Consider the following 70,424-nt stretch of genomic DNA (forward strand, 5'->3'; position numbering starts at 1 on the left):
GAGCTGTCCGAAGGTAAGCGCCTGTTCCCGGCCTCTTTCGGCACAAGCCCCCGCTCCGGAGCGCACCACGGCCGGCCGGAGGCTCTCTGCCGGCGAAAAAGCCGCTCCTCCGGCAAGGAAGCCTCAGCCGCTTCTCCTGCACACGGAGAGCGTGCTAGCTGCTGAAACGTGAAGAAAGAAGCTGCAGAACACTGGCACTGAGCGTGCAGCTTTCCAGCGGAGAGAAAAAGCTACTTGAACACTCTGCAAGCCTTTCAACTCCCAAAAGCATGCACATGGAAGAAGCTGCTGCAAAAGCGATGCTGTGCTCGCTGCTGCTCCTCCTGAAGCTCTGGCTGCTAAATCTGAGGCTTTCCTTCCAATTTCAAGCTGCAAAGCACTTGCTGAATTGCAGGGAAAGTCCGGGAGGCATTTGCTGTGCTGGCACACTTTCTCCTTCCTAGACAGAGTGGAAAAGCTTTTCCCTGCCGTCTAGGCGACAAGAGACGCATTAGACGGGCATCCGGAGCTGTCCGAAGGTAAGCGCCTGTTCCCGGCCTCTTTCGGCACAAGCCCCCGCTCCGGAGCGCACCGCGGCCGGCAGGATGCTCTCTGCCAGCGAAGGTGCCGCTTCTCCGGCAAGGAAGCCTCAGCCGCTTCTCCTGCACACGGAGAGCGTGCTAGCTGCTGAAACGTGAAGAAAGAAGCTGCAGAACACTGGCACTGAGCGTGCAGCTTTCCAGCGGAGAGAAAAAGCTACTTGAACACTCTGCAAGCCTTTCCACTCCCAAAAACATGCACATGGAAGGAGCTGCTGCAAAAGCGATGCTGTGCTCGCTGCTGCTCCTCCTGAAGCTCTGGCTGCTAAATCTGAGGCTTTCCTTCCAATTTCAAGCTGCAAAGCACTTGCTGAATTGCAGGGAAAGTCCGGGAGGCATTTGCTGTGCTGGCACACTTTCTCCTTCCTAGACAGAGTGGAAAAGCTTTTCCCTGCCGTGTAGGCAACAAGAGACGTATTAGACGGGCATCCGGAGCTGTCCGAAGGTAAGCGCCTGTTCCCGGCCTCTTTCGGCACAAGCCCCCGCTCCGGAGCGCACCACGGCCGGCCGGAGGCTCTCTGCCGGCGAAGGTGCCGCTTCTCCGGCAAGGAAGCCTCAGCCGCTTCTCCTGCACACGGAGAGCGTGCTAGCTGCTGAAACGTGAAGAAAGAAGCTGCAGAACACTGGCACTGAGCGTGCAGCTTTCCAGCGGAGAGAAAAAGCTACTTGAACACTCTGCAAGCCTTTCCACTCCCAAAAACATGCACATGGAAGGAGCTGCTGCAAAAGCGATGCTGTGCTCGCTGCTGCTCCTCCTGAAGCTCTGGCTGCTAAATCTGAGGCTTTCCTTCCAATTTCAAGCTGCAAAGCACTTGCTGAATTGCAGGGAAAGTCCGGGAGGCATTTGCTGTGCTGGCACACTTTCTCCTTCCTAGACAGAGTGGAAAAGCTTTTCCCTGCCGTCTAGGCGACAAGAGACGCATTAGACGGGCATCCGGAGCTGTCCGAAGGTAAGCGCCTGTTCCCGGCCTCTTTCGGCACAAGCCCCCGCTCCGGAGCGCACCGCGGCCGGCAGGATGCTCTCTGCCGGCGAAGGTGCCGCTTCTCCGGCAAGGAAGCCTCAGCCGCTTCTCCTGCACACGGAGAGCGTGCTAGCTGCTGAAACGTGAAGAAAGAAGCTGCAGAACACTGGCACTGAGCGTGCAGCTTTCCAGCGGAGAGAAAAAGCTACTTGAACACTCTGCAAGCCTTTCCACTCCCAAAAACATGCACATGGAAGGAGCTGCTGCAAAAGCGATGCTGTGCTCGCTGCTGCTCCTCCTGAAGCTCTGGCTGCTAAATCTGAGGCTTTCCTTCCAATTTCAAGCTGCAAAGCACTTGCTGAATTGCAGGGAAAGTCCGGGAGGCATTTGCTGTGCTGGCACACTTTCTCCTTCCTAGACAGAGTGGAAAAGCTTTTCCCTGCCGTCTAGGCGACAAGAGACGCATTAGACGGGCATCCGGAGCTGTCCGAAGGTAAGCGCCTGTTCCCGGCCTCTTTCGGCACAAGCCCCCGCTCCGGAGCGCACCGCGGCCGGCAGGAGGCTCTCTGCCGGCGAAGGTGCCGCTTCTCCGGCAAGGAAGCCTCAGCCGCTTCTCCCGCACACGGAGAGCGTGCTAGCTGCTGAAACGTGAAGAAAGAAGCTGCAGAACACTGGCACTGAGCGTGCAGCTTTCCAGCGGAGAGAAAAAGCTACTTGAACACTCTGCAAGCCTTTCCACTCCCAAAAACATGCACATGGAAGGAGCTGCTGCAAAAGCGATGCTGTGCTCGCTGCTGCTCCTCCTGAAGCTCTGGCTGCTAAATCTGAGGCTTTCCTTCCAATTTCAAGCTGCAAAGCACTTGCTGAATTGCAGGGAAAGTCCGGGAGGCATTTGCTGTGCTGGCACACTTTCTCCTTCCTAGACAGAGTGGAAAAGCTTTTCCCTGCCGTCTAGGCGACAAGAGACGCATTAGATGGGCATCCGGAGCTGTCCGAAGGTAAGCGCCTGTTCCCGGCCTCTTTCGGCACAAGCCCCCGCTCCGGAGCGCACCGCGGCCGGCAGGAGGCTCTCTGCCGGCGAAGGTGCCGCTTCTCCGGCAAGGAAGCCTCTCCCGCTTCTCCTGCACACGGAGAGCGTGCTAGCTGCTGAAACGTGAAGAAAGAAGCTGCAGAACACTGGCACTGAGCGTGCAGCTTTCCAGCGGAGAGAAAAAGCTACTTTAACACTCTGCAAGCCTTTCCACTCCCAAAAACATGCACATGGAAGGAGCTGCTGCAAAAGCGATGCTGTGCTCGCTGCTGCTCCTCCTGAAGCTCTGGCTGCTAAATCTGAGGCTTTCCTTCCAATTTCAAGCTGCAAAGCACTTGCTGAATTGCAGGGAAAGTCCGGGAGGCATTTGCTGTGCTGGCACACTTTCTCCTTCCTAGACAGAGTGGAAAAGCTTTTCCCTGCCGTCTAGGCGACAAGAGACGCATTAGACGGGCATCCGGAGCTGTCCGAAGGTAAGCGCCTGTTCCCGGCCTCTTTCGGCACAAGCCCCCGCTCCGGAGCGCACCGCGGCCGGCAGGATGCTCTCTGCCAGCGAAGGTGCCGCTTCTCCGGCAAGGAAGCCTCAGCCGCTTCTCCTGCACACGGAGAGCGTGCTAGCTGCTGAAACGTGAAGAAAGAAGCTGCAGAACACTGGCACTGAGCGTGCAGCTTTCCAGCGGAGAGAAAAAGCTACTTGAACACTCTGCAAGCCTTTCCACTCCCAAAAACATGCACATGGAAGGAGCTGCTGCAAAAGCGATGCTGTGCTCGCTGCTGCTCCTCCTGAAGCTCTGGCTGCTAAATCTGAGGCTTTCCTTCCAATTTCAAGCTGCAAAGCACTTGCTGAATTGCAGGGAAAGTCCGGGAGGCATTTGCTGTGCTGGCACACTTTCTCCTTCCTAGACAGAGTGGAAAAGCTTTTCCCTGCCGTGTAGGCGACAAGAGACGCATTAGACGGGCATCCGGAGCTGTCCGAAGGTAAGCGCCTGTTCCCGGCCTCTTTCGGCACAAGCCCCCGCTCCGGAGCGCACCGCGGCCGGCAGGATGCTCTCTGCCGGCGAAGGTGCCGCTTCTCCGGCAAGGAAGCCTCAGCCGCTTCTCCTGCACACGGAGAGCATGCTAGCTGCTGAAACGTGAAGAAAGAAGCTGCAGAACACTGGCACTGAGCGTGCAGCTTTCCAGCGGAGAGAAAAAGCTACTTGAACACTCTGCAAGCCTTTCCACTCCCAAAAACATGCACATGGAAGGAGCTGCTGCAAAAGCGATGCTGTGCTCGCTGCTGCTCCTCCTGAAGCTCTGGCTGCTAAATCTGAGGCTTTCCTTCCAATTTCAAGCTGCAAAGCACTTGCTGAATTGCAGGGAAAGTCCGGGAGGCATTTGCTGTGCTGGCACACTTTCTCCTTCCTAGACAGAGTGGAAAAGCTTTTCCCTGCCGTGTAGGCGACAAGAGACGCATTAGACGGGCATCCGGAGCTGTCCGAAGGTAAGCGCCTGTTGCCGGCCTCTTTCGGCACAAGCCCCCGCTCCGGAGCGCACCGCGGCCGGCAGGATGCTCTCTGCCGGCGAAGGTGCCGCTTCTCCGGCAAGGAAGCCTCAGCCGCTTCTCCTGCACACGGAGAGCGTGCTAGCTGCTGAAACGTGAAGAAAGAAGCTGCAGAACACTGGCACTGAGCGTGCAGCTTTCCAGCGGAGAGAAAAAGCTACTTGAACACTCTGCAAGCCTTTCCACTCCCAAAAACATGCACATGGAAGGAGCTTCTGCAAAAGCGATGCTGTGCTCGCTGCTGCTCCTCCTGAAGCTCTGGCTGCTAAATCTGAGGCTTTCCTTCCAATTTCAAGCTGCAAAGCACTTGCTGAATTGCAGGGAAAGTCCGGGAGGCATTTGCTGTGCTGGCACACTTTCTCCTTCCTAGACAGAGTGGAAAAGCTTTTCCCTGCCGTCTAGGCGACAAGAGACGCATTAGACGGGCATCCGGAGCTGTCCGAAGGTAAGCGCCTGTTGCCGGCCTCTTTCGGCACAAGCCCCCGCTCCGGAGCGCACCGCGGCCGGCAGGAGGCTCTCTGCCGGCGAAGGTGCCGCTTCTCCGGCAAGGAAGCCTCAGCCGCTTCTCCTGCACACGGAGAGCGTGCTAGCTGCTGAAACGTGAAGAAAGAAGCTGCAGAACACTGGCACTGAGCGTGCAGCTTTCCAGCGGAGAGAAAAAGCTACTTGAACACTCTGCAAGCCTTTCCACTCCCAAAAACATGCACATGGAAGGAGCTGCTGCAAAAGCGATGCTGTGCTCGCTGCTGCTCCTCCTGAAGCTCTGGCTGCTAAATCTGAGGCTTTCCTTCCAATTTCAAGCTGCAAAGCACTTGCTGAATTGCAGGGAAAGTCCGGGAGGCATTTGCTGTGCTGGCACACTTTCTCCTTCCTAGACAGAGTGGAAAAGCTTTTCCCTGCCGTGTAGGCGACAAGAGACGCATTAGACGGGCATCCGGAGCTGTCCGAAGGTAAGCGCCTGTTCCCGGCCTCTTTCGGCACAAGCCCCCGCTCCGGAGCGCACCGCGGCCGGCAGGATGCTCTCTGCCGGCGAAGGTGCTGCTTCTCCAGCAAGGAAGCCTCAACCGCTTCTCCCGCACACGGAGAGCGTGCTAGCTGCTGAAACGTGAAGAAAGAAGCTGCAGAACACTGGCACTGAGCGTGCAGCTTTCCAGCGGAGAGAAAAAGCTACTTGAACACTCTGCAAGCCTTTCCACTCCCAAAAACATGCACATGGAAGGAGCTGCTGCAAAAGCGATGCTGTGCTCGCTGCTGCTCCTCCTGAAGCTCTGGCTGCTAAATCTGAGGCTTTCCTTCCAATTTCAAGCTGCAAAGCACTTGCTGAATTGCAGGGAAAGTCCGGGAGGCATTTGCTGTGCTGGCACACTTTCTCCTTCCTAGACAGAGTGGAAAAGCTTTTCCCTGCCGTCTAGGCGACAAGAGACGCATTAGACGGGCATCCGGAGCTGTCCGAAGGTAAGCGCCTGTTCCCGGCCTCTTTCGGCACAAGCCCCCGCTCCGGAGCGCACCGCGGCCGGCAGGATGCTCTCTGCCGGCGAAGGTGCCGCTTCTCCGGCAAGGAAGCCTCTCCCGCTTCTCCTGCACACGGAGAGCATGCTAGCTGCTGAAACGTGAAGAAAGAAGCTGCAGAACACTGGCACTGAGCGTGCAGCTTTCCAGCGGAGAGAAAAAGCTACTTGAACACTCTGCAAGCCTTTCCACTCCCAAAAACATGCACATGGAAGGAGCTGCTGCAAAAGCGATGCTGTGCTCGCTGCTGCTCCTCCTGAAGCTCTGGCTGCTAAATCTGAGGCTTTCCTTCCAATTTCAAGCTGCAAAGCACTTGCTGAATTGCAGGGAAAGTCCGGGAGGCATTTGCTGTGCTGGCACACTTTCTCCTTCCTAGACAGAGTGGAAAAGCTTTTCCCTGCCGTGTAGGCGACAAGAGACGCATTAGACGGGCATCCGGAGCTGTCCGAAGTTAAGCGCCTGTTCCCGGCCTCTTTCGGCACAAGCCCCCGCTCCGGAGCGCACCGCGGCCGGCAGGATGCTCTCTGCCGGCGAAGGTGCCGCTTCTCCGGCAAGGAAGCCTCAGCCGCTTCTCCTGCACACGGAGAGCGTGCTAGCTGCTGAAACGTGAAGAAAGAAGCTGCAGAACACTGGCACTGAGCGTGCAGCTTTCCAGCGGAGAGAAAAAGCTACTTGAACACTCTGCAAGCCTTTCCACTCCCAAAAACATGCACATGGAAGGAGCTGCTGCAAAAGCGATGCTGTGCTCGCTGCTGCTCCTCCTGAAGCTCTGGCTGCTAAATCTGAGGCTTTCCTTCCAATTTCAAGCTGCAAAGCACTTGCTGAATTGCAGGGAAAGTCCGGGAGGCATTTGCTGTGCTGGCACACTTTCTCCTTCCTAGACAGAGTGGAAAAGCTTTTCCCTGCTGTGTAGGCGACAAGAGACGCATTAGACGGGCATCCGGAGCTGTCCGAAGGTAAGCGCCTGTTCCCGGCCTCTTTCGGCACAAGCCCCCGCTCCGGAGCGCACCGCGGCCGGCAGGATGCTCTCTGCCGGCGAAGGTGCCGCTTCTCCGGCAAGGAAGCCTCAGCCGCTTCTCCCGCACACGGAGAGCGTGCTAGCTGCTGAAACGTGAAGAAAGAAGCTGCAGAACACTGGCACTGAGCGTGCAGCTTTCCAGCGGAGAGAAAAAGCTACTTGAACACTCTGCAAGCCTTTCCACTCCCAAAAACATGCACATGGAAGGAGCTGCTGCAAAAGCGATGCTGTGCTCGCTGCTGCTCCTCCTGAAGCTCTGGCTGCTAAATCTGAGGCTTTCCTTCCAATTTCAAGCTGCAAAGCACTTGCTGAATTGCAGGGAAAGTCCGGGAGGCATTTGCTGTGCTGGCACACTTTCTCCTTCCTAGACAGAGTGGAAAAGCTTTTCCCTGCCGTCTAGGCGACAAGAGACGCATTAGACGGGCATCCGGAGCTGTCCGAAGGTAAGCGCCTGTTCCCGGCCTCTTTCGGCACAAGCCCCCGCTCCGGAGCGCACCGCGGCCGGCAGGAGGCTCTCTGCCGGCGAAGGTGCCGCTTCTCCGGCAAGGAAGCCTCTCCCGCTTCTCCTGCACACGGAGAGCGTGCTAGCTGCTGAAACGTGAAGAAAGAAGCTGCAGAACACTGGCACTGAGCGTGCAGCTTTCCAGCGGAGAGAAAAAGCTACTTGAACACTCTGCAAGCCTTTCCACTCCCAAAAACATGCACATGGAAGGAGCTGCTGCAAAAGCGATGCTGTGCTCGCTGCTGCTCCTCCTGAAGCTCTGGCTGCTAAATCTGAGGCTTTCCTTCCAATTTCAAGCTGCAAAGCACTTGCTGAATTGCAGGGAAAGTCCGGGAGGCATTTGCTGTGCTGGCACACTTTCTCCTTCCTAGACAGAGTGGAAAAGCTTTTCCCTGCCGTCTAGGCGACAAGAGACGCATTAGACGGGCATCCGGAGCTGTCCGAAGGTAAGCGCCTGTTCCCGGCCTCTTTCGGCACAAGCCCCCGCTCCGGAGCGCACCGCGGCCGGCAGGATGCTCTCTGCCAGCGAAGGTGCCGCTTCTCCGGCAAGGAAGCCTCAGCCGCTTCTCCTGCACACGGAGAGCGTGCTAGCTGCTGAAACGTGAAGAAAGAAGCTGCAGAACACTGGCACTGAGCGTGCAGCTTTCCAGCGGAGAGAAAAAGCTACTTGAACACTCTGCAAGCCTTTCCACTCCCAAAAACATGCACATGGAAGGAGCTGCTGCAAAAGCGATGCTGTGCTCGCTGCTGCTCCTCCTGAAGCTCTGGCTGCTAAATCTGAGGCTTTCCTTCCAATTTCAAGCTGCAAAGCACTTGCTGAATTGCAGGGAAAGTCCGGGAGGCATTTGCTGTGCTGGCACACTTTCTCCTTCCTAGACAGAGTGGAAAAGCTTTTCCCTGCCGTGTAGGCGACAAGAGACGCATTAGACGGGCATCCGGAGCTGTCCGAAGGTAAGCGCCTGTTGCCGGCCTCTTTCGGCACAAGCCCCCGCTCCGGAGCGCACCGCGGCCGGCAGGATGCTCTCTGCCGGCGAAGGTGCCGCTTCTCCGGCAAGGAAGCCTCAGCCGCTTCTCCTGCACACGGAGAGCATGCTAGCTGCTGAAACGTGAAGAAAGAAGCTGCAGAACACTGGCACTGAGCGTGCAGCTTTCCAGCGGAGAGAAAAAGCTACTTGAACACTCTGCAAGCCTTTCCACTCCCAAAAACATGCACATGGAAGGAGCTGCTGCAAAAGCGATGCTGTGCTCGCTGCTGCTCCTCCTGAAGCTCTGGCTGCTAAATCTGAGGCTTTCCTTCCAATTTCAAGCTGCAAAGCACTTGCTGAATTGCAGGGAAAGTCCGGGAGGCATTTGCTGTGCTGGCACACTTTCTCCTTCCTAGACAGAGTGGAAAAGCTTTTCCCTGCCGTGTAGGCGACAAGAGACGCATTAGACGGGCATCCGGAGCTGTCCGAAGGTAAGCGCCTGTTGCCGGCCTCTTTCGGCACAAGCCCCCGCTCCGGAGCGCACCGCGGCCGGCAGGATGCTCTCTGCCGGCGAAGGTGCCGCTTCTCCGGCAAGGAAGCCTCAGCCGCTTCTCCTGCACACGGAGAGCGTGCTAGCTGCTGAAACGTGAAGAAAGAAGCTGCAGAACACTGGCACTGAGCGTGCAGCTTTCCAGCGGAGAGAAAAAGCTACTTGAACACTCTGCAAGCCTTTCCACTCCCAAAAACATGCACATGGAAGGAGCTGCTGCAAAAGCGATGCTGTGCTCGCTGCTGCTCCTCCTGAAGCTCTGGCTGCTAAATCTGAGGCATTCCTTCCAATTTCAAGCTGCAAAGCACTTGCTGAATTGCAGGGAAAGTCCGGGAGGCATTTGCTGTGCTGGCACACTTTCTCCTTCCTAGACAGAGTGGAAAAGCTTTTCCCTGCCGTGTAGGCGACAAGAGACGCATTAGACGGGCATCCGGAGCTGTCCGAAGGTAAGCGCCTGTTCCCGGCCTCTTTCGGCACAAGCCCCCGCTCCGGAGCGCACCGCGGCCGGCAGGAGGCTCTCTGCCGGCGAAGGTGCCGCTTCTCCGGCAAGGAAGCCTCAGCCGCTTCTCCCGCACACGGAGAGCGTGCTAGCTGCTGAAACGTGAAGAAAGAAGCTGCAGAACACTGGCACTGAGCGTGCAGCTTTCCAGCGGAGAGAAAAAGCTACTTGAACACTCTGCAAGCCTTTCCACTCCCAAAAACATGCACATGGAAGGAGCTGCTGCAAAAGCGATGCTGTGCTCGCTGCTGCTCCTCCTGAAGCTCTGGCTGCTAAATCTGAGGCTTTCCTTCCAATTTCAAGCTGCAAAGCACTTGCTGAATTGCAGGGAAAGTCCGGGAGGCATTTGCTGTGCTGGCACACTTTCTCCTTCCTAGACAGAGTGGAAAAGCTTTTCCCTGCCGTGTAGGCGACAAGAGACGCATTAGACGGGCATCCGGAGCTGTCCGAAGGTAAGCGCCTGTTGCCGGCCTCTTTCGGCACAAGCCCCCGCTCCGGAGCGCACCGCGGCCGGCAGGAGGCTCTCTGCCGGCGAAGGTGCCGCTTCTCCGGCAAGGAAGCCTCAGCCGCTTCTCCTGCACACGGAGAGCGTGCTAGCTGCTGAAACGTGAAGAAAGAAGCTGCAGAACACTGGCACTGAGCGTGCAGCTTTCCAGCGGAGAGAAAAAGCTACTTGAACACTCTGCAAGCCTTTCCACTCCCAAAAACATGCACATGGAAGGAGCTGCTGCAAAAGCGATGCTGTGCTCGCTGCTGCTCCTCCTGAAGCTCTGGCTGCTAAATCTGAGGCTTTCCTTCCAGTTTCAAGCTGCAAAGCACTTGCTGAATTGCAGGGAAAGTCCGGGAGGCATTTGCTGTGCTGGCACCCTTTCTCCTTCCTAGACAGAGTGGAAAAGCTTTTCCCTGCCGTGTAGGCGACAAGAGACGCATTAGACGGGCATTCGGAGCTGTCCGAAGGTAAGCGCCTGTTGCCGGCCTCTTTCGGCACAAGCCCCCGCTCCGGAGCGCACCGCGGCCGGCAGGATGCTCTCTGCCGGCGAAGGTGCCGCTTCTCCGGCAAGGAAGCCTCAGCCGCTTCTCCTGCACACGGAGAGCGTGCTAGCTGCTGAAACGTGAAGAAAGAAGCTGCAGAACACTGGCACTGAGCGTGCAGCTTTCCAGCGGAGAGAAAAAGCTACTTGAACACTCTGCAAGCCTTTCCACTCCCAAAAACATGCACATGGAAGGAGCTTCTGCAAAAGCGATGCTGTGCTCGCTGCTGCTCCTCCTGAAGCTCTGGCTGCTAAATCTGAGGCTTTCCTTCCAATTTCAAGCTGCAAAGCACTTGCTGAATTGCAGGGAAAGTCCGGGAGGCATTTGCTGTGCTGGCACACTTTCTCCTTCCTAGACAGAGTGGAAAAGCTTTTCCCTGCCGTCTAGGCGACAAGAGACGCATTAGACGGGCATCCGGAGCTGTCCGAAGGTAAGCGCCTGTTGCCGGCCTCTTTCGGCACAAGCCCCCGCTCCGGAGCGCACCGCGGCCGGCAGGAGGCTCTCTGCCGGCGAAGGTGCCGCTTCTCCGGCAAGGAAGCCTCAGCCGCTTCTCCTGCACACGGAGAGCGTGCTAGCTGCTGAAACGTGAAGAAAGAAGCTGCAGAACACTGGCACTGAGCGTGCAGCTTTCCAGCGGAGAGAAAAAGCTACTTGAACACTCTGCAAGCCTTTCCACTCCCAAAAACATGCACATGGAAGGAGCTGCTGCAAAAGCGATGCTGTGCTCGCTGCTGCTCCTCCTGAAGCTCTGGCTGCTAAATCTGAGGCTTTCCTTCCAGTTTCAAGCTGCAAAGCACTTGCTGAATTGCAGGGAAAGTCCGGGAGGCATTTGCTGTGCTGGCACACTTTCTCCTTCCTAGACAGAGTGGAAAAGCTTTTCCCTGCCGTCTAGGCGACAAGAGACGCATTAGACGGGCATCCGGAGCTGTCCGAAGGTAAGCGCCTGTTGCCGGCCTCTTTCGGCACAAGCCCCCGCTCCGGAGCGCACCGCGGCCGGCAGGATGCTCTCTGCCGGCGAAGGTGCTGCTTCTCCAGCAAGGAAGCCTCAACCGCTTCTCCTGCACACGGAGAGCGTGCTAGCTGCTGAAACGTGAAGAAAGAAGCTGCAGAACACTGGCACTGAGCGTGCAGCTTTCCAGCGGAGAGAAAAAGCTACTTGAACACTCTGCAAGCCTTTCCACTCCCAAAAACATGCACATGGAAGGAGCTGCTGCAAAAGCGATGCTGTGCTCGCTGCTGCTCCTCCTGAAGCTCTGGCTGCTAAATCTGAGGCTTTCCTTCCAATTTCAAGCTGCAAAGCACTTGCTGAATTGCAGGGAAAGTCCGGGAGGCATTTGCTGTGCTGGCACACTTTCTCCTTCCTAGACAGAGTGGAAAAGCTTTTCCCTGCCGTGTAGGCGACAAGAGACGCATTAGACGGGCATCCGGAGCTGTCCGAAGGTAAGCGCCTGTTCCCGGCCTCTTTCGGCACAAGCCCCCGCTCAGGAGCGCACCGCGGCCGGCAGGATGCTCTCTGCCGGCGAAGGTGCCGCTTCTCCGGCAAGGAAGCCTCAGCCGCTTCTCCTGCACACGGAGAGCGCGCTAGCTGCTGAAACGTGAAGAAAGAAGCTGCAGAACACTGGCACTGAGCGTGCAGCTTTCCAGCGGAGAGAAAAAGCTACTTGAACACTCTGCAAGCCTTCCAACTCCCAAAAACATGCACATGGAAGGAGCTGCTGCAAAAGCGATGCTGTGCTCGCTGCTGCTCCTCCTGAAGCTCTGGCTGCTAAATCTGAGGCTTTCCTTCCAATTTCAAGCTGCAAAGCACTTGCTGAATTGCAGGGAAAGTCCGGGAGGCATTTGCTGTGCTGGCACACTTTCTCCTTCCTAGACAGAGTGGAAAAGCTTTTCCCTGCCGTGTAGGCGACAAGAGACGCATTAGACGGGCATCCGGAGCTGTCCGAAGGTAAGCGCCTGTTCCCGGCCTCTTTCGGCACAAGCCCCCGCTCCGGAGCGCACCGCGGCCGGCAGGATGCTCTCTGCCAGCGAAGGTGCCGCTTCTCCGGCAAGGAAGCCTCAGCCGCTTCTCCTGCACACGGAGAGCGTGCTAGCTGCTGAAACGTGAAGAAAGAAGCTGCAGAACACTGGCACTGAGCGTGCAGCTTTCCAGCGGAGAGAAAAAGCTACTTGAACACTCTGCAAGCCTTTCCACTCCCAAAAACATGCACATGGAAGGAGCTGCTGCAAAAGCGATGCTGTGCTCGCTGCTGCTCCTCCTGAAGCTCTGGCTGCTAAATCTGAGGCTTTCCTTCCAATTTCAAGCTGCAAAGCACTTGCTGAATTGCAGGGAAAGTCCGGGAGGTATTTGCTGTGCTGACACACTTTCTCCTTCCTAGACAGAGTGGAAAAGCTTTTCCCTGCCGTGTAGGCGACAAGAGACGCATTAGACGGGCATCCGGAGCTGTCCGAAGGTAAGCGCCTGTTCCCGGCCTCTTTCGGCACAAGCCCCCGCTCCGGAGCGCACCGCGGCCGGCAGGATGCTCTCTGCCGGCGAAGGTGCCGCTTCTCCGGCAAGGAAGCCTCAGCTGCTTCTCCTGCACACGGAGAGCATGCTAGCTGCTGAAACGTGAAGAAAGAAGCTGCAGAACACTGGCACTGAGCGTGCAGCTTTCCAGCGGAGAGAAAAAGCTACTTGAACACTCTGCAAGCCTTTCCACTCCCAAAAACATGCACATGGAAGGAGCTGCTGCAAAAGCGATGCTGTGCTCGCTGCTACTCCTCCTGAAGCTCTGGCTGCTAAATCTGAGGCTTTCCTTCCAATTTCAAGCTGCAAAGCACTTGCTGAATTGCAGGGAAAGTCCGGGAGGCATTTGCTGTGCTGGCACACTTTCTCCTTCCTAGACAGAGTGGAAAAGCTTTTCCCTGCCGTGTAGGCGACAAGAGACGCATTAGACGGGCATCCGGAGCTGTCCGAAGGTAAGCGCCTGTTGCCGGCCTCTTTCGGCACAAGCCCCCGCTCCGGAGCGCACCGCGGCCGGCAGGATGCTCTCTGCCGGCGAAGGTGCCGCTTCTCCGGCAAGGAAGCCTCAGCCGCTTCTCCTGCACACGGAGAGCGTGCTAGCTGCTGAAACGTGAAGAAAGAAGCTGCAGAACACTGGCACTGAGCGTGCAGCTTTCCAGCGGAGAGAAAAAGCTACTTGAACACTCTGCAAGCCTTTCCACTCCCAAAAACATGCACATGGAAGGAGCTGCTGCAAAAGCGATGCTGTGCTCGCTGCTGCTCCTCCTGAAGCTCTGGCTGCTAAATCTGAGGCTTTCCTTCCAATTTCAAGCTGCAAAGCACTTGCTGAATTGCAGGGAAAGTCCGGGAGGCATTTGCTGTGCTGGCACACTTTCTCCTTCCTAGACAGAGTGGAAAAGCTTTTCCCTGCCGTGTAGGCAACAAGAGACGTATTAGACGGGCATCCGGAGCTGTCCGAAGGTAAGCGCCTGTTCCCGGCCTCTTTCGGCACAAGCCCCCGCTCCGGAGCGCACCACGGCCGGCCGGAGGCTCTCTGCCGGCGAAAAAGCCGCTTCTCCGGCAAGGAAGCCTCAGCCGCTTCTTCTGCACACGGAGAGCGTGCTAGCTGCTGAAACGTGAAGAAAGAAGCTGCAGAACACTGGCACTGAGCGTGCAGCTTTCCAGCGGAGAGAAAAAGCTACTTGAACACTCTGCAAGCCTTTCCACTCCCAAAAACATGCACATGGAAGGAGCTTCTGCAAAAGCGATGCTGTGCTCGCTGCTGCTCCTCCTGAAGCTCTGGCTGCTAAATCTAAGGCTTTCCTTCCAATTTCAAGCTGCAAAGCACTTGCTGAATTGCAGGGAAAGTCCGGGAGGCATTTGCTGTGCTGGCACACTTTCTCCTTCCTAGACAGAGTGGAAAAGCTTTTCCCTGCCGTGTAGGCGACAAGAGACGCATTAGACGGGCATCCGGAGCTGTCCGAAGGTAAGCGCCTGTTCCCGGCCTCTTTCGGCACAAGCCCCCGCTCCGGAGCGCACCGCGGCCGGCAGGAGGCTCTCTGCCGGCGAAGGTGCCGCTTCTCCGGCAAGGAAGCCTCAGCCGCTTCTCCTGCACACGGAGAGCGTGCTAGCTGCTGAAACGTGAAGAAAGAAGCTGCAGAACACTGGCACTGAGCGTGCAGCTTTCCAGCGGAGAGAAAAAGCTACTTGAACACTCTGCAAGCCTTTCCACTCCCAAAAACATGCACATGGAAGGAGCTGCTGCAAAAGCGATGCTGTGCTCGCTGCTGCTCCTCCTGAAGCTCTGGCTGCTAAATCTGAGGCTTTCCTTCCAGTTTCAAGCTGCAAAGCACTTGCTGAATTGCAGGGAAAGTCCGGGAGGCATTTGCTGTGCTGGCACACTTTCTCCTTCCTAGACAGAGTGGAAAAGCTTTTCCCTGCCGTGTAGGCGACAAGAGACGCATTAGACGGGCATCCGGAGCTGTCCGAAGGTAAGCGCCTGTTCCCGGCCTCTTTCGGCACAAGCCCCCGCTCCGGAGCGCACCGCGGCCGGCAGGATGCTCTCTGCCGGCGAAGGTGCCGCTTCTCCGGCAAGGAAGCCTCAGCCGCTTCTCCTGCACACGGAGAGCGTGCTAGCTGCTGAAACGTGAAGAAAGAAGCTGCAGAACACTGGCACTGAGCGTGCAGCTTTCCAGCGGAGAGAAAAAGCTACTTGAACACTCTGCAAGCCTTTCCACTCCCAAAAACATGCACATGGAAGGAGCTGCTGCAAAAGCGATGCTGTGCTCGCTGCTGCTCCTCCTGAAGCTCTGGCTGCTAAATCTGAGGCTTTCCTTCCAATTTCAAGCTGCAAAGCACTTGCTGAATTGCAGGGAAAGTCCGGGAGGCATTTGCTGTGCTGGCACACTTTCTCCTTCCTAGACAGAGTGGAAAAGCTTTTCCCTGCCGTGTAGGCGACAAGAGACGCATTAGACGGGCATCCGGAGCTGTCCGAAGGTAAGCGCCTGTTGCCGGCCTCTTTCGGCACAAGCCCCCGCTCCGGAGCGCACCGCGGCCGGCAGGAGGCTCTCTGCCGGCGAAGGTGCCGCTTCTCCGGCAAGGAAGCCTCAGCCGCTTCTCCTGCACACGGAGAGCGTGCTAGCTGCTGAAACGTGAAGAAAGAAGCTGCAGAACACTGGCACTGAGCGTGCAGCTTTCCAGCGGAGAGAAAAAGCTACTTGAACACTCTGCAAGCCTTTCCACTCCCAAAAACATGCACATGGAAGGAGCTGCTGCAAAAGCGATGCTGTGCTCGCTGCTGCTCCTCCTGAAGCTCTGGCTGCTAAATCTGAGGCTTTCCTTCCAGTTTCAAGCTGCAAAGCACTTGCTGAATTGCAGGGAAAGTCCGGGAGGCATTTGCTGTGCTGGCACACTTTCTCCTTCCTAGACAGAGTGGAAAAGCTTTTCCCTGCCGTGTAGGCGACAAGAGACGCATTAGACGGGCATCCGGAGCTGTCCGAAGGTAAGCGCCTGTTCCCGGCCTCTTTCGGCACAAGCCCCCGCTCCGGAGCGCACCGCGGCCGGCAGGATGCTCTCTGCCGGCGAAGGTGCCGCTTCTCCGGCAAGGAAGCCTCAGCCGCTTCTCCTGCACACGGAGAGCGTGCTAGCTGCTGAAACGTGAAGAAAGAAGCTGCAGAACACTGGCACTGAGCGTGCAGCTTTCCAGCGGAGAGAAAAAGCTACTTGAACACTCTGCAAGCCTTTCCACTCCCAAAAACATGCACATGGAAGGAGCTGCTGCAAAAGCGATGCTGTGCTCGCTGCTGCTCCTCCTGAAGCTCTGGCTGCTAAATCTGAGGCTTTCCTTCCAATTTCAAGCTGCAAAGCACTTGCTGAATTGCAGGGAAAGTCCGGGAGGCATTTGCTGTGCTGGCACACTTTCTCCTTCCTAGACAGAGTGGAAAAGCTTTTCCCTGCCGTGTAGGCAACAAGAGACGTATTAGACGGGCATCCAGAGCTGTCCGAAGGTAAGCGCCTGTTCCCGGCCTCTTTCGGCACAAGCCCCCGCTCCGGAGCGCACCACGGCCGGCCGGAGGCTCTCTGCCGGCGAAGGTGCCGCTTCTCCGGCAAGGAAGCCTCAGCCGCTTCTCCTGCACACGGAGAGCGTGCTAGCTGCTGAAACGTGAAGAAAGAAGCTGCAGAACACTGGCACTGAGCGTGCAGCTTTCCAGCGGAGAGAAAAAGCTACTTGAACACTCTGCAAGCCTTTCCACTCCCAAAAACATGCACATGGAAGGAGCTTCTGCAAAAGCGATGCTGTGCTCGCTGCTGCTCCTCCTGAAGCTCTGGCTGCTAAATCTAAGGCTTTCCTTCCAATTTCAAGCTGCAAAGCACTTGCTGAATTGCAGGGAAAGTCCGGGAGGCATTTGCTGTGCTGGCACACTTTCTCCTTCCTAGACAGAGTGGAAAAGCTTTTCCCTGCCGTGTAGGCGACAAGAGACGCATTAGACGGGCATCCGGAGCTGTCCGAAGGTAAGCGCCTGTTCCCGGCCTCTTTCGGCACAAGCCCCCGCTCCGGAGCGCACCGCGGCCGGCAGGAGGCTCTCTGCCGGCGAAGGTGCCGCTTCTCCGGCAAGGAAGCCTCAGCCGCTTCTCCTGCACACGGAGAGCGTGCTAGCTGCTGAAACGTGAAGAAAGAAGCTGCAGAACACTGGCACTGAGCGTGCAGCTTTCCAGCGGAGAGAAAAAGCTACTTGAACACTCTGCAAGCCTTTCCACTCCCAAAAACATGCACATGGAAGGAGCTGCTGCAAAAGCGATGCTGTGCTCGCTGCTGCTCCTCCTGAAGCTCTGGCTGCTAAATCTGAGGCTTTCCTTCCAGTTTCAAGCTGCAAAGCACTTGCTGAATTGCAGGGAAAGTCCGGGAGGCATTTGCTGTGCTGGCACACTTTCTCCTTCCTAGACAGAGTGGAAAAGCTTTTCCCTGCCGTGTAGGCGACAAGAGACGCATTAGACGGGCATCCGGAGCTGTCCGAAGGTAAGCGCCTGTTCCCGGCCTCTTTCGGCACAAGCCCCCGCTCCGGAGCGCACCGCGGCCGGCAGGATGCTCTCTGCCGGCGAAGGTGCCGCTTCTCCGGCAAGGAAGCCTCAGCCGCTTCTCCTGCACACGGAGAGCGTGCTAGCTGCTGAAACGTGAAGAAAGAAGCTGCAGAACACTGGCACTGAGCGTGCAGCTTTCCAGCGGAGAGAAAAAGCTACTTGAACACTCTGCAAGCCTTTCCACTCCCAAAAACATGCACATGGAAGGAGCTGCTGCAAAAGCGATGCTGTGCTCGCTGCTGCTCCTCCTGAAGCTCTGGCTGCTAAATCTGAGGCTTTCCTTCCAATTTCAAGCTGCAAAGCACTTGCTGAATTGCAGGGAAAGTCCGGGAGGCATTTGCTGTGCTGGCACACTTTCTCCTTCCTAGACAGAGTGGAAAAGCTTTTCCCTGCCGTGTAGGCGACAAGAGACGCATTAGACGGGCATCCGGAGCTGTCCGAAGGTAAGCGCCTGTTGCCGGCCTCTTTCGGCACAAGCCCCCGCTCCGGAGCGCACCGCGGCCGGCAGGAGGCTCTCTGCCGGCGAAGGTGCCGCTTCTCCGGCAAGGAAGCCTCAGCCGCTTCTCCTGCACACGGAGAGCGTGCTAGCTGCTGAAACGTGAAGAAAGAAGCTGCAGAACACTGGCACTGAGCGTGCAGCTTTCCAGCGGAGAGAAAAAGCTACTTGAACACTCTGCAAGCCTTTCCACTCCCAAAAACATGCACATGGAAGGAGCTGCTGCAAAAGCGATGCTGTGCTCGCTGCTGCTCCTCCTGAAGCTCTGGCTGCTAAATCTGAGGCTTTCCTTCCAATTTCAAGCTGCAAAGCACTTGCTGAATTGCAGGGAAAGTCCGGGAGGCATTTGCTGTGCTGGCACACTTTCTCCTTCCTAGACAGAGTGGAAAAGCTTTTCCCTGCCGTGTAGGCGACAAGAGACGCATTAGACGGGCATCCGGAGCTGTCCGAAGGTAAGCGCCTGTTCCCGGCCTCTTTCGGCACAAGCCCCCGCTCCGGAGCGCACTGCGGCCGGCAGGATGCTCTCTGCCAGCGAAGGTGCCGCTTCTCCGGCAAGGAAGCCTCAGCCGCTTCTCCTGCACACGGAGAGCGTGCTAGCTGCTGAAACGTGAAGAAAGAAGCTGCAGAACACTGGCACTGAGCGTGCAGCTTTCCAGCGGAGAGAAAAAGCTACTTGAACACTCTGCAAGCCTTTCCACTCCCAAAAACATGCACATGGAAGGAGCTGCTGCAAAAGCGATGCTGTGCTCGCTGCTGCTCCTCCTGAAGCTCTGGCTGCTAAATCTGAGGCTTTCCTTCCAATTTCAAGCTGCAAAGCACTTGCTGAATTGCAGGGAAAGTCCGGGAGGCATTTGCTGTGCTGACACACTTTCTCCTTCCTAGACAGAGTGGAAAAGCTTTTCCCTGCCGTGTAGGCGACAAGAGACGCATTAGACGGGCATCCGGAGCTGTCCGAAGGTAAGCACCTGTTGCCGGCCTCTTTCGGCACAAGCCCCCGCTCCGGAGCGCACCGCGGCCGGCAGGATGCTCTCTGCCGGCGAAGGTGCCGCTTCTCCGGCAAGGAAGCCTCAGCCGCTTCTCCTGCACACGGAGAGCGTGCTAGCTGCTGAAACGTGAAGAAAGAAGCTGCAGAACACTGGCACTGAGCGTGCAGCTTTCCAGCGGAGAGAAAAAGCTACTTGAACACTCTGCAAGCCTTTCCACTCCCAAAAACATGCACATGGAAGGAGCTGCTGCAAAAGCGTTGCTGTGCTCGCTGCTGCTCCTCCTGAAGCTCTGGCTGCTAAATCTGAGGCTTTCCTTCCAATTTCAAGCTGCAAAGCACTTGCTGAATTGCAGGGAAAGTCCGGGAGGCATTTGCTGTGCTGGCACACTTTCTCCTTCCTAGACAGAGTGGAAAAGCTTTTCCCTGCCGTCTAGGCGACAAGAGACGCATTACACGGGCATCCGCAGCTGTCCGAAGGTAAGCGCCTGTTCCCGGCCTCTTTCGGCACAAGCCCCCGCTCCGGAGCGCACCGCGGCCGGCAGGATGCTCTCTGCCGGCGAAGGTGCCGCTTCTCCGGCAGGGAAGCCTCAGCCGCTTCTCCTGCACACGGAGAGCGTGCTAGCTGCTGAAACGTGAAGAAAGAAGCTGCAGAACACTGGCACTGAGCGTGCAGCTTTCCAGCGGAGAGAAAAAGCTACTTGAACACTCTGCAAGCCTTTCCACTCCCAAAAACATGCACATGGAAGGAGCTGCTGCAAAAGCGATGCTGTGCTCGCTGCTGCTCCTCCTGAAGCTCTGGCTGCTAAATCTGAGGCTTTCCTTCCAATTTCAAGCTGCAAAGCACTTGCTGAATTGCAGGGAAAGTCCGGGAGGCATTTGCTGTGCTGGCACACTTTCTCCTTCCTAGACAGAGTGGAAAAGCTTTTCCCTGCCGTGTAGGCGACAAGAGACGCATTAGACGGGCATCCGGAGCTGTCCGAAGGTAAGTGCCTGTTCCCGGCCTCTTTCGGCACAAGCCCCCGCTCCGGAGCGCACCGCGGCCGGCAGGAGGCTCTCTGCCGGCGAAGGTGCCGCTTCTCCGGCAAGGAAGCCTCAGCCGCTTCTCCTGCACACGGAGAGCGTGCTAGCTGCTGAAACGTGAAGAAAGAAGCTGCAGAACACTGGCACTGAGCGTGCAGCTTTCCAGCGGAGAGAAAAAGCTACTTGAACACTCTGCAAGCCTTTCCACTCCCAAAAACATGCACATGGAAGGAGCTGCTGCAAAAGCGATGCTGTGCTCGCTGCTGCTCCTCCTGAAGCTCTGGCTGCTAAATCTGAGGCTTTCCTTCCAGTTTCAAGCTGCAAAGCACTTGCTGAATTGCAGGGAAAGTCCGGGAGGCATTTGCTGTGCTGGCACACTTTCTCCTTCCTAGACAGAGTGGAAAAGCTTTTCCCTGCCGTGTAGGCGACAAGAGATGCATTAGACGGGCATCCGGAGCTGTCTGAAGGTAAGCGCCTGTTCCCAGCCTCTTTCGGCACAAGCCCCCGCTCCGGAGCGCACCGCGGCCGGCAGGATGCTCTCTGCCGGCGAAGGTGCCGCTTCTCCGGCAAGGAAGCCTCAGCCGCTTCTCCTGCACACGGAGAGCGTGCTAGCTGCTGAAACGTGAAGAAAGAAGCTGCAGAACACTGGCACTGAGCGTGCAGCTTTCCAGCGGAGAGAAAAAGCTACTTGAACACTCTGCAAGCCTTTCCACTCCCAAAAACATGCACATGGAAGGAGCTGCTGCAAAAGCGATGCTGTGCTCGCTGCTGCTCCTCCTGAAGCTCTGGCTGCTAAATCTGAGGCTTTCCTTCCAATTTCAAGCTGCAAAGCACTTGCTGAATTGCAGGGAAAGTCCGGGAGGCATTTGCTGTGCTGGCACACTTTCTCCTTCCTAGACAGAGTGGAAAAGCTTTTCCCTGCCGTCTAGGCGACAAGAGATGCATTAGACGGGCATCCGGAGCTGTCCGAAGGTAAGCGCCTGTTCCCGGCCTCTTTCGGCACAAGCCCCCGCTCCGGAGCGCACCACGGCCGGCAGGATGCTCTCTGCCGGCGAAGGTGCCGCTTCTCCGGCAAGGAAGCCTCAGCCGCTTCTCCTGCACACGGAGAGCGTGCTAGCTGCTGAAACGTGAAGAAAGAAGCTGCAGAACACTGGCACTGAGCGTGCAGCTTTCCAGCGGAGAGAAAAAGCTACTTGAACACTCTGCAAGCCTTTCAACTCCCAAAAACATGCACATGGAAGGAGCTGCTGCAAAAGCGATGCTGTGCTCGCTGCTGCTCCTCCTGAAGCTCTGGCTGCTAAATCTGAGGCTTTCCTTCCAATTTCAAGCTGCAAAGCACTTGCTGAATTGCAGGGAAAGTCCGGGAGGCATTTGCTGTGCTGGCACACTTTCTCCTTCCTAGACAGAGTGGAAAAGCTTTTCCCTGCCGTCTAGGCGACAAGAGACGCATTAGACGGGCATCCGGAGCTGTCCGAAGGTAAGCGCCTGTTCCCGGCCTCTTTCGGCACAAGCCCCCGCTCCGGAGCGCACCGCGGCCGGCAGGAGGCTCTCTGCCGGCGAAGGTGCCGCTTCTCCGGCAAGGAAGCCTCTCCCGCTTCTCCTGCACACGGAGAGCGTGCTAGCTGCTGAAACGTGAAGAAAGAAGCTGCAGAACACTGGCACTGAGCGTGCAGCTTTCCAGCGGAGAGAAAAAGCTACTTGAACACTCTGCAAGCCTTTCCACTCCCAAAAACATGCACATGGAAGGAGCTGCTGCAAAAGCGATGCTGTGCTCGCTGCTGCTCCTCCTGAAGCTCTGGCTGCTAAATCTGAGGCTTTCCTTCCAGTTTCAAGCTGCAAAGCACTTGCTGAATTGCAGGGAAAGTCCGGGAGGCATTTGCTGTGCTGGCACACTTTCTCCTTCCTAGACAGAGTGGAAAAGCTTTTCCCTGCCGTGTAGGCGACAAGAGACGCATTAGACGGGCATCCGGAGCTGTCCGAAGGTAAGCGCCTGTTCCCGGCCTCTTTCGGCACAAGCCCTTGCTCCGGAGCGCACCGCGGCCGGCAGGATGCTCTCTGCCGGCGAAGGTGCCGCTTCTCCGGCAAGGAAGCCTCAGCCGCTTCTCCTGCACACGGAGAGCGTGCTAGCTGCTGAAACGTGAAGAAAGAAGCTGCAGAACACTGGCACTGAGCGTGCAGCTTTCCAGCGGAGAGAAAAAGCTACTTGAACACTCTGCAAGCCTTTCCACTCCCAAAAACATGCACATGGAAGGAGCTGCTGCAAAAGCGATGCTGTGCTCGCTGCTGCTCCTCCTGAAGCTCTGGCTGCTAAATCTGAGGCTTTCCTTCCAATTTCAAGCTGCAAAGCACTTGCTGAATTGCAGGGAAAGTCCGGGAGGCATTTGCTGTGCTGGCACACTTTCTCCTTCCTAGACAGAGTGGAAAAGCTTTTCCCTGCCGTCTAGGCGACAAGAGATGCATTAGACGGGCATCCGCAGCTGTCCAAAGGTAAGCGCCTGTTCCCGGCCTCTTTCGGCACAAGCCCCCGCTCCGGAGCGCACCGCGGCCGGCTGGAGGCTCTCTGCCGGCGAAGGTGCCGCTTCTCCGGCAAGGAAGCCTCAGCCGCTTCTCCTGCACACGGAGAGCGTGCTAGCTGCTGAAACGTGAAGAAAGAAGCTGCAGAACACTGGCACTGAGCGTGTAGCTTTCCAGCGGAGAGAAAAAGCTACTTGAACACTCTGCAAGCCTTTCCACTCCCAAAAACATGCACATGGAAGGAGCTGCTGCAAAAGCGATGCTGTGCTCGCTGCTGCTCCTCCTGAAGCTCTGGCTGCTAAATCTGAGGCTTTCCTTCCAATTTCAAGCTGCAAAGCACTTGCTGAATTGCAGGGAAAGTCCGGGAGGCATTTGCTGTGCTGGCACACTTTCTCCTTCCTAGACAGAGTGGAAAAGCTTTTCCCTGCCGTCTAGGCGACAAGAGATGCATTAGACGGGCATCCGGAGCTGTCCGAAGGTAAGCGCCTGTTCCCGGCCTCTTTCGGCACAAGCCCCCGCTCCGGAGCGCACCGCGGCCGGCAGGAGGCTCTCTGCCGGCGAAGGTGCCGCTTCTCCGGCAAGGAAGCCTCAGCCGCTTCTCCTGCACACGGAGAGCGTGCTAGCTGCTGAAACGTGAAGAAAGAAGCTGCAGAACACTGGCACTGAGCGTGCAGCTTTCCAGCGGAGAGAAAAAGCTACTTGAACACTCTGCAAGCCTTTCCACTCCCAAAAACATGCACATGGAAGGAGCTGCTGCAAAAGCGATGCTGTGCTCGCTGCTGCTCCTCCTGAAGCTCTGGCTGCTAAATCTGAGGCTTTCCTTCCAATTTCAAGCTGCAAAGCACTTGCTGAATTGCAGGGAAAGTCCGGGAGGCATTTGCTGTGCTGGCACACTTTCTCCTTCCTAGACAGAGTGGAAAAGCTTTTCCCTGCCGTGTAGGCGACAAGAGACGCATTAGACGGGCATCCGGAGCTGTCCGAAGGTAAGCGCCTGTTCCCGGCCTCTTTCGGCACAAGCCCCCGCTCCGGAGCGCACCGCGGCCGGCAGGAGGCTCTCTGCCGGCGAAGGTGCCGCTTCTCCGGCAAGGAAGCCTCAGCCGCTTCTCCTGCACACGGAGAGCGTGCTAGCTGCTGAAACGTGAAGAAAGAAGCTGCAGAACACTGGCACTGAGCGTGCAGCTTTCCAGCGGAGAGAAAAAGCTACTTCAACACTCTGCAAGCCTTTCCACTCCCAAAAACATGCACATGGAAGGAGCTGCTGCAAAAGCGATGCTGTGCTCGCTGCTGCTCCTCCTGAAGCTCTGGCTGCTAAATCTGAGGCTTTCCTTCCAGTTTCAAGCTGCAAAGCACTTGCTGAATTGCAGGGAAAGTCCGGGAGGCATTTGCTGTGCTGGCACACTTTCTCCTTCCTAGACAGAGTGGAAAAGCTTTTCCCTGCCGTGTAGGCGACAAGAGACGCATTAGACGGGCATCCGGAGCTGTCCGAAGGTAAGCGCCTGTTGCCGGCCTCTTTCGGCACAAGCCCCCGCTCCGGAGCGCACCGCGGCCGGCAGGATGCTCTCTGCCGGCGAAGGTGCTGCTTCTCCGGCAAGGAAGCCTCAACCGCTTCTCCTGCACACGGAGAGCGTGCTAGCTGCTGAAACGTGAAGAAAGAAGCTGCAGAACACTGGCACTGAGCGTGCAGCTTTCCAGCGGAGAGAAAAAGCTACTTGAACACTCTGCAAGCCTTTCCACTCCCAAAAACATGCACATGGAAGGAGCTGCTGCAAAAGCGATGCTGTGCTCGCTGCTGCTCCTCCTGAAGCTCTGGCTGCTAAATCTGAGGCTTTCCTTCCAGTTTCAAGCTGCAAAGCACTTGCTGAATTGCAGGGAAAGTCCGGGAGGCATTTGCTGTGCTGGCACACTTTCTCCTTCCTAGACAGAGTGGAAAAGCTTTTCCCTGCCGTGTAGGCGACAAGAGACGCATTAGACGGGCATCCGGAGCTGTCCGAAGGTAAGCGCCTGTTCCCGGCCTCTTTCGGCACAAGCCCCCGCTCAGGAGCGCACCGCGGCCGGCAGGATGCTCTCTGCCGGCGAAAGTGCCGCTTCTCCGGCAAGGAAGCCTCAGCTGCTTCTCCTGCACACGGAGAGCGTGCTAGCTGCTGAAACGTGAAGAAAGAAGCTGCAGAACACTGGCACTGAGCGTGCAGCTTTCCAGCGGAGAGAAAAAGCTACTTGAACACTCTGCAAGCCTTCCAACTCCCAAAAACATGCACATGGAAGGAGCTGCTGCAAAAGCGATGCTGTGCTCGCTGCTGCTCCTCCTGAAGCTCTGGCTGCTAAATCTGAGGCTTTCCTTCCAATTTCAAGCTGCAAAGCACTTGCTGAATTGCAGGGAAAGTCCGGGAGGCATTTGCTGTGCTGGCACACTTTCTCCTTCCTAGACAGAGTGGAAAAGCTTTTCCCTGCCGTGTAGGCGACAAGAGACGCATTAGACGGGCATCCGGAGCTGTCCGAAGGTAAGCGCCTGTTCCCGGCCTCTTTCGGCACAAGCCCCCGCTCCGGAGCGCACCGCGGCCGGCAGGATGCTCTCTGCCGGCGAAGGTGCCGCTTCTCCGGCAAGGAAGCCTCAGCCGCTTCTCCTGCACACGGAGAGCGTGCTAGCTGCTGAAACGTGAAGAAAGAAGCTGCAGAACACTGGCACTGAGCGTGCAGCTTTCCAGCGGAGAGAAAAAGCTACTTGAACACTCTGCAAGCCTTTCCACTCCCAAAAACATGCACATGGAAGGAGCTGCTGCAAAAGCGATGCTGTGCTCGCTGCTGCTCCTCCTGAAGCTCTGGCTGCTAAATCTGAGGCTTTCCTTCCAATTTCAAGCTGCAAAGCACTTGCTGAATTGCAGGGAAAGTCCGGGAGGCATTTGCTGTGCTGGCACACTTTCTCCTTCCTAGACAGAGTGGAAAAGCTTTTCCCTGCCGTCTAGGCGACAAGAGACGCATTAGACGGGCATCCGGAGCTGTCCGAAGGTAAGCGCCTGTTCCCGGCCTCTTTCGGCACAAGCCCCCGCTCCGGAGCGCACCGCGGCCGGCTGGAGGCTCTCTGCCGGCGAAGGTGCCGCTTCTCCGGCAAGGAAGCCTCAGCCGCTTCTCCTGCACACGGAGAGCGTGCTAGCTGCTGAAACGTGAAGAAAGAAGCTGCAGAACACTGGCACTGAGCGTGCAGCTTTCCAGCGGAGAGAAAAAGCTACTTGAACACTCTGCAAGCCTTTCCACTCCCAAAAACATGCACATGGAAGGAGCTGCTGCAAAAGCGATGCTGTGCTCGCTGCTGCTCCTCCTGAAGCTCTGGCTGCTAAATCTGAGGCTTTCCTTCCAATTTCAAGCTGCAAAGCACTTGCTGAATTGCAGGGAAAGTCCGGGAGGCATTTGCTGTGCTGGCACACTTTCTCCTTCCTAGACAGAGTGGAAAAGCTTTTCCCTGCCGTGTAGGCGACAAGAGACGTATTAGACGGGCATCCGGAGCTGTCCGAAGGTAAGCGCCTGTTGCCGGCCTCTTTCGGCACAAGCCCCCGCTCCGGAGCGCACCGCGGCCGGCAGGAGGCTCTCTGCCGGCGAAGGTGCCGCTTCTCCGGCAAGGAAGCCTCTCCCGCTTCTCCTGCACACGGAGAGCGTGCTAGCTGCTGAAACGTGAAGAAAGAAGCTGCAGAACACTGGCACTGAGCGTGCAGCTTTCCAGCGGAGAGAAAAAGCTACTTGAACACTCTGCAAGCCTTTCCACTCCCAAAAACATGCACATGGAAGGAGCTGCTGCAAAAGCGATGCTGTGCTCGCTGCTGCTCCTCCTGAAGCTCTGGCTGCTAAATCTGAGGCTTTCCTTCCAGTTTCAAGCTGCAAAGCACTTGCTGAATTGCAGGGAAAGTCCGGGAGGCATTTGCTGTGCTGGCACACTTTCTCCTTCCTAGACAGAGTGGAAAAGCTTTTCCCTGCCGTCTAGGCGACAAGAGACGCATTAGACGGGCATCCGGAGCTGTCCGAAGGTAAGCGCCTGTTCCCGGCCTCTTTCGGCACAAGCCCTTGCTCCGGAGCGCACCGCGGCCGGCAGGATGCTCTCTGCCGGCGAAGGTGCCGCTTCTCCGGCAAGGAAGCCTCAGCCGCTTCTCCTGCACACGGAGAGCGTGCTAGCTGCTGAAACGTGAAGAAAGAAGCTGCAGAACACTGGCACTGAGCGTGCAGCTTTCCAGCGGAGAGAAAAAGCTACTTGAACACTCTGCAAGCCTTTCCACTCCCAAAAACATGCACATGGAAGGAGCTGCTGCAAAAGCGATGCTGTGCTCGCTGCTGCTCCTCCTGAAGCTCTGGCTGCTAAATCTGAGGCTTTCCTTCCAATTTCAAGCTGCAAAGCACTTGCTGAATTGCAGGGAAAGTCCGGGAGGCATTTGCTGTGCTGGCACACTTTCTCCTTCCTAGACAGAGTGGAAAAGCTTTTCCCTGCCGTGTAGGCGACAAGAGACGCATTAGACGGGCATCCGGAGCTGTCCGAAGGTAAGCGCCTGTTCCCGGCCTCTTTCGGCACAAGCCCCCGCTCCGGAGCGCACCGCGGCCGGCAGGAGGCTCTCTGCCGGCGAAGGTGCCGCTTCTCCGGCAAGGAAGCCTCAGCCGCTTCTCCTGCACACGGAGAGCGTGCTAGCTGCTGAAACGTGAAGAAAGAAGCTGCAGAACACTGGCACTGAGCGTGCAGCTTTCCAGCGGAGAGAAAAAGCTACTTGAACACTCTGCAAGCCTTTCCACTCCCAAAAACATGCACATGGAAGGAGCTGCTGCAAAAGCGATGCTGTGCTCGCTGCTGCTCCTCCTGAAGCTCTGGCTGCTAAATCTGAGGCTTTCCTTCCAGTTTCAAGCTGCAAAGCACTTGCTGAATTGCAGGGAAAGTCCGGGAGGCATTTGCTGTGCTGGCACACTTTCTCCTTCCTAGACAGAGTGGAAAAGCTTTTCCCTGCCGTGTAGGCGACAAGAGACGCATTAGACGGGCATCCGGAGCTGTCCGAAGGTAAGCGCCTGTTCCCGGCCTCTTTCGGCACAAGCCCCCGCTCCGGAGCGCACCGCGGCCGGCTGGAGGCTCTCTGCCGGCGAAGGTGCCGCTTCTCTGGCAAGGAAGCCTCAGCCGCTTCTCCTGCACACGGAGAGCGTGCTAGCTGCTGAAACGTGAAGAAAGAAGCTGCAGAACACTGGCACTGAGCGTGCAGCTTTCCAGCGGAGAGAAAAAGCTACTTGAACACTCTGCAAGCCTTTCCACTCCCAAAAACATGCACATGGAAGGAGCTGCTGCAAAAGCGATGCTGTGCTCGCTGCTGCTCCTCCTGAAGCTCTGGCTGCTAAATCTGAGGCTTTCCTTCCAGTTTCAAGCTGCAAAGCACTTGCTGAATTGCAGGGAAAGTCCGGGAGGCATTTGCTGTGCTGGCACACTTTCTCCTTCCTAGACAGAGTGGAAAAGCTTTTCCCTGCCGTGTAGGCGACAAGAGACGCATTAGACGGGCATCCGGAGCTGTCCGAAGGTAAGCGCCTGTTGCCGGCCTCTTTCGGCACAAGCCCCCGCTCCGGAGCGCACCGCGGCCGGCAGGATGCTCTCTGCCGGCGAAGGTGCCGCTTCTCCGGCAAGGAAGCCTCAGCCGCTTCTCCTGCACACGGAGAGCGTGCTAGCTGCTGAAACGTGAAGAAAGAAGCTGCAGAACACTGGCACTGAGCGTGTAGCTTTCCAGCGGAGAGAAAAAGCTACTTTAACACTCTGCAAGCCTTTCCACTCCCAAAAACATGCACATGGAAGGAGCTGCTGCAAAAGCGATGCTGTGCTCGCTGCTGCTCCTCCTGAAGCTCTGGCTGCTAAATCTGAGGCTTTCCTTCCAGTTTCAAGCTGCAAAGCACTTGCTGAATTGCAGGGAAAGTCCGGGAGGCATTTGCTATGCTGGCACACTTTCTCCTTCCTAGACAGAGTGGAAAAGCTTTTCCCTGCCGTGTAGGCGACAAGAGACGCATTAGACGGGCATCCGGAGCTGTCCGAAGGTAAGCGCCTGTTCCCGGCCTCTTTCGGCACAAGCCCCCGCTCCGGAGCGCACCGCGGCCGGCAGGATGCTCTCTGCCGGCGAAGGTGCCGCTTCTCCGGCAAGGAAGCCTCAGCCGCTTCTCCTGCACACGGAGAGCGTGCTAGCTGCTGAAACGTGAACAAAGAAGCTGCAGAACACTGGCACTGAGCGTGCAGCTTTCCAGCGGAGAGAAAAAGCTACTTTAACACTCTGCAAGCCTTTCCACTCCCAAAAACATGCACATGGAAGGAGCTGCTGCAAAAGCGATGCTGTGCTCGCTGCTGCTCCTCCTGAAGCTCTGGCTGCTAAATCTGAGGCTTTCCTTCCAGTTTCAAGCTGCAAAGCACTTGCTGAATTGCAGGGAAAGTCCGGGAGGCATTTGCTGTGCTGGCACACTTTCTCCTTCCTAGACAGAGTGGAAAAGCTTTTCCCTGCCGTGTAGGCGACAAGAGACGCATTAGACGGGCATCCGGAGCTGTCCGAAGGTAAGCGCCTGTTGCCGGCCTCTTTCGGCACAAGCCCCCGCTCCGGAGCGCACCGCGGCCGGCAGGATGCTCTCTGCCGGCGAAGGTGCCGCTTCTCCGGCAAGGAAGCCTCAGCCGCTTCTCCTGCACACGGAGAGCGTGCTAGCTGCTGAAACGTGAAGAAAGAAGCTGCAGAACACTGGCACTGAGCGTGCAGCTTTCCAGCGGAGAGAAAAAGCTACTTGAACACTCTGCAAGCCTTTCCACTCCCAAAAACATGCACATGGAAGGAGCTGCTGCAAAAGCGATGCTGTGCTCGCTGCTGCTCCTCCTGAAGCTCTGGCTGCTAAATCTGAGGCTTTCCTTCCAGTTTCAAGCTGCAAAGCACTTGCTGAATTGCAGGGAAAGTCCGGGAGGCATTTGCTGTGCTGGCACACTTTCTCCTTCCTAGACAGAGTGGAAAAGCTTTTCCCTGCCGTGTAGGCGACAAGAGACGCATTAGACGGGCATCCGGAGCTGTCCGAAGGTAAGCGCCTGCTCCCGGCCTCTTTCGGCACAAGCCCCCGCTCCGGAGCGCACCGCGGCCGGCAGGAGGCTCTCTGCCGGCGAAGGTGCCGCTTCTCCGGCAAGGAAGCCTCAGCCGCTTCTCCTGCACACGGAGAGCGTGCTAGCTGCTGAAACGTGAAGAAAGAAGCTGCAGAACACTGGCACTGAGCGTGCAGCTTTCCAGCGGAGAGAAAAAGCTACTTGAACACTCTGCAAGCCTTTCCACTCCCAAAAACATGCACATGGAAGGAGCTGCTGCAAAAGCGATGCTGTGCTCGCTGCTGCTCCTCCTGAAGCTCTGGCTGCTAAATCTGAGGCTTTCCTTCCATTTTCAAGCTGCAAAGCACTTGCTGAATTGCAGGGAAAGTCCGGGAGGCATTTGCTGTGCTGGCACACTTTCTCCTTCCTAGACAGAGTGGAAAAGCTTTTCCCTGCCGTCTAGGCGACAAGAGACGCATTAGACGGGCATCCGGAGCTGTCCGAAGGTAAGCGCCTGTTGCCGGCCTCTTTCGGCACAAGCCCCCGCTCCGGAGCGCACCGCGGCCGGCAGGATGCTCTCTGCCAGCGAAGGTGCCGCTTCTCCGGCAAGGAAGCCTCAGCCGCTTCTCCTGCACACGGAGAGCGTGCTAGCTGCTGAAACGTTAAGAAAGAAGCTGCAGAACACTGGCACTGAGCGTGCAGCTTTCCAGCGGAGAGAAAAAGCTACTTGAACACTCTGCAAGCCTTTCCACTCCCAAAAACATGCACATGGAAGGAGCTGCTGCAAAAGCGATGCTGTGCTCGCTGCTGCTCCTCCTGAAGCTCTGGCTGCTAAATCTGAGGCTTTCCTTCCAATTTCAAGCTGCAAAGCACTTGCTGAATTGCAGGGAAAGTCCGGGAGGCATTTGCTGTGCTGGCACACTTTCTCCTTCCTAGACAGAGTGAAAAAGCTTTTCCCTGCCGTCTAGGCGACAAGAGACGCATTAGACGGGCATCCGGAGCTGTCCGAAGGTAAGCGCCTGTTGCCGGCCTCTTTCGGCACAAGCCCCCGCTCTGGAGCGCACCGCGGCCGGCAGGATGCTCTCTGCCGGCGAAGGTGCCGCTTCTCCGGCAAGGAAGCCACTCCCGCTTCTCCAGCACACGGAGAGCGTGCTAGCTGCTGAAACGTGAAGAAAGAAGCTGCAGAACACTGGCACTGAGCGTGCAGCTTTCTAGCGGAGAGAAAAAGCTACTTTAACACTCTGCAAGCCTTTCCACTCCCAAAAACATGCACATGGAAGGAGCTGCTGCAAAAGCGATGCTGTGCTCGCTGCTGCTCCTCCTGAAGCTCTGGCTGCTAAATCTGAGGCTTTCCTTCCAATTTCAAGCTGCAAAGCACTTGCTGAATTGCAGGGAAAGTCCAGGAGGCATTTGCTGTGCTGACACACTTTCTCCTTCCTAGACAGAGTGGAAAAGCTTTTCCCTGCCGTGTAGGCGACAAGAGACGCATTAGACGGGCATCCGGAGCTGTCCGAAGGTAAGCGCCTGTTCCCGGCCTCTTTCGGCACAAGCCCCCGCTCCGGAGCGCACCGCGGCCGGCAGGATGCTCTCTGCCGGCGAAGGTGCCGCTTCTCCGGCAAGGAAGCCTCAGCCGCTTCTCCTGCACACGGAGAGCGTGCTAGCTGCTGAAACGTGAAGAAAGAAGCTGCAGAACACTGGCACTGAGCGTGCAGCTTTCCAGCGGAGAGAAAAAGCTACTTGAACACTCTGCAAGCCTTTCCACTCCCAAAAACATGCACATGGAAGGAGCTGCTGCAAAAGCGATGCTGTGCTCGCTGCTGCTCCTCCTCAAGCTCTGGCTGCTAAATCTGAGGCTTTCCTTCCAATTTCAAGCTGCAAAGCACTTGCTGAATTGCAGGGAAAGTCCGGGAGGCATTTGCTGTGCTGGCACACTTTCTCCTTCCTAGACAGAGTGGAAAAGCTTTTCCCTGCCGTGTAGGCGACAAGAGACGCATTAGACGGGCATCCGGAGCTGTCCGAAGGTAAGCGCCTGTTCCCGGCCTCTTTCGGCACAAGCCCCCGCTCCGGAGCGCACCGCGGCCGGCAGGATGCTCTCTGCCGGCGAAGGTGCCGCTTCTCCGGCAAGGAAGCCTCAGCCGCTTCTCCTGCACACGGAGAGCGTGCTAGCTGCTGAAACGTGAAGAAAGAAGCTGCAGAACACTGGCACTGAGCGTGCAGCTTTCCAGCGGAGAGAAAAAGCTACTTGAACACTCTGCAAGCCTTTCAACTCCCAAAAACATGCACATGGAAGGAGGTGCTGCAAAAGCGATGCTGTGCTCGCTGCTGCTCCTCCTGAAGCTCTGGCTGCTAAATCTGAGGCTTTCCTTCCAATTTCAAGCTGCAAAGTATTGGATAATTGGGAAAAAACCTTTCAGAACCTAGGCTGGGAGCGAAGAGTGAGAATATATCAGAGAAACTGCTTAGCAGACCCCTAAGTCAGAGCAGAAGAAGGAGCAGAAACATCTCCGTTCTCTATTCGGGCATTTGTTTAAGTAACTTTTTTTTTCTTTTTTGCTAAACTTGCATTTTTATTTTGAAGAACTTTGAAGATTGTGCATAAAAGAAGGATCAGGAACCTGTTGTTTTTCTTAAGCATTCTCGGAATGGAATGGAAATGTGCTTTTGCTGACAAAGATTGAGACCAATTTTGGAGAAAACAAGTAATCTGAGAATTTCTCTATGATTCTTTCTAATATGAATTAAACAGCATGGATGACTATTGAGCAGAGGACTGTAATTATTTTAAACAGTGATTTGGAGAAAAATATTGAGTCTACGCAAACCGAACTACTTGGCAATTTACGTAACTGAAGTGGTGCCTGGGAGATGACAGAGACAACTGCGACACAGGTTTGTGGAGCTTTATTTTTAAATTATTCTTTTTAATGGCAATTTATTGACCAAATTAGTACTTTAAAATATTTGAATACACATTTGATGCTACATATTTGGAGCATGTAAGTTGTTCAAGGACTACATTCACACTTTTATAATGTTTTAGAATATGGTTCATCAAGTTGTGGTAGCTTGGCGCAGAAAACAAGGAGCTCATAAAATGTGTGATAGATGCAGGTGAAGAAAATAAAAAGATGTCTGATATTGGCAGTTAAAATCTTACTCTGCGCCTGTGAATAAGGGTTAAAAGGTAGATAGCAGCAACATTTTGAACTCTACAAGGAGGATTGTAATTGTACTTGATTCATTATTCATCAAAGAATGAATTGACAAAAAAAACCCCATCAAAGGTAAGTGCATCTAGTCTGTAAAACCAGACATTCTGATGGTTATTGCATAACCTCTCTACCACACACTTCTATTTATTTATTTATTTGTACTCCTGGTCTAATTTTTAATTTCTCATATACTCTTCTTTAAAGCATGTAATGATTCTATTCACATGGCTTGTGTAAGATACTCCTGAAAGGTTTTTAGAACAAGCCCAAGCTGCAGGATGCACTGGAGGGCAGTTAAATGTTCCAGAGACTGCACGGCTCCCATTATTTTGACAGGAATCTGTCTGGATAAGGATTTGTTCCCAGATGCTGTGGGTCACAAGGGGGATTGCTCATTCCTCTCCCCAGAGATCAGGACACCCACAGAAAGCAGAGAGAGGGGCTCCCAGCTCATCAGATTTTCGTTCCCAAAGACCTGACAGGTGATGGTTTATCAGAGTTTGGATCAGGCACCTTCACAACCCATGTGACAAAGGCTTTTGTCAGCATGTCTCGTGCTGCTGTTTCATCAGAGCTCTCCACACTCTCACCTGGGTCTTGTATCTGATTTATTTCTCCTGCCTTATATTCAGTAATTTTTCTGTAATTGCATCAGATGGGGGAAATACAAAAAAAAAAAGAGGTTTTTATTAGCTAAAGCACAAATGTCCTTTGCAGTCTGGAGTCAGGAGATGCAGCAGGATCATGGATCTGTCACGATTTTGAAAAAGTGTGTGACCAGGGGCAGAATGGTTAATTTATGGGTAAGTTGTTATTGTTCACAGAATCTCTGTGAACAAAACACAGACTCAAACACTGTTACTAAATCTGAAAAAGTAGCATCAGCAAAGAATTCTAGCTTCCTCACTTGGATCTGATTTTTCTAAACCTCATAATATGAATTTACCCATTTGGGTTAACCTGTAAGAGCACTCAAAAGGCAACCACAAGGATAGAAATTTAAAATTCTAAGAGCTTGTGGTTACACTGATGAGTATAGAATTTATGGATCTTCTCTAGTTTTAGGAGATTTTCAGCTTCTAGGTTACTGTAGTTTTTATTAATAATTTAAAACTAATTAAACAACTTTTTCATGCTTATTTGGAAATCTCTGTTAAAAATAATATATTAATTTTTCATATGTTTTTAAATTATATACAAGTCCTTGAGATGGATAATAATTGTTAATTAAAATGCTACATTAGCTTAAAACATTTTAAGGAAGAGGTAATAAATTGCAAATTATGAAGAAAAATGACATATGTATTATTTGGACAACATTTTTTTCTTAGGCAGAAAATGCAACAACCAGGATCAGCCAAAGGGGAGAGATAGAGACTACAAAAGGTTGAGATGGCACAAATCCAACAAGGCGAATCAAGAAATAAAAAAAATATTTCCAAATTTTCCTGTTTGGATGGTTCAACTGGTACCCACAGTACGCTGTGAAATAACCACACAACTTCTTTTGTTTGTATCATACAGAACCATGAAAGCCAATTTAGTTTTTAAAATCGATCAATTTTCTCTCCTAAATGAGCTAAGGTAGGGTCACCCATCAGTAAACCTCTGTCAAATGCGCTTTTTTCAGACTGTCCAGCTCTGCTCTTTAACGGCACCAGTTTGAATTAGACCTTAATTAATGGCACTTTAAATTAGGGGCTTCAGCCTGGACATGGCCATAAAGAATATTATCGAGGCAGAGTAAACAGATTTCTATCAAAACAAATCGGCGTAGGTTGGAAATAGCAAAGTCACTGACACTTTGGAGGTTTTGGGATTCATCATGGAATTGGCTGTGTCTGTCCAAGCCAAACACAGGAATGTCTTCAGGTGACACAGCTATAGCGTGTTTAACATAATAAATGCAAAAAGATGTACAAAGACATTGCCTCATGTTGGCTTGAACAGGCCTTTCCTCTGATTAATGCCCTCATTTCAGGGCTCTAAACCAGGTCCCTGCTGTTCCTCTACGAGCAGGAGCTGTTACACTGCTGTGCTCAGCAAACCTCAAATAGTTCTGTCCCTTTTGCCCCAAATTCCTTCAGCCCACACAGCCCCACTGTGCTCCGAGAGGCGCTTTGGCTGTGCCAGATGTCACAGGAATCACTGGGGCTTTCCTAATGTCGTTGTTCAGTTCCAGGAAACCTGCTGACATCTTTTTCTTCCCCCAAAATAGCATCTCTGTTTATCTCCAGAGGCAGGGAAGATGAACGTGTGTGCACACATAATCAGATATTGATTTCTGGGCAAAATGCTCATCATTTACTTACAGGAGAAATAATTTGAAGCACTTTTCTCAGGGATAGTTATTTCTAAGGGATGAGCTATTTATTTTGGAATCCTGTATCTTTATGTAGTGAAATCCAGCAGGGAATGGTTGTGGGTGAGTTATCTGCCAGATGGCAAAATTTCTCAGCCTACTCCAAGTCAATGGTTTATGTGCACTTCCTACTACACACTGCCGGGAAAAAACTCTGGAACCTGCACTTGACAACTGGCAGTCAAGGAAGAGAATCAGCTGAATTACCATTTGTCCATCTGAATAGTCCCTAGCAAAATAACCAGAGCTATTCTGAGCTGTTCAATAGATAAAGAAGAGTAGAAATCAATGGAAATTAAATTACTATAATTTTGGACTCAATATCTATATGGAATTAAAAGTACATATAGGATCTGGTGCTTACTAAGAAAACAAAATGGATGGGAAAATCTAGTTCTTAACTGGATAATTGTCAGTTATGGCACTGCCTTACAGAAGAAGGAGCCAGCTGGTACAGGACTAGTCCAGACCCTCAGCTGCTCAAATTGCTCTCGGCTTTGCCACTGACTTGCAGATTGAAAAAAATCCATGACATAAATTGTGGGGGAAGAGGTGAACTTGTCAACTTTGAAGTGGAATTATTTAAATTTTTCCATATACTATTGAACCCTGTGGAGGGTATAAGAGAAGTTCAATACCAAACGAGCTTCATATGGGGAAAAAAATTAGTGGAGACAATGATAAGAAGCAGAAATTTTGTCTATAACTCGCTCCTGACTCTGGATCTGGGAGGGTTGGGGTCTGTTTCCCACCATCCTGAGGCCATCCCCATGTGCTCCCTTCAGCCCCAGATCTCCTTCTGGACAGCTGAAACTCCCCAATGATTTTCTGATACAGGAGATTAAATCCTGCAAGAAAATAATGGTTTTTCTTTCTGAAACTATCATTTATTTTGACCACGTTCAGCAATTAAAATATAGTAAGTAGGTCTGATATCATGAAATGTCTAAAACTCGTAAATACTTTCAGGATCTAAATAAGCCTTCTAGTGTCAGGATAGTAGAAAATTTGGGGGGAAAAGTTATTTATGATTACTTTGGTGAAATTTACAACAACCTATTGATCAAACCATATAATTATAGTTCCTGTAGTAATGTGTAACTTTGCAGACTTTGGACCAAGTTGTTTGAACTGGTGACCCAAGTCAACCAGGGCTTTGTGGTGTTTGCGGTTTATATTTTGCCACACTCCGTTTCAAAAAAAATCCTGAAGAGCTTTCAAGAGAAGCAAAAAATTTTAAAAATAATTTTAAAAAAACCAATGAGGATGGGCTGGGGAGAGAGAAAATGACTTAATGAGAATATGAATTCAATTGACTGCGCAGAGAAAACTCAGCGTGAATGGAATCACAGAAACACACACTAGTTTGGGCTGGGAGGGACTTTCCATCCCATCCAGTGCCACCCCTGCCATGGCAGGGACACCTCCCACTGTCCCAGGCTGCTCCAGCCCCAGTGTCCAACCTGGCCTTGGGCACTGCCAGGGATCCAGGGGCAGCCCCAGCTGCTCTGGGCACCTGTGCCAGGGCCTGCCCACCCTCACAGGGAATGGAAATTTATCACAACAGTCAGGAAGACTTCCCAGTCTTACAAAGAAGAAACCATCTTATTGTCACCATTTCTAATTATCAGCAACCTGGCTGTCGCTATTTCCAATTACCAGGGGAAAATAGAGCACAAAACAGTACCAATAGCAGATGGTTATAAAAAGGCTAAAAGAAAACATTAGCAGCATGAGACCTGGTTTTTCAGTAATTCCAGTTGCGCTGGATTTCAGGCGGTGCCGCTTTTCCTCTCAGTAAAACGGAAGTGACAACTGAGTGAGAAAGAGGAGAAGGAGAGTTAGCAAATTATGTCACCAATGAACTTTGTGTGGAATATGTTAACATTTTGGAGCTGAGATAAACGATTTTATTAAAAATCTGAGAATGCTTAAAAGCATACTTTAGAACCTAATGTTAATATCTCTTGCTGTCTTGAGTTTTCAATTTATATTGGTGCTGTGCTTTGCTGTTCCATGCTTAAAAATAACAATAACATTTCAAATTATAGAAATTGATTTATCTCTCTCCTTCCTCTTTTTTTAAATGGTATTAATATATTAGGAGGGGGAATAGTGAACTCTTAAAAAAATTACTTTACAACTCCTGTGACTTTTATAATTTTCACATTTATAAGAGCCAAGGCTCATAATTTATAGGCTACATAACAAAATGGAAAGGCAAACTTGGAGAAGGCAGTGGAAACAAGACTCCAGTCCCTGGCATCTTTTCCCAAGTCTGTGATTTGCATGACAAATGCCAGCATAAAATACCATGGAGATGTGTGATGGAGATGTGTGATGGAGATGTGTGATGCAGATGTCTGTTTGCAAAATGTCTTTTCTATAGCAATCGAATTATGGATGAGCAACTGGTTTTAATGGCTCAGTCTGACAGCAATTTTTTAGTGGTTGATATGAGAGTCCATTTTAGGAATTTTTTTATCCCTTTGTTCCAGTTTAGTGGCATACAAAGCATTGCCTAAAAATTCTGGAAAAAGAACCCCAAAGTTTCATATAAGAAGAGAGTTGCCTTCACTTATTTTTTCACTCAGGTTTTCACCTGCTGTTGTTGTTGGGTCCCTTTGTAACTGATTAAGATGTATTGTATTTAGCATCTATAATGGATTTGAAAAGTGGAAAATCTTATAATAAACACAACCAAGTAAAAGTCGGAATCATAATATGATTTTTTAAATGATAAAACCAAATTGTAGTGAAGAAAAATTCTGAAGGAAATATCAGAATTGCTTCTTTTTTTTTTTTTTTTTTTTTTTTTAATTTCAGTACTCCAGCCTGGACTGTCTTGTTTCAATCTATTTATATGCTACAGCAGACAGAGAAGTATGTCCTTTATTTTTTTATAAATTTCAAAGGAAGCTCTATTCTGTTTCATATTTTCACATTCTGGGTATTCTCAAAGAAAAATACCACCTGCTTTTCTATTTTTATATCCCTTTATGAACATTAATCTAAGCAAACTTCTGTGGCCTGCTTTCTTTCCCCAGTGCCTGGCTGCCCCCAGGCCAGTTGAATTGAAAGCCAGAAGGGTTGGGTCATGGTGCCTGTTTGTAGGCACGAGAGAAGCCATCAGCACAGAGATGTGGGCACTGAAAATCGCCCTGGGTGTGCTCAGTTCCATCTGGGATAAGGGCTCTGCTGTGGCGGTCAGCCCAGCCCAACAGTGAATGGGGCAGGGGAAAGCAGCTGTGGCTCCTGGAGCTGTTAAGGCCAAACTGTAGATTTATAAAAAGGTCATTAATTACTAGAGCTGAAGAAAAGCAATGTGAATTTTTCAATACATTAATAATCACAGAATGGTTTGGGTGGGAAGGGATTTAAAGCCCACCCAGTGCCACCCCTGCCATGGCAGGGACACCTCCCACTGTCCCAGGTGCTCCCAGCCCTGTCCAGCCTGGCCTTGGGCACTGCCAGGGATCCAGGGGCAGCCCCAGCTGCTCTGGGCACCCTGTGCCAGGGAGCACCTCCAAGGCAACTCACACTATACAAGGTCTTCCTAAGCATCAATTCCTGTGTTTCCTTGATTTGCATCATCCTTTCTGAACAGGAAATCCTCGTTAGGATCAACTGAAGGAGAAAGGGAAGCAGCACAGACAATTCAGAACCCTTCTTTCTCATCACTGGCACAGGAAATCCTAAAGTAAATCAGCTTTTTTAAAAGGTGAAAGCAGATTGTGGATATGAGATTTGTAATTCCCATGAGAGCTCTGGGGACCAACATCAGGTAAGCAGCAGGACAAATTTATGAGCACTCCCAGGGTAGAATGTACCATGAAAACCTGATTTAAAAATGCACATAGGGGTCTGAGAATGTGGAGAATGTGGGTTTATTGCCTCAGGATATATAAGTGGTGTTTCCTTTGAAAAGCAGGGTGCCTCAGGACTATTGTTTTTGAGGACCTGGAAAGGTTCTGCAAAAATTATGTGACATTTAGAAGATGAATTATAATGCTTTTGCAGACTGCTAGAAGAGAGCCGAAGAGTGTGCATCACAACACAATTCAAATATTTTGTAAACAAACTCATTATCACAAATGCTTTAAATTTAATGTAGATTTGGTTGCAATCAGGTTCTTCTCTCTTCCCCATATTTCGCGAATTGCTACCTGATGACTCCTCCTTTACCATGAAGAATTGTTGCCCAGACTCAGAGAGTTAATGCAGGTACTCCCACAGCCTTGATCCCTTTCCTACACCTTCTAAATTAGAGATTTGGTGCTTTGCACCCTTGCACTGCTCTCTCTCTTCTCTCCAAATGCTCCAGCTCTGGGCCTAGAAAGAGTGGCAACTTTCTTTTTGTGCAATCTGGTGTGGAGGTGTTTTGTTCAAGCACCAGCACATTAAATAGTCAGCACAGGCCATTTAAAATAATTAGGATTAATTTTCTCAAGCTCTCATAAAAACAAAAAGAAATTATTTGCAACTACCTGCACAGCGCCAACTTAAGGGGGATAGACTAAAATCATTACAGGTAATTTAATTTAAACAAATATTCGCCAAGCTTTGCCCATGTGAAAAGTAGGGGTTTTTGCAAGTCCACGTCGAAACACATCTTTCTGAGCACTCTTAAAAATGCATGATACACTTGGAAAGAACATTTTTCATTGGGAAAAAAACTGGATCTGATCAATTTACAGGTGGCTTTTGACAGCCAAAATCTATCTCAAAAATCAAGTTAAATTCTGTCCAAAACCAAAAGGGTTTTAATAATGGCAGCTGATGTTTCCAAATGGATTGCTGAGTTCACAATTTAATGAAATTTGATATAATCAGGGATATTGAAATAAGGCTTGAAGGGTTTGATTCTTGATTAATGGAAATTTATATAATTCATGTATTTTCTTGCTAGTGTAATACTATCGTGGTTTACAACACAGCTGTCTGCAAGGGCAGAGAGAAAAGCCTGCCTGGGAATGGAGAATGTAAACCCCCTCCCTCCGAATTATTAGAACTTTGAAAACAAGGGGTTCTCGGGCAAAGATATGGGAATAGAACAACAGTTCGTGACCAGTGTGTGTAATAAAGGAAACAAACAAACAACAGCTCCGGCACGAAACAAACAGAACAGGAACCCAGTCCCAGAACGCGAGCCCAGAACCCGAGCCCGGTCTGCGAACCCAAACCCAGTCCCAGGACCCAAACCCAAGCCCAGAACCCAAGCCCAGTCCCAGAACCTGAGCCCGGTCCTAGAACACGAACCCAGTCTCAGAACCAGAGCCTAGACCCAGAACCTAGTCCCAGAACCCAAGCCCAGAACCCGAGCCCAGTCTCAGAACCAGAGCCTAGACCCAGAACCTGAGCCTGGAACCCGAGCCAAGTCCTAGAACCCGAGCCCAGAACCTGAGCCCAGTCCTAGAACCCGAGCCTTTTCCCAGAACTGGAACCCTGTCCCAGAACCCGAGCCCAGAACCCAAACCCAGTCCCAGAACCCGAGCCAAGTCCTAGAACCCGAGCTTAGAACCCGAGCCTAGAACCCGAAGCACAGTCCTAGAACACTAGCCTAGAACCTGAGTCTGGAACCCGAGCCTAGAACCTGAGTCTAGAACCCGAACACAGTCCTAGAACCTGAGTCTGGAACTTGAGTCTAGAACCCGAACACAGTCCTAGAACCTGAGTTTAGAACCTGAGTCTAGAACCCGAACACAGTCCTAGAACCTGAGTCTGGAACCCGAGCCTAGAACCAAACCACAGTCCTGGACCCTTTTCCCAGAACTGGAACCCTGTCCCAGAACCCGAGCCCAGAACCCAAACCCAATCCCAGAACCCGAGCCAAGTCCTAGAACCCGAGCTTAGAACCCGAGCCTAGAACCCGAAGCACAGTCCTAGAACACTAGCCTAGAATCTGAGTCTGGAACCCGAGCCTAGAACCTGAGTCTAGAACCCGAACACAGTCTTAGAAGCTGAGTCTGGAACCCGAGCCTAGAACCGAACCACAGTCCTGGACCTGAGTCTAGAACCTGAACACAGTCCTAGGACCCTAGCCTAGAACCAGAGCCTAGAACCCTAGCCTAGAACCTGACTCTAGAACCCAAACACGGTCTTGCCTAGAACCAGAGTTTGGAACCCAAGCCTAGAACCCAATCCTGTGCCCAGAACTGAAACCCAGTCACAGAATCGTAACCCAGTCCCGAGCCAAGTCCTAGAACGTGAGCCTAGAACCCCCAGGCTAGAACCCGAGCCTAGAACCCGAAACACAGTCCTAGAGCGCTAGCCTAGAACCTGAGTCTGGAACATGAGTCTGGAACCCGAGCCTAGAACCTGAGTCTAGAACCCAAACACAGTCCTGGAACATGAGTCTGGAACCCGAGCCTAGAACCGGAGTCTGGAACCCAAACACAGTCCTAGAACCGGAGTCTGGAACCCGAGACCTAGAACCTGAGTCTAGAACCCGAATGCAGAACTATAACATGAGTCTGGACCCCCGAGCCTAGAACCTGAGTCTAGAACCCGAACACGGTCCTAGAACCTGAGTCTGGAACTGGAGCCTAGAACCTGAGTCTAGAACCCCAACACTAGCCTGGAACCTGAGTCTAGAACCCGAACACAGTCCTAGGACCTGAGTCTAGAACTCGAACACAGTCCTAGAACCTGAGTCTAGAACCCCCAACACAGTCCTAGAACCTGAGTCTAGAACCCCAACACAGTCCTAGAACCTGAGTCTGGAACCCGAGCCTAGAACCAAACCACAGTCCTGGACCTGCGTCTAGAACCCGAACACAGTCCTAAAACACTAGCCTAGAGCCAGAGCTTGGAACCCGAGCCTAGAACCCGAGCTCAGAATTCAGGCTCATCCTAGAACCCGAGACCAGAACCCGAGACCAGACCCAGAACTGGAACCAGAACTCAGTCCTAGAACCCGAGCCCAGAACCTGAGCCTAGAACCCGAGCCCGTCCTAAAACCTGAGTCCAGTCCTAGAATCCTAGCCTGTCCTAGAACCTGAGCCCATCATAGAATCCGAGCCCAGAACCCAAGCTCAGTCATAGAACTTGAGCCCAGAAGGCGAGCCCAAAACCTGAGCCCAAAACCTGAGCCCAAAACCGGAGCCCGTCATAGAACCTGAGTCCAGTGCTAGAACCTGAGCACAGAACCTGAGCCCAAAACCTGAACCCAGCTCTTTAACTCGAGCCCAGAACCCAAGTTTAGAACCCGTGCCCGTTCTAGAACCCGAGCCTAGTTCTAGAACTAGAGCTCAGTCCTAAAACACGAGCCCAGAACCCAAGCTTGTCCTAGCACCCGAGGCTAGTCCTAGAACCCAAGCTCGTCCTAAAACCCAATCCCATCCTAGAACCCGAGCCGAGAACCCGAGCCCAGGCTCAGAAACCCGAGCCCAGGACCCAAGCCCAGAACCCGAGCCCAGGCCCAGAACTGGAACCCAGGCCCGGAACTGGAACCCAGTCCCAGAACCGGAACCCAGTCCCAGAACCCGAGCCCTGAACCTGAGCCCCGTCCCAGTACCTGAACCCAGAATCTGAGCCTGGTCCCAGAACCCGAGCCCAGTCCCAGAACCCAAGCCCAGAACCCAACCCCAGTCCCAGAACTGGAACCCAGTCCCGGAACTTGAGCCCAGTCCCAGAACCCGAGCCCACTCCCAGAACCCAAGCCCAGAATCGGAACCCAGTCCCAGAACCCAAGGCCGGAACCTGAGCCCAGAACCCAAGCTCTGTGCCAGAACACGAGCCCAGTCCTAGAACCTGAGCCCAGAACACGAGCCCAGTCCTAGAACCCGAGCCCAGAACACGAGCCTAGTCCCAGAACCAGAAGCCAGTCCCAGAACTGGAACCCAGTCCCAGAACCTGAGCCCAGTCCCAGAAAGTAAACCCAAAACCCGAGCCCAGAACCCGAGCCTAGAACACAAACCCAGTCCCAGAACCCAAGCCCAGAACCAGAGCCCAGTCCAAGAACCGGAACCTAGTCCCAGAACCCAAGCCCAGAATTGGAACACAGTCACAGAACCCAAGCCCAGAACCCGAGCCCAGAACCCGAGCCCAGAACCCGAGCCCAGAACCCGAGCCCAGAACCCGAGCCCAGAACCCAAGCCTGGAACCCGAGACTGGAACCCAAGCCAAGTCCAAGAACCCGAGCCCAGTCCCAGAACCCGAGTCCACTCCCAGAACCCGAGCCCACTCCCAGAACCCGAGCCCACTTCCAGAACCCAAGGCCAGAACCCAAACCCAGTCCCAGAAACGGAACCCAGTCCCAGAACTGGAACCCACTCCCAGAACTCAAGCCCAGTCCCAGAACCAGAACCCAGTCCCAGAACCCAAGCCCAGAACCTGAGCTCACTCCCAGAACCCAAGACCAGAACCTGAGCCCCGTCCCAGAACTCGAGCCCAGTCACAGAACCGGAACCCAGTCCCAGAACTGGAACCCACTCCCAGAACTCAAGCCCAGTCCCAGAACCAGAACCCAGTCCCAGAACCCAAGCCCAGAACCTGAGCTCACTCCCAGAACCCAAGACCAGAACCTGAGCCCCGTCCCAGAACTCGAGCCCAGTCACAGAACCAGACCCCAGTCCCAGAACCGGAACCCAGTCCCAGAACCGGAACCCAGTCCCAGAACTGGAACCCAGTCCCAGAACCTGAGCCCAGAACCCGATCCTCCCGGTCCCAGAACCCGATCCCAGTCCCAGAACCCGAGCCCAGAATTGGAACCCAGTCCCAGAACCCGAGCCCAAACCCAAGCCTAGTCCAAGAATCCGAGCCCAGTCCCAAAACCTGAGTCCAGTCCCCGAACCCGAGCCCAGAACCCAAGCCCAAGTGATAAGGAAAGAACAGAAAAAAAAACAACGCCCAACAAACACCTTTGGAATAAAAAAGGTTTAGGTAAAGTTTAAGAATTAATAGAAATTAGGAAGGAGTTGAAGACTGGAATGTATGCATCAAATTTTGAGGGTCCCTTCTTCCTTCTCCTGTAAAATTGGAATAAATACCTTCTGAGGGAGCTAAGAATTGGTATTCAGTGATCAGAGGAACTGCTTAAGCAAATATTCATGTATTTTCCCAAAAAATTGAGGAAAAATCCCGCATAATCTTTTGAAAAACTGATTAAAAAATCACCAACCTCTTGTCTCAAAATCCAAAAGTTGTCCAAATGATAATCTTAATTGTTTAGCAGCAACAGTTGGTGATGAGCCCAAATTTGCTGTGCTTTTCCATACAACATACAGGAGAAAATCTGAATGAGAAATGATGGTTTTAACAGGCTTGTTAAAAAGCCACTGGCACCAGCTCAAGCTTTTCAGAACCTTCTCTTTACATTAGAAATGTTATCAATTATATGGTATCTGAAGTCTTATTGAAGAAAAAAAGAATGTTAAAATTGTTTTGGAAGGAACTTATCCTTGATGGTGTTGCACAACAGATGACAGGAAGAATTGACCCTCAGGAACCAATTTATTTTGGACCCCTATTTGGGAGAAAATTCACTGAGTGAAGGTCTGCTGTTAAAAAAAAATATTTTTAAAAGCCATAAAATGTCTACAGAAGAACTCTTGCACTTCTATTGACTTCAAAAAAAGCTTGTAAATAGAAAACACTTGAAACAGAAATTTTAAATGTTGATTTTTTAAAAAATGTGAAAGAAAACTTCTGAGCTTTTTTTTTCTCCACTTGTGAGGCTCACAAGGAAAATTATGCAATCCAAAGTGTAAGATGAGATGCATTGTTGGGGTATCAGTCAGAGGATATTCAAATAATGATTTTCACAAAGTTGGTAGGTAAGCAACCTCTTTGAACACGATCATATTTTGCTGTTTAAAGCCTGCTTGTACATAATGGTATACTGAATTCATATGACTGATAATGGTTTTTTCCTTCCTTTAAAGTCTAAGCAAATAGTTTGACAAGAAAAGAAATAAACTAATTCATACTTTCTGTCACTGATCATGAAAAACAGGCTGCAAATATAGAAGTAATATCTGATAATTCAGCTTAGATTTTTGGACTGTTTCCATGGACTATATTGCTGGAATGAACTGTGCTTCTATTCAGAAATTACCCACATATGCTTTCACTTTTTACCCTTTATTTCTTCAGGTAATGTCCAAAAGTTAGTGAGCTTTAGATTTTGGAAATATTCATTGTAGAGGTTCCTTTGACTCTCCTTCGGCTTGGTATTCCTTTTCCTTCAATTATTATTGTCCAAGTTGTTATTTTAACTTTTACATTGCATATATTAACTTTAGTGAATTGAGAATCTCAAGGACAGAAAGCAAAGAGACTGAGGAATTAGGAGCTGAGTCATTGGTGTTTATGGCATGCTGAGGTTTTGTGACATCCAAAACTTTGACAAGGATCTGGCAGGTGTGATGCAGGAATTAGACATCCATGCCAGTCTGGATGGGCAGGGGCCCTCAGGGTATCTGAAATGCCAGTAGGCAGGTGAATGTAAAGAATTAAATCCAGCCCTGAAATTTTACTGACAGGAAAATGGGAGTGCAAAATCCCACTCCATGAATTCATACAATTATTTGGGGGGGAAGGGACCTTAAAGCCCATCCCATTCCACCCCTGCCATGGCAGGGACACCTCCCACTGTCCCAGGCTGCTCCAGCCCCAGTGTCCAGCCTGGCCTCGGGCACTGCCAGGGATCCAGGGGCAGCCACAGCTGCTCTGGGCACCCTGTGCCAGGGCCTGCCCACCCTGCCAGGGAACAATTCCTCATTCCCAATCTCCCACCCAGCCCTGCCCTCTGGCACTGGGAGCCATTCCCTGGGTCCTGTCCCTCCAGCCCTTGCCAATTGTCTCTCTCCATCTTTCCTGCAGCTCCTCCAGGCCCTGCAAGGCCACCCTGAGCTCACCCAAAGCTTCTCCTGTGCAGTGAGCAATGCCAGCTGTGCCAGCCTTTCCTCCCAGCAGAGCTGCTCCATCCCTCTGCTCATCCTGGTGCCTCCTCTGGGCTCTCTGCAGCAGCTCCAGCTCCTTGCTGTGCTGGTCCCAGGGCTGGGGCAGCTCTGCAGGTGGGCTCTCACCTGAGAGGCAGAGGGGCAGAATCCCCTCCCCTGCTGCCCACGCTGGGCTCAGCCCAGGGCAGGGCTTTGGGGTCCCAGGGCAGGGCCGGGGCAGGGCCAGCTCTGCCCCACAGCTCCCCCAGAGCCTCTCCCAGGGTTTCTCCAGCTGATCAACCCCAGCCTGGACTGATCCTGGGGCTGCCCCAACTCAGGTGAAGAACCTTTGCACGGGGTAGAGCAGCTTGCTTGGTTTCTTGAGGCAGAAAGAACAATTCCAGCTCTGCTCAAAAAGTCAAACTATTGAGAATATAAATCTGGACCAAGTTCCATTTTTATTGTCATTCCCTTTTTTTGGTGGATAATTTCAACATGTTTCTATTAAGCGTAATTCATGTCACCATTGTTCTTCAGAGTTTTTGTCTAAGGATATCTGGGCTGCTTTCCTGTATTTTGTCTGTGACTTTCTGTTTATAAACCCCTTGTTTTGGGCTTGAACTACAGGCTTGAGTCACCTGCACTCTGCTGAAAGTAGAGCCATCAGGAGTTAATTCGGATGAACTTCTGAGGGATGAGTCCAAGGCATGCATAGTTAAAACTTCATGATATAAGCAGTGGAGTAGCACAATTCCCATGGTATGAGCAGCCCCTTTTGTACTTATGCTGCTTCAGCCCTTTTGATTAGCTGGTTTTGTTTTCCCACCTACATCTTAACCCTCCAGACTGTGTTCTGTCGCCACAGGCATGATTCCCTCTGAACTGTGCTTTTCTGTCTTTCAGTCACACAGCAAGAACACCATTAGATCCTGATGCCACAGCTGGGTTAAGGAAATTACTCTCTAATCCACCGAAATGTTTTAACCCACTGGATGAAATAAGAACTAAATGCATTTTCAACCATTTAGCAGTGATCCATATTTGGAGAGAAAGTGACTCAAAGGCGAAGAGACATCTCCCTAAGAGCCCTGGAGTTTGCTCCCTGCTGAGCTGGCCTGCTGCTGAGGTTAGAGGATTTTTGGAGATCCCTCTCACTCCACAGGCGTGGCAGGAAATGGTCCCCCCCAATTAATTCAGTACTTACTCAAGTACTTCCCTTATTTGTTTCCAAAGGAATGGAGGTAAATCCCACCATCTGGGTTCATTCCCTTGATTTCAGGTTATTATTGATATGCAGAAAGGATATTTCATATGAAATAAAGCTATTTCCACCTAAAACAATCTCCTGGCTTCTTATTACAAGTACTTTGATATGAGCTTTTTTACACACAAGCCCTTTCTCAAAATGAGAAAAATTGTTTCCATTCTGGAGAACTATTTTGACAACTTACTGAATTAAATAAAACTGCGATCTACATTACACGAACTAAATGTTTTAAATGAACCTATTTTATTTGCTAACGTGTGACACTGCCAATGTGTTTGCTTTGCTAACTGGGATTCCTGTTCTCTGTTACACAGTATCAAGCCTGATCTGTAATTTTCCAAAGAACCTCTGGGAATCAAACTAAGTTTCCATTGATTTTGAATTGTCTCTGTGATAAAAAAGAGATGGTATTAAAACATTTTCTTCCTGGAAGGAAATACCTGTCACTATTTTTCACTGCAGTCATGCTTGAAAAATTGCTATGCTCCTTGTTCTGTCTAATCTTGCTATAATTAATATTCCATAATGTGTAGGAAACCAAAATACCTTTGCTAACAGCTGGACAGTGTGTACCTAAATTTCTGCCATCTGGTCCTACAGTCTTGGCTAACACAGGGAGCTGAACTTATCACAAAGTCAATATTCAATAGAAATACAAATTAGGAGGGCTGGTGAGCAGAAGAGCAAAGGGAACGATTAAATACATATAGCAAGGAGATGGAATTTTACAGTTAATTCTTCACCTAAAACACTTTCTCGTTTGTGTCTTTATGCAGGACCTCAAACAAGAGGCTGAACTATTTGAGTATGCTAATGGATTCAAATGTCAATCAATCCCCTGACTTTGCCCTCTGCTCTCATCAGTGAAATTGTGCCTAGATCCCCACCCTGACATCCCACCTCTGCTTCCAGCTGGCCCTGCTGTTCCTGTTGCCTGGATGCAAGTGGAGCATGTGGAGGAATGCTCCTGAGCTGCCGTGGGATGGCCTCTTTATCACAAGGATTGATCCATGGATCAGCTGGGAAATGGCTCAGCCTTCTGTGCAGACTCCCAAAGGCAGCAGAGCTGGGCTGGGCTGCTCCCACAGGGGGCCTCGCTCACCTCTTCTCGCACACGCCGAGCTGAGGCTTTCCTGCCAAGGTCAGCAATCTACTGGAAAGAATTGCCCAACTCCAAGTGAATTTATGTACATTGCTCATAGATCCCTTTGGGGTACCTGAGCATCCTTTTCCCAGACCTGTATTTTCTCCCAAATTCTCTTCAACAAGGGGAGGAAATGAGGACCAACCAAGGAGAGGAACTGTTGCAACAGAAAGTCTTGGACCAGGATATTTCCTCCTGCCTTCCCAAACAAAGACTGTGCTGAAGTCCATGCTGACGGGCCAACAGGGATCACCCAGGCTCTCGCTCTCTCCATTGCCCATGTTAGCACAATATCCCAATTTAATCCCTTGGGGAATGCTCAGATCTTGTTGTGCTGTGAGGAAACTAGCCCAGAACTCTGTGATCAGAATTATCAGTGTGGGTGTTTATTTTGTGAAATTTCCCTCATCTATGAGAATTGCAACCATTTAGTGTCACTTTGAGAGCAGGATGATCAGAAGACTTACAAAGCAGAGTGTTTCTGAAGTCTTTGTAGCTGAAAGGAAATGCCAGCTTCCATGGCTAGTGAGGAGAGAGCCCATTCTGATTCCTCCTCTCTATTGTTTGGCACTTCCCAGCATAGAAGAAGAAATTTACTTACCAAAAGTAAGAAGGACTAGTGATCGAAACTGACAAAAATAAAAAAGTGTTTTCCATATTTTATTCCACATGCATACAGGACCTCGGATCACAACAAAGTTATTGTCTTGGCAGTTGATAAAAAGTGTATTATTTAGACATATCAGTGGTAAGAAGCTCATCCCTAAGTAGCAAAATACAAATTCACCTGGTTCTTATATTTAATCTTTGGGAAGGTTTACAAAAACTGAGATTTTCCAATGTGATTTTCATATAAGGAGCAGTTAGGTTAATGTGTTGGGCCTATTTATTTCTCTGGAACAACATAACAGTTTAAAAACACAAATAGTAAAAAATGCATGTTATGTATTATGATACTTTAAAAGCTGCCACAAATTCATGTAAGAAATTCTATTGTTATTCCATAAAAACAGTGCTGTTTAAAATAAGTTAGACAATGGAAGGCTTTCTCACAGAAACTCATTACATCACAGTCTGTTAAAAATCATGTTTTGCCTTGTAGTGTTTTCTCCTAATTCTCAAAGCCAAGAGGACCACACAGTCATAGGCTGGATTTGTATGATTATGCAAAAAGAGTATTTAAGCATTAGGAACTTTAATTATGCTGAAGCTTTGCTGAGGGATTTTAAATAAAAGATTTGTGCACATTATATTATAATGAACAAAGTAAATATATTTTTAGCACTTCTATGAAATATTGCTGTAGTGAGGACAGGGTGATTCAATCAATAACAATACATGTTCTGGGGTTTTTTGTTCCTCAGATATCAGAGGAATTTGTCAATCTCTGCTAGATCCATGTAACTTTTCAGAATTTCTCAGAAAGATTGTGTGGTGTTTCCCTCACTGCCTGAAGAGCCCTGACTACAGCAGGAGAGTTGATGCAGGTAAGTGGCCACATCTGTTTCAGTCTGGTTCTCCATCACCTGCAGCCCTCAGTGAGGTGCCAGATGTTCTGCTCAGCTGGGTAAGACCTGCTTAGCAGCTCAAAAACATTTTGAAGCGCAAAAAGATACCAAAAAAAAAAAGAAAAAAAGCGCATCTTGAATCTCACTTCTGAAAAAGTCTCAGAGCTTCTCATATATCCCACAGGCATGTTTTCTGTTGCCTTTCCTAGATTTTAAAAAGACCGTTTAAAAAAGCCTCTTAGCTGGACTTGTAGCCAAGGCAACAGTTACAATATTTTGAGTCCCAGCAGTTATGAATGGACTCAAAACCTGACCAAAAAAAAAGTGCTGCTTATTTTCATTTTGGGGGTCACAATAAAAATATGATTGCAACAGGCAACAATTTAGAAACCATAGATGCAAGGCTCTGGGTGTGAAGAGAGTGCCTCCTTGAAACACTTCACAGTTCACATCACAGTCCCTGTTAAGCCCCTGTCTCTTGAAATTTAAGTATAAGTAACCTGTATGTGCTTCAATCCTAATTCAGCAATTTATTAATTAATTGTTATTTAAATGTTGCTGCTGTGTGTCCCTTTGTGAAATGCATTAGGTGTCATTAAACAGAAATTCTGTGTGTGAAATCCTGTATCATTGAGCTGGGTGAGAAAAACACATTTATTTCTAGTGCGATTTTCAGGCTTAATAAATGGTGTGAATTTCAATATGTGCTCTTGCCTTTTGCATTTGGCCATTTGAAATTTAGATCTGTGAAATGAGGAATGATTGATCTGCAGTTGTCCGGCATTCTGAGCAACTTTAATGAGCTAGCAAGCAACACTTATTTAAAAATTTTATCTCACACATTCTAAAAAGAGACAAAGAGTATATGATGTATAAGACAGAGAGAGACAATTGGCAAGGGCTGGAGGGACAGGACCCAGGGAATGGCTCCCACTGCCAGGGGACAGGGCTGGGTGGGAGATTGGGAATGAGGAATTGTTCCCTGGCAGGGTGGGCAGGCCCTGGCACAGGGTGCCCAGAGCAGCTGGGGCTGCCCCTGGATCCCTGGCAGTGCCCAAGGCCAGGTTGGACACTGGGGCTGGAGCAGCCTGGGACAGTGGGAGGTGTCCCTGCCATGGCAGGGGTGGAATGCGAAGAACTTCAAGGTCCTTCAAATCCAAACTATTCCATTATTCACTTCAATGATCCTAAGATATTATAATTTATTATCTGATTGCAGATTGCAGTTGAATAAGCACTGACACTATTTTCCACATGACTTCCAGAGAGGAGTCTCGTGCCCCAAATCCATTGATTTGGAGGTAGGTCTGGAGAAACAAGGAGGGGGCACACTTGGTTTCTTAATATGCCTTCACTGTGGCACTGTGAAACTATTTTTGGCTAAACTATTCATTAGGTTGTTTGAGTGCTGTCATTCACAAAGGATGACCACAGCACTACAGTTTGTTCCTGTCCCTCATAAAAATACAGATGTGTGTACTCAAAAAGTGCAGCAGTTGCTTTTCAGCTTTGGATGACAGACACATGAAATAATGACACATTTCCAGTCATGTACTTCCACACTCTCTTCCTTATAAAACTCTATTTTATAGACCTTAACATTTACAAAAGAAAAAACATATGAGAACAGAAGAGCAAAAGGAAAAGCACTGAAATAAATAAAAAAGCAAGTAGCTCCTTCATAACTGTGGTCTTAACTGGAAAGAAAAGCCCTAATGACAAAGAAACATGCTTTTTGCTAAGTACAGGTTTTTTCTGAATCATATTATCAAGCATAGCTGTTCACAGAAAAACATAAAATGCTGAAATAACAGTAATGACAGAAGAAATTTCCTTCTAGCCAGGTCTGACTCTCTCCAAGGAAGGAATCAGTAGTCATTCCCTATTTCTGGTTTCCCCTTCTTTACCAGTGGCCAGGAGTTGGGTTTTTTTTTGGTTTGGGGTTGGTTTTTTTTGGGGGGGGGGGGGGTTGTTTTGTTTTGTTTTGTTTTTGGCAAAACCCCACAAGTGTAATATGAAAGTGGCCTTGTTTTGTCAAACAATTTGCTTTAGTCTGGATGGGGATGAGCAGCATCCCTTGTCAACCAGCATTTTGACTTTTGTGTGCTGCTAATCCTGAGCACAGCAATGGCAGAAAATTGTGGGGTCTGTTGAGTGCTCTGCAAAATGACTGGTTTTACTTCCTTTTTGGATTATAATTTATGGATTTTGATAATTACATGCACAGACTTGAATCTCAATTATCTCATCATTACACTTGGACAACACTAAATATTACAGCCAAAAGCTGAAAACCTTTCTTTAGAAACTACTGCTGAGTTACATTTCAGCAGTTTCAAATTATTTTTTCTGTATTGTGATGAAAATAATATCTGTTTTGGCCCTAAATATGTACAGATAAATCTCTTTTGGGGCAGTACTTCACTGAGGTGTGGAGAGCCTGTGGGGACAGGGTTGCTGAACATTTTTTCCTCCAGACCTCATCTGCTTCTTCTATTTATTTGTACAATACGGGAAAGCTTTTCTAGGACCAAACATTTTTCAGGAAAATCTATGGATTCTATTTTCCATTGTAGTCTCCTGACACTGTGAAAGGAACATGAACTGATGGATACAGTTGTTTTCTCAACCCTAAAGTCTTTAAGAGATCCCAGGCTTCCTCTTGGCCTGCAAGGGATTACCTGGTGTTTCTTCTGGAGTTGTGGATCCTTGTCCAGCCTTTCCACAGCTCCATATGACATTCAACACTTCGGCTCTTGCTTCTTCTGAAGCAACTCTCTTTTGTGAATAATAAAACTCACTGTAGAAGAGATGAATTAGTATGAGGCAAATTGAAGGGGGGCAGGAGGGAGCTGCTTCCATAAGAAATATGACATGACTAAACATGCAGCACATAAATCATGGGCCTGCTTAACAAAAATGAAAAATGTCTCATAGTGCCATATTTGGGATATTGGGAAGAAACTCTAGAGACATGGGCAGGGGCACCTCCCACTGTCCCAGACTGCTCCCAGCCCTGTCCAGCCTAGAGATCTATAATTATCCCTTATAATTATAAGACAACTATAAATCTCTTCTTTTGCTTCTAGGAGGGAGACATACAGCTGTAGCTGCACATTTCCTCCCTAGCATGACACCATATTTCTTGTTGCAACTCTAGGGAGTCATTTGGCAGCAGAGGAATGGCCAGCCCATAGAGGACAAGTCCAGCTCTCCCTGCCAAGAGACGCTGGAAGGACGTTGTGCTGCCACAGTCGGCAGTACACACAGGGGGAAGGAAAAGCAACCCAAAACCACAGTACCATTTGGGGTTCCCCTAAAGACAGGGAAGAGGTCCAAAATGATGCACAGTTCATTGTGCAAGGGTGTGTGATAAGGGTTTCTCTTTCTAGCATAATTTAGCTTTGATCAGTTTGTATGCTGGATAAAGAATAGAGTAAACACCTGGAAAATCTAACAAGGCATATAGTAAGTCTTCTGACTTTTGCATGGCCCAATCAAAATAGGATTTAATCCTAGGTCAAGAGATGATTTTAAATTTGCAACCTGCTATGGCAGGAAGCCTTGCCCTGCCCTTAATGACAATTGGAGAAATCATTTCTAAAGATGTGAAGATTATATTTGGCGACCTGTAAGAAAGAAAAACCCACTCAATTATTAACAAAGGATCATTTTGAAAGGGGTCCCATTGGAAAATGAGGCCATACAGTCTCAGCGTTTCTCCTAGAACTGCAAGGAAAAAAGGTTGATCTGGAACAAAAGGATGTGCTTGTCTCTTTTGCAGAGGATCAGTAATTTTCTCTAAAACCTTGCTAGTTTCAGGAGTAGGCGATCTCGGGGATCATTTTTTGGCACTTTCAGTGGTTTTTGTTGCCAGTGGGGAGCTGCCCAGCAATGAGGTGCAGGTCTCGCTGGCCTGACGGAGTCAACTTCTGATTTCTGTGCACCTTGGCCATGGAGCCCAGGCCGGCGCCGCCGTGCAGGTCGGAGCCCCGCGGGGCCGAAGCCAGGGGCTGCGGGAGCCGGCGGTGCGAGCGCGCCGGGCGCGGGGCAGGCTGGAACGGCAGCGCCTTTCCCCGGCGCAGGTAGAAGGGCAGCGGGATCCAGGATTCGTGATCCGTCTCTGGGCCGGAGCAGTAGCAGTTTCTGTTCCCTTCCCCCTTTTTTCTTCCCCCCCTCCCCCTGCCTCCTCTCGTGGCTGGAGAGGCTGGCCGAGGCTGCGGCTGCGAGGGTTTAGGTGAAATGGGGGCAGGGGACGGGCGCGCCCACAGGGGATTCGCGACAAAGATTTCCGCAAGGACTCAGCTAGCAGGGAAAAATTCTGCTGCTGCTTTCTCACGCCTAGAGATAGCATTATACAATTTAACCCCCACCGAGTCCCCAAAAGTCTCTGGTATAGACGGCTTCAAAGTCAGCATTTGGGATATGAGTTATAGTCCATTTTAAAAGCTCTTTGAGCTCTTGCTTAGGCAAGGTTTTTGGACTTGATGCACTTCGAGATTTTAAATGCTGAAACACCTCTCTCCAGGGAACAGACTTATTCTGCCTCATTATTCCTGGTGCACACCTGCTGTCCAGCTATGCAGCAGGTGCTGTACGTAGAGGCTCCGATCCAGGTACTGTCGAGCAGCAACTCCTGTCCAGAACCCGGTCACCCTCCTTCCAGGTGCCCGATCCTTGGGGCCACTTCCTACTGAGCTCACCAGAAGGTCTCTTTCGGCCAATAAGTCCGAGTTTGCCAACTAAAACATGGAGGGCACTGTAAGAGCATAAATGAGAGATGTGGGACTCCAGGCGGCTCCCCAAAATGCAGTTTATTCCATCCAAGACATTGCAGCAGTCCAGGGTCATGGGCGACGGAGCCAGCTGCAGGCAGGCCTGGAGACCCTTTGGTTTTGTTACAATGCATTATGTACTTTCCTTTGCTGAGCCTCTTAATGCAGTAGAACCAATCTATGTCTTTACTATTATCTATAGCCTATCATAACTGCTATCATTACCATATTCATGTTACTATTCTCCAATCACTAAAAGTCAGTACATTACAGTTTATGCCAGAAGTTGTTTTTCAGTTTTCTTGCAGTGGAAAATTCTGGGACCTTTTTTCTACTTGCCACATCGGCAGGCTTGTTTGCCTGCGCTATCTTCATGCTTGGTTAAAACATCTTCTTGTTTGAGATGGGTTTTTCCTTTGCTCTAACTTATAAAATCTCCTTCTAACTAACATACCCTTTGCCTCCTTGGTTATCCAGTAAGACTGGCTCAGCAATTCTTTTCTTCTAGATCAAAACTTGCTTCCAACTCTATTCCTTCATCAGACTGCACATTCAAAAATCTTTCTGTCAACCATACATATCTGTGAGACTCTCTTGTCAAATTTCATCTTTTCCAACACCTCTAAAGATATGTTTCCTGATGGTTTGGATCAGAAGATCCAGTATGGCCATCCTGAGATTTCTGTTTTGAAGGCCATAAGCTGTGCTCAATGTTTTGGCTATATTCTTTGTTTTGCCTTGCATCTATTTTGGCTAGAAAGCCAGTGTAGATGATGTCCTTGCTGCAGTAGGCTGCTAAATAAGGCAGAGTGTCTGGCTGAGGTACTGGGGCTGTAGACTATCCACCACTCGCCCAGGGCGGTGAGGACCTCTAAAGGAATATAATATTGGCTATGCTCTGGGAGTTTACAGAGAGAAAGATCCTCATAGCTCAAATGATTTGTCTCCTGGAGTTCTGAGGAATATGTTGTCAAGAAGAAGGCTGCTGTCTTTTCCAGCAATCCTCCATGCATTCAAGAGGATCATTTAACTTCTTGTCTGAGAAAAAAAGAAATATTAGTAGTAATTAGTTCTTTTTCTCTGTCTGTGCATCACTGATTGAGATTGGGTAGGTGATAATTTATTTCTTTTTTTTTCTTTAAATTTACATCATAAATTTACACTGTAAGGTGTTCCAAAATCCCAAATTCTGCTTCACTTGATTTTGTAGGTCACTCTGGTTCATCTTATCTCTGCTGTATTATTGCAGACCATATCTGAATGGATTTCTTTTTTTTCATTTTGAATATTATTAGATTTAAACTGTATGAACAGAAGACTTTATTTATCATTGTTTTACCTCTTTGCAAGGAAATACAGAATTTTGAAGACAAGTGACATGACTCCACTTGTGGTTTCCAATGGAAGAGAAGAATTCCAATGTCCTACATTCACAGCATGGTTTACATTGCATTGTAATATTGCAGCTAGTTTCCAGCTACTTGGGTCAGGTTCTGGAAGCAGGCACCCATGATAGTATAGAAGTCTAAAAAGTTTCAGTTTGGCTGCTTTTCTTGAAAAAGAGCTAATATGACTCAATGTTGTGCTGAATCTTGTGGTACAGACACTTCTTTCGAGGTCTGAGCTCCTTGCTGGACTTCTGTATCTCAGAATCTGATAACAGTAAACCTGTGTTTCCTTATAGCTTTAAGAATTTGGTTCTAATCTAGAAGAGCAAGAAAAGGTTACCGTATTATTACAAGAGAAAGAATCTGTTAGGCAAGCAGTTAATGGACTGCTTTTTTTATACAAATTGGAGCAGAGATTTAGTTGTTTGATGGGAGATTTTTGCTTCTCAATAGAATTTTAGAAGTGGTGGGGTAAGAAAATGTAGATTTTGATAGGTTTGCCTTAAAAGAAGAATTACAGGGGAAACTGTTGAAAAGAATTAATGCAGACCTTTTTCCTACAGAGTTTCAGAAGTGAAAACCAAGAGGAGATGTTGCAGAAATTATTGAAAAATCATATTATGGGTAATAGATAGATATCTAGAGCAATGAAACAGTACTATAGTTAGCATGAGTAGCAGTAGTTATGCTAAGGCCGCAGTAGGCCCGATAAACTTTAATTGAACTTTGGTGCATGATACAAGGTTCGGTGCATGGTAGATCGAAAGAATGTATTATCTAGAGAATGTACTAAGTCTTATCTATGGTATGTACCTGTTTGGCTAAATAACAAAATGTCATGATGTATCTAATGAATCTTCATTTATCTGTAAAAATGATTAGTGATATACGCAAATCTAATGAAGCAATAATATCAAGAAAGGTATATAAACTCTGTAGATTTTATCACGAATTCGGGGCTCTGACTTTGGACGAAAGTCCTCAGGCTCCCGGGCCCTCAATAAAGCACCGCATAAAGCAACTCCGGTTGTTTTGTGTTTTCTTCGGATCGGGCAACAGAGAGAGTGCAGACAAGATGATTTATCAGAATGAAATCAAAATAGCATTCTTTTCTCAGAATTACAGCTCTAAACCTCAGGGTATTAATTGGAAATACATAACAATCTCCAAGATTAAAAAACTGGATGATGAAGTTTTATATCCAGTAAACTGTAAGGCTTCACACTTTAATCTGATTTGCATTTTGGTGAAAGCCTGGAATCTTTTGCAATTTGCCAGATAACGAGGGATTTAGAACAGTAAGTATCCAAGTAATCCTTTAGACCCTTCATCTCCCTTCTTATGACAATGAATACATTTATTATACTCCTATTTTTATTCCATTGGGGATTTGATCATAGAAATGTCTAGTCGTTCTTTTCTTGTTTTCAACCACTCAAAGAGCATTAATCAAAACTCTTCAGAAGTTCTTGATCTGCAACTGTGACAAGCACTTTAGTGGTAAGAATCAGTGGACATCAGCAGATCCCCTATGACAGCACAGGGCGGGCTGTTCTGGCAGGACTGATGGTTGAGGGGCTGGAATTCTGTGAAACAGAACTTTCTAGGGATGGGAAAAATGGAAACAGATTCTGAACTTTCAACCCAATACGTGAACAAGTAATAGGGCAGGTAATTTTCTGTGGAAATGTCTTCAGCCCCAGTGTTATGGATAATGATTACTCTTCCTACCTCCTTTGGCCAGCTACCAGCGCAGCCACGTTACTCGGCTTTTGGACAGAAAACCAGAAGAAGTGATTTTTGAACAAAACACCTATCAGGACCTTAGAGTGTTTTTTGCTCCAAAATGTTTCAAGGCAGATAGGGAAACAATTCCATTTTATAGAGTGTGTTGAGAAGACAAGGTTGAAAGTTAAAAACCATGGGTTCTGTTTCTATATATGTTACTGATTTTGCTTATTATTTTAGTCATATGTATATGACTAAGATATATGACTATTATATATATAATATATATATTTGGTGGGGTTAAGTTTTTTTCTTTTTTTTTTCTTTTTTTGTTTTTATTTTTTTTGCATGCATCCTTGAGATTAAAGCATAACACAGAAAAGTACTGTAAGGTTAAAATACTTTTGAGATGCCTCATGCTGAAAAACTTATAGCTACTGCTAAGGCCCATTGGCCAATTCCTGCTTCATTTCTGAGAAGCTATAAAATTCCCATCTGTATTTTAGTTCTAACGATCTGTTGTTATGCTGGAGATGCAAATTAAGAACAACAATTTTTGAATCTGTAGGGATGTATTTACCATTTTGTAGCTGCCTTTTCAGTCTCTGGGCCATTAATGAAAAAAAGGAGACGTATCTACCCTGTTTTCAACCTGTGGACCATCCCCTACTGTCCACGTGCTCAGATTCAAAGCCAAACAATCCCGTTGGGCCTCATTGGGAGGAATTATTTGGATTCAAAATACTAGACTAGTATTTGATATCCACCAGCACAGTCCATTGGGCAGCTTCTATCATCTGCATGTCAATATTTAATCTTCCTCTATGTTTACTGTGCAAAGCTCTTTCAGAATGTGCCCGCTGTCTTACCAGCTGGGATGTTTGCACCAAGAAAGGAGCTGAAGAAAAGGCAAGCCAGGGCAGTGATTTTTGTTGCTCGCTTGCAATACCCACAAATCAAAGCTACTTAGCCTATATTAAGGCTGAAAAAGAAAATGCCTTCAAAGGATTCAGATAATCATCATTCAGTACTGCAGTTCAGTATTCAGGACGAGGGCACATCCCATCGGCTGAGAGCATTAGAGCTGTTTAGCCTGGTGAAGAGAAGTTTGCATGGACATCTCACAACACTTTCCAGTATCGGAGGGGAAGCAGGAGAGGGACTCTTCATTAGGAACTATGCAGACAGGACAATGGGCAATGGCTTCCAAGTGAAAGAGGGCAGGTTTAAATGAAATACTAGGAAGAAATTCTTCCCTGTGAGCGTGGTGAGGCACTGGCACAGCTTTCCCAGAAAAGTTATGGACAGCCCAACCTGGTGTTCAAGGCCAGGCTGGATGGGGCTCTGAGCAACCTGGGCAAGTCAAAGGTGCCCCTGCCCATGTCAGAGGGTTGGAGCTAGATAGCCTCTAAGGTCTCTTTCAACCCCAGCCATTCTATGATTCTGTGATTCTGCTATGGTAGCGTTCAGGATGAAGCGTGTTCTGCATGTTGGCCATTTCCAAGACACCATGGGTTCCAGGTGCCATACACTAGCTTGCTAACTGAAAATTCTGTCAGAATGAAGAACATCTCTCTATATATATATATATTATACACATGAGAAATAAGCAAAATGGGTTTGCACATTTGTCCACTAAGTTTCTGATGAGATTGCTGTGAAATTTCTTTTGGTTTTCTTGTTTGCTCATGAGTCCGACTGTCCTTGTGTCAGCTGCCTCAAAGGCAGCTTGTGCCTCCTCCTCCCTCCTCCCTCTATCAATTTCTTTCTGTCAACAATTTAATGTTGTTTTCTCTTTCATACTTGAAAATCCCTGCATGCTTCTGGGTTTTCTCCATTTTCATGCAGATCTTCTTCCACCCTTGACAGTCCATATTTTTCATAACATAAGGGCATGTTTGTAGGCATAAAAGATTTTGATTCCTTCTTATATCTATGGGAATTTAGTTACTAGCTTCATGCCTTTTCATAGAAACAGTAGGGAATTGGTAGCTTGTTCCCTGAAGTACATTAGGAAGAGAATGAAACATTAATCCTGTGGAGTGGAAAAGTTGCTACCTGTTTTCTTCCAAGAACTACCCCAAAAGATACAGGGGGTGATGAAGCCTGGCTAGAGAGTTTCCCTTCTAATGGAAGGAAACTACCACGCCAATAAGTCCTCTCTGCTGAGGTCTCAGAAGAAGAGGGAAGCATATGTGTTTGTAAAGTAGAATGTCTGTTAGGCACTTCCCTCTTCAAAGCAGCGTGATCCATGCCAAGCACACAATAAAAAAAAACAAAAGATGAGTGTGACTGTGTATTCAATTCCTGCAATGTTCCCAGAAGTGAATTTCTCTCTTCTATGGGACTGACTTTTATGAAGATACATTGTGAAGTGTAGCAAATGTCTATTTTCAGTTACATGTTTACCCTTTGTCTAATAATACCCTGAACTATAAAAATAATGATTGCTTTCCTCACTCAGACATCTGCACTCCTGTGGTTTTAATCCAGCTGAAGTTACCCATCATTGACAACTAGTTTGCTATTAGGTCTCTGATGACACAGATGCTCCTCATGCCAGTAACAAACCCATTGCAGTATCAGCTTCTAGACAACACCCTGCCCATGCAAAGTCTTCCCTCTTCAACCATTCAACACTTGTTTCATTTGTGGAAAGATTCATACATAAAGCAATCAATTGCTGTGCTATTGAAATGTGCCCTGTTAAGACCTTTTCCTTCTCTCCAAGGAGCTATAAATTTGTGGGAAAGGCAAAGTTATTCCAAAAAGGGAATAACTTGCCCCTATGAAGATAAAGATTCTAATAAGAGGCCTCTCTTTACATAATCACAATTCTTCTGCAGGAGATTTTCCTTTCTTTATGTATCTCTGCCTTACTGTCCAAACATTTGACTGAGGAATACTTTTTCTTCTTGGTTTTAGTGTGGGGTTGCTTTTACATTGCTTTGCATCAGTGGTTCCAGACTCCCCTCTGTGCCATTGGAGACCCTGGCTTGATAGCCCGGGACCTGCAGGGACCTCTCACCCTCCAGCCTGGGCTGCAGGTATCTCATTAGTTAGGACTTGGGCTGGGTGAGGATCAGACCAAAGGAGCTGTCTAGACCCGGGAGTTTTGAACTCCGTACAAAAGTAAGATCTGAACAATAAAACAGGCTGTTTGTCACAAGGAACTTTGGAATGTGTATCATCTCTGTCTGCAAGCCACAGCCCTCCCCATAACACTGCTCTGCTCTCCCTGCATGTGATGTGAGCACACACATCTCATTGACGACACACAAACCTCTGTCTACATGTTCCATAGCTGGGACATTCGATTTTTCCTTAGACAGGCAGTGTTTGCAGTTTGCATGATCTAGCCAGAAAAAGTCCACTTACGAAGAGACTGAAAAACACTCCAGTTGGAATTTCCTGAGAGAATTGGAAGAGGTGTGGGAATCGGAAAGATAGAGATCTTCACAGACTCAAGAGGGTTTGATTTACAGCCTTAGAAGAAGCCTAGACTGATGTGAAAGCAAGGTACACAGACACTGAACAGAGAAATCATCAACCTATGTTTCTCTAATTATAAGTAAGAATAGGCCTTAAGTAAGCAAGAAACTGTATTAGATAAGGAAGGGTTTTATAGTATAGTAATGGAGTCATGTGATTGTAATAGAATAAGCTGAGAGTTTAGCTCTTATAATAGAGACATATATGTGTACATGTAATCAGACCTTATTGGGCAAAAGTATCCACATTGCAGTAGAAAGAAGTAAAGGTGACCGGTTAGAAAAGCAAAGCATACTCTCTGGTGACTGTCCATTGGATTAGAAAGTTCTATGGCTACAAGTGTATTCTCACCTGACCGTGAACGCGCTCTTTCTCGTCTTTTGCATTGAGGCGCACTGCGCACAACGCCCTGGTACTCCGCCGCTTCATTCTGTGATCTGCACGGAACTGAAGCTCAGCGAAGGCATTCAGCCTTGCCACTTTTCAATGTCTGTGCCGCACGAGGCTGTAATGTGCGCATCGGTACTTCAAGGTAAGAAAGAGCGGGCAGAGAGCACTGCGATCTGACAGCAGTTTGCAGGCTGTATAGGAAAGAGGACTGCCCCTTGAATGTGGTGCAAATACAAATTTCCACCAGTTTCAGGGGTACGCTCCAGCCAAGCTTGTTGTCCTGGCACATTTTCTCTCTGCGAAATGCTTCCTAGTATGATTTGGATGACAAGAGACACAGAATATGGGGCCACGTAGTGCTGAGAATGTAAGTGCCTGGCCCGAGCGTCTTTTGGCAGAAGCAGTGCGCTAGAGCCCTTCGCTGCTGCCACAGTGACCTGTGCAAGAAATAGATGCCTATTCCCCTCCAGGAGAGTAAAAGCAAGACTGGTTACAAGAGTCAAAAACGAAGCCACAGAGCACGTGACTGGTGGCTGCAGCATACTGGCTATAAAAGGAAGGAGCATGGCTGTTACTGGCCTGCCAACCAAACTCACATTCGCCATGGTAAGGATTAAAGTTCAGCAAGAGCTACTTGTGCTGCTACCTATGCCTCTTCCAACCCTTCTATGGAAACAACTGTGCCTACCTTAAGGTTCCAAGATCCAGAGAACACAATAGCAGATGCAGCAGAGAAGGGAAGGACAGAGTGCTCTGGTGAGTTTGATGGGGCTTCTGTGGGGCAGGAGGAAGGTGCAGCCCAAGGCTCACTTTTATTTCTGGAGCCTTTTTCTATGCATACAGCTGCTGGACATTTGCAACAAAGATGTGAGAGTTAAAAAGTGATGGCAGGTCTATCTGGGAAAGAAGATACAGAGCACTGTGTGCAGTTTAAAAGCTGTTTAGAAAAGGAGGTACTTTGAGAACATCTTCTGTCTTGACACTTCCACCTGCATGACCTCTAGCTGCTTGGACATAGCCACAATGAAGGAATGTGAAAATATTTGCAGTGCCAATGTCAGTTTGCCCAGGAAAGAAGGCAGGTAGGCAAATGCCTTCTGTCCTGGCCCATCTGTCAGTCAGAAGTGCAGCTGAAAACGCTTGGCTGTAACGATAGTCTCTGTACTTTGAGAGAATGTGCTGATGCTATATCTATCTATCTATCTATCTATCTATCTATCTATCTATCTATCTATCTATCTATTTATCTACCTATCGTCGAGAAGGAATGTGCGAATCACTAGTGTGTTTCATTTAGTTGACAGACTGCAAAGGGACTGTTATGGCCAACACTGACTTTTTGTTGTAGGAGTTTTTCTTTGAGAGCAGCTGCTGGACATTTTGAAGCGGTTTGGGATCTTCAAGAGTTTGAGTTCAAGATGGTACACAGATCTTGAGGGAAAGTGCATATCTCCAGGGAGCTGGATGCAGTTCAGTGGGTGTGAGTTACATGTGGAGCAGCTGATGGCCCAGAAAATGTTCTAATAGGAAGAGGCCGTGCTGTAATTGCCTTTTATTTTTGAAGCTTATAAACTGTGCAGCCAACAACGAAATGGATCCTCTTCCTTCTCTGCTACATGCAGGATCACATTCTGTCCATGCCCAAGAGCCAGTGGAGCTTTGGCCCCACACTGCTCCCACAGGAAGGGGGCTGGGCTAGAAAAGCCCTTGTCTTCTTCCTGGGCACCCTTGTCTTTTTCCTCAGCCCTCATCTAAATAACCACACCATGGCATTGTTGACTCACAAAACAAGGACACGCACCGAGCCCGGCTCGAAAGCAGCCCCAGGACACAGCCAAGTCAGAAACGTCCCTGCTCTCAATCAACTGTGTCGGGACAAAAAGATTTCACCAGTCTTTCCCTTCCAAGCGGATACTCTTCTTTGTACCACACTCAAAGGCCAACACCAGCTCTTCTGCCCTAACACATTTTTCCCTCTCGTAGAGTCTGGTAACAAACTTGAAAACATTGGCCAAAATCAGAGCTCGCAAAACTGTTGGTGGAGAAAGCTCTTTGCTGCCTACGATTTCAGTTGCAGCCATCAAACTACAAACACACACCCTGCTATTGCCACTTGCCTTCTCAGCTCTAGGTACCACCGTAAGCCTTCAATCTCACAGAGTCAGGATGCAAATGGAATGGCACCAGGGACTGCTCACACACTAAAGCTACAAGGGACAAAAACCTGTCCTGCAGAGTCCTGGCCTCTGCATTCCCACTGGCAGTTCAACAACTGTAACCCAGAGAACTGCCTATTGGGAAAAGCCTTTCAATTCACTGAGACCACCCAAAGTGCATCCCCTCCTCCAAAACCCAAAACATCCAGGGCCTGATCCTATACAAAGGTGTCAGAACATTGCTATTGGGCATTACCTGCATGGGGCACTAGCTACGCTGCACACCAAGACCCAGTGCAGCTGTTTCCCTTGTCCAAAAGAAATATGCTGGCAGAATTTCCCGAAGGCTGCCTCAAGGAAGTGGAAAACACATGCCAAATGGATTCTTTCAGGAAGGAGACCGCCTTCCAAAGATGGGTACCGACTCCATGATTGTACAAATGGAGTCAGTGCTTCCAAACCAAATATGCCAGGATAGAAGGTTGCTGCCACCCTTAAGCTGCACGACACTGCTTCTTATCTGCACCTCCAACACTGGGGCTAAGTTCTTTTCTTCCCATGAGAAAGCATTGCTGTTCTCCTTCAGGAACTTACCAAGCAAAAGGTGCATGCTACGTCCTGGTACTGACTCTGTCCAACAATGGCTCCTACACAGAAAGGGGCCAGGACAGAAATGTCTTGCTGGACTATGGCTCCCCACAATACCTTATCAGCTGCCCTACCATCGTTGGCACCATATCTTTTACTTTCCAGGCAAGGAAAGGCACTCCAATTCACTTGGCTTGGCCTTGTCTCCAGTACCATGCCTAGTTTTCCTAGCCTAGCCTACCCTAGCTTTGCTTGCTTGCCCATGTCTGCTTTGCTTTGCCCTACAAATAACAACTTCCTGGCTTTGCTTTGCCTTGCCTACCGCTCTTTGCCTTGCCTTCCATGCAGGTAAGGCAATGCAAAGCAAGTGTAGGCAATTGTAGGCAAGTCAAGGGAGAGGTTGGCAAGGCTGAAGCCTTGAGGTCAAAGCAAATGGAGTGGTAGGTGAGAGAAGTCCCACAAGTTAGAGGCAAGGTGGGGCATAGGAAGTAATGGTAACAGGAAGGGCTAGGCAAGGCAAAGGCTTGTAGGAAAACTGTAGGCAGGTCAGATGTGGAGCATGGGCATGCAAGGGAATGCAAAGCAATGGAGAATCAGCAGGGCAAGGCAAGGAAAGTGTTGGGTTGCCAAAGCAAGGCAAGTGGCAGGTGCATTCAAAGGTTGCTGGTACACAAAAGGGGCCAGGACAGACCACTGTGTCCAGCTTTGATCTTGCATGGGCCATCTCTAATCTGCACCTAAGACACTTGGGTTGCCTGCTTTCCTTTGCATGCAAAAGAACTGTCATTCTGGTCCTGAAACGCAAGGGTGAAAAATGTATTTTGTGTCCAAAATTCAAGACATATAAGGATAGATGTCAGAAAAAAGCTGTCAGGACAGATAGGTGTGCTTGCACATCACCTCCTCCAAGCTTGCTCTCATATGCTCCTGGAACGGTGGGGCCTTGAGAAAAAAAGCCAGTGGAAGCCTGGAGAATCCACTAGAGAAGCAGGCAGGGCAATGCAAGTTGAAGAAATGCCACAAAAAGAGAGGTGTTGAATTCTAGGTGGGGGACTGGTGAGCAAGGTAATGCAAGGCGAGGAAGGGGTTCAAGGGCAAGTCAAGACAAGTGGTGCCTTTGCCAGGCAACACAAAGAAGAGGAAGGCAAGGTAATAAGAGTCCTAGAAGGAGAAGGAAATGAAAAATTGGAGCAGGACATATGGGAAGGAAAAGAAGGATAGGTGAGCAAGTCAGTGCAAGGCACTGGGTTGGTATGAAGAGCAAGGGAAGGACATGCATGGGTCAGGAAGGTGAAGGCAAAGAAAAGGAATGGTTAGCAATGACAAGGAAATGCAAGGTTGGGTAGGAAAGGCAAGACAATGTAGGGGAGTCATAGGCAACACAATGGGTACCTTAACAGGAAATGTCCATGCACAGCAAGGCCAAGAGAAAAGTGGTAGAGAGGTCAAGGTGGGAAGCTAAGCAAGAAAGAAAGTGCATAGCTCTCTCATCTGTGTCTGTGTTCTGTGTCTGTGTCTATGTCTCTGTGTGTGTGTGTGTGTGTGTGTGTGTGTGTGTGTGTGAAGTTTGCAGGATGTAAAGCAAAGAAAGCTGTCTCTTGATAGTGGAGTGAATGGATGTTTTTTGAACGTAAGTGGCAAAGTCCAAGCAACCTTTTCATCTGGGCACATCTGTGTGTGAGACGTAGCCAGAAACTTGTCCATTTAGATTCAGACTGCAAGCAGGTCACCGAATGCGAGGGTGTGAATAGCTGAGCAGGCAAGCACATCACATCAACATGTTTCAACAGAAGCAGTTTGTGCAAGAAGGAGATGGACGCGTGGGACTCCAGCAATATGACAATGCACTCAGCTGAGAAGCAAAGTGCAATGTCTCGGTGCGTGCTCTGAAAAGAAAAGGCTGCAATGAAAAGGCAAGGGGACAGGTCAATGAAAGCTTTCTGTCCTGGCACACTGAGCTGTTTAAAGGTGAAATGCTTTTTGGTTTTACTAAGGACTCCGTGAGACGGAGAGGAGGTGCTTGTCCATGTGGTGGAGAAGGAAAGTGAGAATCACTGGTACATTTGGCAGTTTGTAGGCTGTGAGGAGAAGGTGACGGCCAGGCCTGGCTTTTGGCTGTGGCACTTGTTGCAAGGAAGAAGCTGATGGATGGTTTAAGCCTTTGGGGATCTGCAAGAGTGAGAGACTACACTGCTGCCTCATTAAACTAGTGATTGTTGATCATCTGGCTGAATCTCTGACATAAACCAGAAGTGAAATTTCCCCCATTCCCCCAGTTTTTACACCTTTTCACCCAGAAGCCTGAGCCTTTTTGAGGCTGCTGTCAAACACTTTGCCTTGAAAGCTAGAAGTGTCTCAGTTCACCTGCTGAGAAAGATGGAAAACGGCTAAAGTCAATTTCAGAATTGCCCTGAGCAGAGTTGGTGTTTTAGTACCTGAAATTACCATTGCGAACATGTGCAAGAATCACCATTTTATTACACAAACATTTGAAATACGGTAGCAGCTTCATCTTCTTGTCCTTGCAGTCCTTGGAAGTTTTGCTATTTACTGAAACAGGAAACAGACCGAACATGAGAAGCTTAAGAATCCAAGCTCACTGGCATTGTGCAAATAGCACTTGATTAATTCAAGGTACCATTGTAACATACAGAATGGCTCCATGCAAGAAAATGGAAGTGTCGTCCTTCACAGAGGCAGAAGCACATGAACTCTGGGAGTAATCCAACATGCCTCAGTGTGCTGCGGCTGGTCAGAGAGCTACACCATGAGTCTCTGTGCCCACGGCACTCTCAGAGCTCAAGGCCGCACATAAACTCCCCACCTTACAGACACACGAGTAAAGCCCCCGAAAATGCAGTTCCCAAGACAGCTTACTGAAACCAGCTAAGAGTTCCCAGCATCACACTGGGCATTTCTGTCCACAGATGGCTTTGGTTGTAACGCCATCTAGAACAGAGTTGCATTTTCCTTCAGATCTCCTAAGGTATTTCATGTAACATGGCGAGAAAAAAATTGTTTTGACAAGGAGAAATAACAGAGGGGATAATGAACCTTTGCTGCTATCTTCTTTTGCTGCTCCATTTTGCTTGCTTTGTTATTGCTTTCTGTCAAAGAAACGCTAGCAAAATACCTCATCAAGTCTTGCTGTGAAGACAGACTGCCAGAAAGGTAGAGAAACTTTGAACCTTTACAAGACCCTTGTACCACGTGTCTTGGTCAATTTGTACGCAGATCCTTTCTTCCAGCAGGACTTTTTTTTGCACCGTTAGCGCACATTGAATCCAGTACAAAAGCAGTGAAGAGAGGAACTGTTCTCTTTTCAGTGGCATGGTGATAAAAATGCATATCAAATAAAAGCATTTTAGAGCAGCAGGAAGATTTTATATGTAGCTAGCAAATCATAAAAAGATGCATATTAACAGGTTGGGTCACTTTCAAAATTTACAAGAATTCCAGACAGAAAACATAGCTTAGTAAACTGCAAATCTAAATCCCAATATATAGAAAGGTGACATGAAAAAGAGCAAGAGGAAGAAAACCAAAAAGAAAACCAAAGGAAGCCAGAAATAAGGCAGAACCTCTCCTCCTTTTCTGCTTACTACAGTTCCTTAGAAGTATCTTCGGCTGTCCTAACAGTCACAGCAAGTGGAAAACTGTGCCAAGAACAATTGTGGAAAACTGTGGAAAACTGTGCTATCCGAACAGAAGCATAGGGTTTGCTTTTACGACTATGAAATCTGCATGCAATGTGTACAGTATTGGTATGTTTTGTATATTCAAAACCAATTTTAAAATATTTCCAAATTGAAGGGACTGCTTTTATATGTTTTGAATTACTTGGTTAAATATGGTGCACGTTAAAATATTGCAGACGTGGTTCATTTTAAGAGTTGCCAACTGCAAAGGAGGGAAGCATTTTGTGTGCTTAAAAAAGTCAAGTATTGGAGAGGGCTTTTCTGACTTGTTTAGAAGGTTAGAATATGCATAAAAGATGCTAGCTGGGGGTTTACAATTAATGAATTATTTGCTGTAAGTAGGTCAAATGACATTAGCTTTCAAAAAGAAAAAGTAGGCTTATTCCACTTGCCAATTCTAAAGTAGATTAATAACCCTTAAGCACAATATGGATATGAAGAGGGATATGACATGAGGTACGACAAAGGTTAAGCAACACAAGTGGCAGCAAAAGGCTTACCTGCTTCACACAAATACAGGAGATAAAAATACTATTTTTACACAAACATTGCTATTCAGAGCTTTCCGTGAAAAGTTTCAATGCCAATCATGAGAATAAAATTCTGAGTGAGAGTAAAATTGATTCAGTCATGAATAAAATTTACTCAGTCACGACAGTAAAATTTGCTCAATCATGGGTGAAATTCTTAGTGGGATCTAAGCACCTTAAGTAAAGGGTAGCTCAAGCATAACTCGTATTTGATGTCAAAAAAGGCAACTTGGCCTGTGTTTGTCACATCTACTCCATTAGAAAGCTTCCTCTGTCTGAGATTCCTTTGGAGGGATACCAAGGCAAGCTGTGAATCTGCATGAAAATGATGATTTAAAGAAGGATCTATTAGAAGAATGGAATAATGGTTAATGTTCTTTTCCTTCCAACTGCTTTGTTTGCCCTTTTAAATGTTGTAAGTCATTTCTGCTATCACCATGGTGGCACTGCAGCAAGTGTTCAGGTCTAAGCTGTCCATATTGCCAGCTTCTGGACTGCCTTCAGAAAACTGTCCACTGGTTTTGTATAGAAATCACAAGCACTAGAGATGACAAAGACTGCAGAAACTTCCTCATCTCCTTCTAGAGCAGGACCATGGCTTTGACCCACTCTTAACTAGACAACTTTCATCAGTCATGAGGGAGTCTCATGTTCAAGAGCTAAGCAATGGCAGCTGTAAATGACCAAAAGCACACTGAAATTCTCTTGGGACTCCAGCACAGAGCAATGAAGGAGTTGAATTCACCTTCTTGGGAAGTTTTAAAATGCACGTGAACTTTAGGGCAGGAGCTAAGCCATCATAACCTTTGTTGAGTATGTCTGCGTAGACAGACTTTCCATCACTGCAGAAGGAATGCCATTTGACCCATGTTATCATCTCAAGCTGCCAAGCTGCACTTACTGCAGAGTATGTGCAACATATTTTACAGGGCGGGCTTTTATGTGTAAGATTTCAGAGAGTCTCTCCGGGCATCTCCCTGCCAAGCTCGGGCCCTGCCACACGGACGCCTGGGCACTGAGCGCCGTCTCGGGGGGGGCTTTTTCCTTCGCAGGCCACCCTGGTGACGTGGAAGATCCTGCAGGAACCCCGCGTGCCACGGGTAGTGACGGTCTATTTCCCCCGCCTGTTTGTGCACCTGCTCTTCCAGGTGTTCTTCAGCACAGAAGAGGTGCCAGAGAAGGTGCATACCTTCTGGAAGGATTGCCAGGAAGAGCACGGCCTTGCCACCAGCCCCAACAGGTGCTCCATCCCAGTCGCCCTATCCCTGCCGCGTGGCCTGCCAAGGAGCCAGTGAGTGCCAGCGTGACCTGGGCTTTGCTCTGCACACAGGTTTGCAGTGCAGACCCTGAAGTGCCTGCTCTGCCTTCTCCAGTGTGAGCACGTGGTGCTGTCAATGGAAGGCAAGCGTGGCTGGGACGCGCTGCTCTGCGTTGATAGCCACCACTATGCCGTGGCGCTGCTGGCCGGGTGAGACCCCCCTTGTCCCCATTGCTCCCGGCATTTGTGCCCTGTGCCCGGGCTGTCGCACAGGGTCCCCGCGGCTGTGGGCCAAAGGGACGAGGGAGAGCCAAGCAGACTGGCAAAGGCCTGCAAAGGAGGGTGCCCAGGAGCAGCCACATGCATGTCCAAGGGCCCAGGTCCCCCGGCAGGGTGCTGGGGAAAGACAAGAACTGTGTGACTCAGTGCTGGCAGAGGCTTCTCCCCCTGGCTCAGGGTCTTAGTGCCATTTTCCGCCTTCCAGGGAGATGCGCCACGCATCCAGGCACTTGTCTAAGTGCATCTTATGCTGCCTCCTTGAGATGCTCGGCACAGGGATGCCCTACTGGGATTTCCCTGCCCTGGCATTCCTTGCGGAGGTGAGCCTGAAGGCCAGCACTACCTGGCTGAGCTGCCTGCCAGCTCTCTGCCCTCTGGTGGCCGCAGCCGCCCGGGACGGTGCCCGCGCCCTGTGCTGCTGCCTGGGCCCAGGCCTGTGCGGCTCCGGGCTCCTGCCGGCCGGC

Source organism: Fringilla coelebs (assembly GCF_963513975.1).
Source record: "Fringilla coelebs genome assembly, chromosome: 12".
Classification (NCBI taxonomy): Eukaryota; Metazoa; Chordata; class Aves; order Passeriformes; family Fringillidae; genus Fringilla; species Fringilla coelebs.